Source organism: Gekko japonicus, unplaced genomic scaffold (assembly GCF_001447785.1).
Source record: "Gekko japonicus isolate JY-2015 unplaced genomic scaffold, Gekko_japonicus_V1.1 scaffold443, whole genome shotgun sequence".
Lineage (NCBI taxonomy): Eukaryota > Metazoa > Chordata > Lepidosauria > Squamata > Gekkonidae > Gekko > Gekko japonicus.
In genome coordinates, this window is record NW_015172565.1 from 877,204 (window position 1) to 936,629 (window position 59,426).

The 59,426-nt window shown below is 45.4% G+C and overlaps 2 protein-coding genes across 3 annotated transcripts in view; both read left to right on the forward strand.

The window, feature by feature from the left end:
* Positions 1-22,515: 22,515 nt before the first annotated feature.
* MGP (matrix Gla protein) lies at positions 22,516-34,024 on the forward strand. Its single transcript, XM_015421314.1, has 5 exons — positions 22,516-22,629; positions 27,791-27,937; positions 29,581-29,616; positions 31,317-31,392; positions 33,636-34,024. Exons 2-5 carry the CDS (start codon positions 27,877-27,879, stop codon positions 33,769-33,771), a joined length of 309 nt encoding a protein of 102 aa, XP_015276800.1. The 5' UTR covers positions 22,516-22,629; positions 27,791-27,876; the 3' UTR covers positions 33,772-34,024.
* A 20,026-nt stretch (positions 34,025-54,050) lies between these two features.
* The window catches only part of LOC107118918 (matrix Gla protein-like), an 18,696-nt gene continuing 13,320 nt past the window's right edge, over positions 54,051-59,426 (forward strand). The window contains exon 1 of one of the 2 annotated variants that reach the window (XM_015421320.1): positions 54,051-54,177. In XM_015421320.1, the coding sequence (XP_015276806.1) occupies positions 54,111-54,177 (67 nt within the window). In that variant the 5' untranslated portion in view covers positions 54,051-54,110. Of the gene's footprint in view, positions 54,178-55,106; positions 55,196-59,426 lie in introns of those variants that run through there. The other variant, XM_015421321.1, reaches the window with a different exon arrangement.

The window sequence follows — 59,426 nt, forward strand, 5'->3', positions numbered from 1 at the left end:
AAAACAAGAATGCAATGAAAACAAATGAAGATCACATACCTCTAGCCCCTTTCCTGTGACTCACTCAATGGACTTAGAAGGGTGTACCTCTGCTTAGGATGGGGCCATACATCTTGTTTGCACATCTGCTCCCCCACTTTAGGGAACAGGCTTGCTGTTATGTTTAGGTTGTTTGGTGCAAGAAGCACTAACAGAAACAGCTTCATTTTTTTTTTTAAGAAAAAGCTATATGTTTGGGGGCTTTGTTTATACAATCGAGTATCTTTGAATAACAGCTCCTCCTGAACTCACTTAAACCTGTAGTTTGTTTACTCATTGGCGTAATGAATAAGAAGCTGAAGTGTGCTGAAAGAGTCAACAACTGCTGGCATGAGTTAGAGCTCTTCGGTTACTGACATCTCTTGCAGCCAGATAAGAGATCATGCAACTGTGAAGGACCCAAGATGCTTGCTAAGGGTGTGTTCCTGAAACATTCTGCAGTTCCCAGAGCTCTGCCTTGCAAATTCTCAGCTAGATCAGGCTCCAGAGGTTGATTCCAAATCAATTACAAAGCACTATAAAACACTGATCTCTCTATATTATAAAAGCTAATTTGGGGTGACCACACTTGATGTGCTCCCTCAGCCATAGGCTGAGGCAGCCGCCACTCATACTGGGGACGCTGGCCACTGGCCGCAGTCTCTGCCCTCACCCACAGAGGTTCCGCTGGATTGAACGTGCCCTGCAATTCGAACAGAGAGCTGCTTTGGCGTGGTCACCCTTGATGCGTTCCCTCAGCCATAGCCTGAGCCAGCTGCCACTCATGCCGAGGACGCTGGCCACTGGCTACAGTCTCTGACACCCGCCCACAGATGCGGCGCTGGGGTGAACGTGCCCCACAATTTGAAGACACCATGGCGGAGTCTCACCCCACCACCCAAACAGCCGCCGTGTCCATCCTCTCCCAAGCGCCCATAGCCAGCCAGGCTGTGTGCGGCCCGACGGTGGATGGGCTGTGCGTGCCACAGGGGGGCCGTGGCCCGGGCCTGCCACCGCTGTCACCCTCGCCTGAACACGTGTTGCCACCTGGCCTCTGTGCGATCTGACAACGGGCGGCCTGGCCGATCCAGCTGGGAGCGGGGCTCGCTCTGATCCTGCTGCCCCTGCTGCCCTCACCCAAGACCGGCTACAGGCTCCCGGCTGCCCTGCGCCCGGAAAACGGCTGCGCTGCCCACTCCAGTGCACGGGGGCCACCTCCGGCCACACCAATCCTGCTGCTGCTGCCACTGCCTACATGCAGCTGGCTGGCCTCTCACTGGTCGGGGGCTGGTGCTTTGCCAGCCCCGTGGCTGCTGGAGGTCACCCAGCCACTCTCTTGCCCCCTGACTCTGGGGGGTCATGCGGGGGAAAAGATCGGGAGACTGAGGGTGCTTCCGGGGACCGTGCTAGGGCTCGTTGTCTTCCTCCACAATGGGCTTTGCTCCTAGTCAACAATAAAACAGTGATTAAAATAGCAACCTAACACATTAAGAGATTCCCCCAAATATAAAACTACTCAACACACACACAAAATGATATCAGCTGCTGGCACTTAGTTGTTTGCACCTTAAGGAGTGCTCGGGCACATGCTTACTATTGTGAGTGTGTGGGCTGAGGGTCAATAGCCATCTTGGCTCCTCCTACAAGTACATGTCCTTATGAAATACATGTCTTTGTTGCGTTTTTTTAGGGATGTGTACCAATTCCTTTTCATTTAGTTTTTGCTTTAACATTTATGGCATTTTTGTTTTCTTACCATTATTACATTTTATGCTTTCTTAATTATATATGTTATTCTGTTCCATTGGTTTTAGTGAGCAATACATTTAGGGGTTTAATTTGTCTTTACCATTCAACTGGTGTGAAATGCTTACAGACTGTACCCTTCACCCAGTGGACTTTCTCTTGCAAATTTCAGGCAAATCAGAGAAAGTGTCCTCATTTTTACTGGGGAAAGAATGTGGGAGGAAGGGTTTAACTCCTCCAAATAAAGCTCTCTTTCATCTTCGGCTATCATTAATTTTTCCTGTCTTGTGTTGTTACTGACAGCCTTACCCATGTGTCAAGATGGCATGGCAGACATTGGCTTGCATTTGGTGTGAGAGGGAGTGTCACATGTGCTTTCATCCACTCCTGTCTACTGCACTTCCTGCCTGCCTGCCTGCCTGTATATGCAGGCAAAACATTTCCTATCTGCCTAGTGGCAGTGCTGCTATTGCAAGTAGAGTGGAGTGCTGCATTTGCTTCCATCTCACCCAGTCTGCAGCCCTGCCTGTCTGAATGCCAGCATGTGCAAGTAAAACAAGGTTCACTTTTGCTTATATAGAATCAAATGAAAACTCATCTCCCCCCCCACCCCCAGCAAGCAAAGGGACTAGTGTAAACACCACTTTGGTGTAATCTTATTTGGTGTTAATATATCCAATCTGCTGACTGATAAACATTTCTATCAGTTCTGTATCTGCTCAATCATTGTCTCTTTACTATCTCCTCTCCTCCTTCTGACCTTTTTGAACTCTAACCCGGCAGCTCAATACCACAAAAATGGACAGATGTGCATGATTCTAAATACTAATTCAGTATGGTTAGTCACAATCATGATATGTATGAATAGGGTATTTTTGATTCAGGCTTTGATTAGTCAGTGTCTGAGTGCCTAATATCTGAGTGCCATGTGAAATGTATTACGTGTACACATACCAATGGAATGTGTGAAGTGACCCAAAGGTGCTAAGTACAGAGCGAACTTTCAGATTCTGTCTGTTGCCTTACTCTTTCCACAATCCCCTGTAATAATGGTCTGAGCCAGTTATTATTAAGATTGCAACTGATATTTCTGTTTTATCCAGTGATGCAAGAAAACCCATCAAAATCAATTCCAAATACAAGACAAGTTTTCTGTTTTCTAAAAGACTGAAAAGTCAGACAAAATTCAGTAAAAACCAAAATCTGAAATCTGAAATGTTGGTCCTGAATTTTTGAGACTATGAACATGGAGGATGTTGGTGGAGAAACAGCAGGGTACAACTTTGCATGCTGATCCAGCTGTGCACTCCTCAGAGGGAAACGGCAGCAGCCAGTGAGCTCATATTGACACAGAATATGAAATGAGATCGATGTTCTGCCTGGCTAGACCCTGCAGAACACACAGAATGTTAATGCCAACCATGTGGGCATCGGCTTCCTCAATCCCACCTGCCTCACTGCATGTGTATAGTTTGACTCATGGCTTTTGGCTCAAGGACTCCGGCATCCTGCCTTCTTTGTTTTCCTCTCTTCTCCATGCTTCTTTCTCACAGTCTTGGTACCTAGCCAAGTTGACCTTACTATATTAACTTTGTGAGAGATGGACATTTTACCTTAATAAATATTTTCTCCATATCCTGCTTTATATTTACAAGGAGATTCAGGTGTTAGTTAACGAACCAGTCAGTAAAAGGTAGGCAAGACAAAAGTGCCAATTCCTGTCAGTTTGTCAGAGGCAGCCAAGAGTCAACTTTGCACCTCACTGTTGAATGTGCTGAGCAGGAGACAGGAAAGTGGGAGATTCAACAAGACTAAACGCCAGCTGTTTCATTCCAGCCTTCACTGGCTAGAAAGGTGTTTCATCAATATTATAAATAAGCACAGATTGTTGTTTTGCCCCACTCCTTAAAGTCACTCTGTTTATTGCTGAATACTTAAATGAACTCTTGGGTGAAAGCTCTAATGTAACATGGCAGTAGAATGTCAACTTACCTGCTTGCTGTTGGCTCTAAATCCTCAAAATCCGGGTGTAGTGGCCTACAGCCAAACTACCCAAATGAATCTTAGAAAGGGGTATGATTGAATAGTACCTTCAGTCATCCATGTAGACTGCAAGGATCTGAATAAGATAGGAGGAAGAATTTGATTAGATTTTAAAATATATATTAACAGGCACACTAATAGGTAGATGCCCATCCCTTTATAATTTTTACAAGTGTTTTGAAGTAGAAAGTGCCCTTGTATGTTGAGGTTCAGCGAAGCATGGATAGCAAGATGAAATATATAAGAGGATCTTTTGATTGGTTGCCTGTTGTCCTCCAGTTATCTCACAGTGGACATGCTCAGGAGTGTTTTGGGAATGAAAGCAGAAATACGTTAGACAGCCATAATTTTCTCTCAAGAATGTCATCCATGTGGTATAATGTACTGTGTTTCCCATTCCCCTTTTTCAGAGCAGTCAACCTTCACTCCAGGTATTACGTCTCCCTAGCCAGATGGCAGCCCCTAAAATGCAGGTCCAGATTCAGATAGAGGGGTCCCCCTGCTCCATGGAGTTAGACTCTGGGTCTGCGGCATCCATCATTTCAGTGGAAATGCTGAAAAGACTTTGTCCGAAAGGGGGCCCCCGCCGGTGACCCTCACCCTTGAACCTGGAGGACTTTCAAAGGAACCCAGTCCCTATACGGGGTGTGGGGACCTTCCGGATACAGTATCGGGGGTTCGACGGCCACCTGGATTTAATAGTAGTTGAAGGGAACCTGGTCAGCCTCCTGGGTCGGGCTTGGTTCGCTCCGCTGGGAATCATTATAGGAGTGGTCAATCAATGCGCCCCAAGAGACTTTAGTGAGGTTTGCGGGGAATTCCCCACGGTGTTTGATGGAGCTCTAGGATGTTACAAGCCCCCCCCAGTTTCACTACAACTAGACCCCAAGGTGGCCCCCATCTGCATACGGTTCCGACGCACCCCGTTTGCCCTACAGCCTAAAATTGACATGGAACTGGACCACTTGGTGGTGCAAGGGGTCCTGGAACCGGTCTCACATGCGGTGGTCATGGTCTCACATGGGGGGATAGGGTGGTCATCCCCAATGCCCTGAGTCAACACGTCCTCACTGCACTCAACAAAGCCCACACGGGAATAGTCCGGATGAAGGCCCTGTCCTGGAGCTATGTATGGTGGCCAGGGATTGATGCGGAGATCGAGTCCTGGGTGCAGAGGTGCCAGACATGCCAGGTGGTCCGTCTGAACCTGCCAAGCGCACCCACTCATTCCTCGGAGTCCACCCACAAGCTGTGGTCCCGGCTACACATTGACTTCATCGGCCCCTTTCAAGGACAGATCTTCCTAGTCACAGTAGACTCATACTCCAAATGGTTGGAGATTAGGCCTGTCACCACCGCGTCCATGAAGACAGTCATCCATGCACTGCACCGGATCTTTGCAACCCATGGGCTGCCTGACACGATAGTCTCCAACAACGGGGCGGCATTCACTTCAGAGGAGTTCCAAGACTTCATCCAGAGGAACGTAATCCGGCACGTGAGGTCTGCACCCTTCCACCCCGTGACCAACAGACAAGCGGAGCAGATGGTGTGCACCATGAAGGAAGCCCTCAGCAGGATCGCGGACGGAGACTGGGCGTTCTGACTAGCCCATTTCCTCCTAACTCAGTGGACTACTCCAAACCCTGTCAACGGCCGTTGCCCCGCGGAACTCCTGATGGGCCGCCGTCCCACCATTCTGCTGGACCGGCTGCATCCGGACTGGGTGTTGAAGTCGAGGAGACTAACCGAACTTAGGGAGGTTCCCCGGGGGTTCTTCCTGGAAGACCCCGTCTTCATTAGGAACTTTGGGGAAAGACCCCTGTGGCTGGCGGGCCGGGTCATCAGGCCCACACGTCCAGTCTCCTATGAAGTGTCTACGGAGGACAGCCAGCTCCTCAAGAAACATGTTGACCAGCTACGGCGGCGACAGCTCCTGGTGGTGGAGGAGCCCCCCCCGAGGCCTGTAGGGCTTGAGAGCTACACACCAGAGGCAAGCATCAGTGCGAGTCCACTGGCCCCGGTCAAGGCACCAACGGCTGTGGCGCAACTGGGGCCAGAAGCACTGCCGCCACAGCAAAGTGTTCCAGCCGACTGCCCGGAGCCAGTCACGGGCAACCCCATCCTGGCGCCCCGGCATTCCCTGTGAGAGCGCCGGCCACCAGCCTACCTACAGGACTATGTGACATAGGTTGGCTTGGAACTAGGGGGGGAGGGATGTTGTGTCCGCGGGCTGCCACCAGGGGCTGGCGGCCTCAGTTCTTAGCTTGGTTCCAAACACAATAGGGACCAAGAATCCTAGGCCACCCTGAGTCCTCCAATAGGATCTTGATGGGAAGTTCAAACCCCCCAATGGAACTGTGGGTGTGCCTGGGTGGAGTGTATATAGTTGGCCCTTGCCGGGCCATGTGTGTTCTCTTGTTGTGAAGTACAATAAACGTGTCTAGTTAGCATGTCGTAGTCTGAGTCTCCATGTGCGAACCCAGTACTTTACATGGCAGGTGTTCAAGCATCCCTAGTAATGATTTGTGTGTTTGAATGATACAAGTTCAACAAATATTAGGAATGCACACAAGCAGACAGGGTGACTCACAAACCAATATTAGATCAGTTCCCTGAAATCCTAAACCCCCAAACTGCTGCTTTCTAACCCTAGTTGCATACGTTCAGTCAGACCAAGCTAACCTGGTTCAATCTCTTTGTATCAGCAATGCATGATTTACATTCCACACACTTAGCAGACAACCACCCATTAGCCTGTCCCCTACGAATTGTCAAACCCACATATGCATTAGGCAACAACTTAACTCAGAACACCTGAGATGGATAGTTAATGACATTAAACCCTCTCCTGAAACAGTACCTTTCACCCCCTGTATCACAGGGACCTCTAGGTGCACAACACTGGGCCAGCTGCCTGCCCCATTCCTATCAGTTGCCCGGTGCTACCCTGCACAGCCAGTCATCCATGCTGTTCAACATATACACTGTATCATTCTCCTCCAACTAAATGTACTATTCTAAAAACTTTTAACTGGAAGCATAGTATTCAAATCACTTGTGATCACTCACCCACCCGTTAATAGTCATCACATAGTCTAAGGTTGCCAGGTCCCCCCTGGCCACCAGCAGGGGATGGGTGGTGGTGGTTAAGGTTGCCCAATCTGAGTTGGGAAACTCCTGGAGATTTGGGGATGGAACCTGGGGAGGACAGAGGCCTCAGTGGGATATGATGCCATAGAATCCACCCTCCAAAACATCAATTTTCTCCAGGAAAACTGATTTCTGTAGTCTGGTGATATGCTGTAATTCTGGGGGATCTCCAGCCCCCACCTGGAGGCTGGCATCCCTAGTCCTACTTGCTCCATCTGCCAGGCCCCCATAGCCTCAGCCACCTTTGTGCGTTCCACCCAAATGGTGAGCATAGGCCCTGAGACTGCCATTCCCATTGCTTCTCTATCTGCTACCTTCCCCAGTGATAGTTTTACATCTACGTCAACATCTCTTTTCCCCTCACGCCAAAACACCCCTCACTCTAAAAACATAAGATAGCTTGTTGCCTGTAGCAAAAAATCCCAATGGTGTCCCTGAAAGTGGCATAATATAATAATAACCTAAGGCCTATTATGCACAGCTGTCTTCCCTTGCTTTCACTGTGCATGTCCATCGGGTTTTCTTTTTTTGTTCTGCAATGATTTTCCCCCCTTCAGTGCTCAGTTCACTTTCTGGTCACTGTTTTCCTGGGTTTTCTGAGAGTGCTTTTGTCCCAATTCCCCCCTTTTTTCACTTCCAAGCCGAAGATAATTCAAAAGTGTACCGATTCCTTCAGATTTCCCCTGCCCTTTTGCCGCCCCTTGAAGATCACCCCCCCACCCACATCGATGTCATTCCACTGAGTCTGCACCTTCCCCCGTCCTCCCCCCTTCATCAATGTAAAAACTCCATTGATTACCTTTTCCCTCGTTGTTTAAAATTTTTAATTTTTTGACAAGCGGCACGAGTCTAGCAATATGAGACTATCACTAGTCTCAGATCACTGAATTTAAAAAATGACAGGGGAAAGTTTAAAAGGAATCGCACAATGTTTGGTATTGAAAGGGGGATCTGAGAGGAGGCAAATGGCAGCATCCCCAGCACACACAGACAAAAAAGGCTTTCCGTGCTGCATGCAAACAAAATAAAAGGGGGGGGGGATTATCAGTGTGGAATAAAATTGACATGAGATGGAGGGAGGGAGGGAGGGAGGGAGGGAGAGAGAGAGAGAGAGAGAGAGAGAGAGAGAGAGAGAGAGAGAGAGAGAGATTGGGGTGGGAAGCCTAAAGCTTAGAAAACATTTTTTCCCTTTAATACTTTCAAGAACAAAGTTTTGTGGAGAACCATTTTGCTAGTCTAAGGAAACCTAATATTAAAATGTTGGCTGAGCCACCTGGACCTTCTGCAAATTGCTGAACTTCAGAATCACTTGGGATCGATCCATTTGGAGTTTTAAAAAGCTGTCAAGATCATGACCAGTGTGCAGGATCAAATTAGGGAATCACAAAGAAAACCATGCAAATTTGCAATGGAGGGCAGGAAATCAGCATTTACTGTGCAGCTGCACTTGGGCATAGGCAAAATACCATTTTTTTTTCCAATTTATTGGCACAATCCTACAAGCTAGGCTTCAACAGTATGTGGATAGAGAACTGCCAGAAGTACAAGCTGGGTTTCGAAGAGGTAGAGGAGCTAGAGATCAAATTGCCAACATTCGCTGGATTATGGAGAAAGCAAGAGAGTACCAGAAAAACATCTACTTCTGCTTCATTGACTATGCTAAAGCCTTTGACTGTGTGGATCACAACAAACTATGGCAGGTCCTTAAAGAGATGGGAGTACCAGACCACCTCACATGTCTCTTGAGAAACCTGTATAAGGGCCAAGAAGCGACAGTTAGAACCGGATATGGAACAACTGATTGGTTCAGCATAGGAAAAGGAGTACGACAAGGATGTATACTGTCACCTTGCTTATTTAATATATATGCAGAGTACATCATGCGAAATGCTGGCCTGGATGAATCACAAGCGGGAATTAAGATTGCTGGGGAAAAGATCAACAACCTCAGATATGCAGATGATACCACTCTAATGGCTGAAAGTGAAGAGGACCTAAAGAGCCTCTTGCTCAGGGTAAAAGAGGAGAGCGCAAAAGTGGGCTTGAAGCTCAACATCAAAAAAACTAAGATCATGGCATCCGGCCCCATCACTCCTTGGCAAATAGAAGGGGAAGCTGTGGAAGTAGTGACAGACTTCACGTTCCTGGGATCCCAGATCACCGCAGACTGTGACAGCAGTCATGAAATTAAAAGACGCCTGCTCCTTGGGAGGAAAGCGATGGTGAACCTAAACAGCATGATAAAAAGTAGAGACATCACCCTGCCAACAAAAGTCCGCATGGTCAAATCAATGGTATTCCCAGTAGTCATGTATGGCTGCGAGAGTTGGACTATAAGGAAGGCCAAGCGCTGAAGAATAGATTCTTTTGAACTATGGTGCTGGAGAAGACTCTTGAGAGTCCCTTGGACTGCAAGGAGATCAAATCAGTCAATCCTAAAAGAAATCAACCCTGACTGTTCCCTGGAAGGCCAGATAATGAAACTGAAGCTCAAATACTTTGGCCACCAAATGAGAAGGGAGCACTCACTGGAGAAGACCCTGATGCTGGGAAAGATTGAAGGTCAAAGAAGACGGGGACGGCAAAGGATGAGATGGTTAGACAGTGTCATAGATGCAACGAACATGAAGTTGAGCAAACTTCAGAGGACGGCGGAAGACCGGAAGGCCTGGCATGTTCTGGTCCATGGGGTCGCGAAGAGTTGGACTCGACTGTGCGACTGAACAACAACACTAAAAAAGCTCTCCAGAGCTTCTGCCAGAGGTCTGCTCTCCCATACAAACTGTGGCACTATGCAAAGCACACACACACATGTTGCCAATGATCAAAGCTTGCAATGCCAGTGTCATTGGGTTCTACCATGCATTCTGTACACTCAATGTATTTTTCCATATTATGAGATTGTGTGACTCTCTCCCATTTTGGGAGTCTCATTTGGGACTCTCTCCCACAGTGGCCAATAACACAGCAGAGAATCCCCTAGTATTTGGCAATATGGGAAACAGGGCTTCACAGCTGCTTGTCAATTTCAACATCGGTTTCCCCACTTTGCTTGTGTTCCTTTGTGTTCCCTTTCATTCAATGAACGAACCCTAAAATTCATATGCAAAAACTGAACCACGAGGATTTCAATGGAAGGTGCTTGCTGGATGCTACTGTGCAGCTGCAATAGGGCAATTGCATAAATTTTTTAAAAAATGGATGCCACCCCCCACATGTCACAACTTAAAGGTGATGTTCCCACCCTGATTTAGAAATGTCCTTTTCTTAAAAAATTGTAGCTGCAGAATAAATGCACTGGAGGAAAAAGAATTGTGCATAAGGCGGGCAAAGAATCTGAAGTTAAGTTTAAAGGCTTACTTCTCAGAAAATCTGTGGTAAGCTGTGCTTTCATAATGGGCCCATGTCGTAGAGCCTGCTAGGTGCTTGACAATTGACTTACTTTTCCGGGTACCACAGGCTGGCAGTGAAACAGGAGATTTATAGGGGCCCCACACATGTCTGGTGGGCTGCAAGCTGTGCAGGCCTGCACTAATGGGTAACATGTCAAACCTTTATAGGAACAGACCTGCCTTCCCCTCTCTTATGACCTATCTCACAAATACTCTCCAATGCTAGACAACACAAAGGCAGAGTTGAATACAGAAATTAACCAGTATTTTACTGTAAGTCCTGCATGACTTCAAGCAACTGGGAGAAAGAATGGATGTGAAAATCGATTCTTTCTGTAGAATTCTTTCAGTTGCACGGAAACAAAGAATCTTTTGCTAAAAAATAACTTCCAGTAAACTTAATAATAATAATAAGTCTTCAAAGAGAGTACAATTAGACTGTAAAACCCATTTACTGCATCAAATCAAATGCTTTGGCTGGTGTTTAGAGTTATTGCTGTTAATACTGTCTAGAGTTATACATAGGAAGGCTAGTTAAATCTCATACTTCAGAGCATAGGAATTCTTTCTTCTCTCCACAAAATTGACTGCAGACTTAGTTAAAAAGCATTTTTGTTTCCTTCCCACAAGCATTTTTTAAAAAATGCTTTAGTTATGGACATAAAAGTAAGACATCATAATATGGGGCCAAAAGACATGTTATGTTGGAGATACCATCCCCTGCCATGTCACTCTTAGCATTAGAAAGCAGACTGGAGTTGGGAAGTGTGGGACCAGGTATGTCCACTGTCAGCGAGAAAGGAATGGTCCAGCAGCAGTGGCAGGACTGCTGGGGCTCACTTCCTTCCTGGCAAGAAGAACTTAATGGCTCAGTCTTGCAGCAAGCCAGTGTATCAGTTAAGCTATGGTACTAGGTGTGCAGTGCTGGTACGCATGCAATATTAGCATGCCAGTGAAATTCCTGCCTGACTAGGGGATCTCTGGCATGCTAAAACTGCAAGTAAACCAGCTGGCAGCCCTGCTTAAACACAAAAAGTCACCTAGGTAAGATCTTCTTTTATTCCAGATTCATGTTTAAAATCAGGCCATAACTAACCACTATGTTTTCCTCGTGTCCTCCCTTGATGATCCCTGTCAATCAGACATGCTCCTGAAGTTTCAAGCTGAGGACTCAGTTCTCAGGCACATAAGAACCCAACCTGGATAGAGGCCAGGGAAGAGGGAGCTCAAACCTTTCCCCACTGCACTACTGGTTCAACCCAGAGTGGCCCCAGAGTGCTGCTTCTTGCCCTGTTGGAGAAACCTGACACGTAGCTCATTGCCCTGCTGGAGAAACCTGACACATAGCTCATCTGTTCGAGTAAGCAGCTGTTTCGGGACAGGAAAACAGCACACAGCGGAGGGGGGCTTAAGCCTCCTGTTCCTTAGCACTATGGTTCTCCTCCAAATTGGGCCCTGTGTTCCTGGGGTGGACCAGGGGAGGATGCGAGGGAAGTGCACACATAGCTGGGCTCTGAGACCAAAGATACTGCTCTGTTCATTGCCTCTCTTATTTTAGAGTTGTAATGAGGAAGCAGAGTTACCCCAAAGTGCTTTGGGTACTATGCTAATAATCATCACTGTCAAAAATAATCTATGCCAGATAAATTTTGGTTTCACCTAAATGTGCATCAGACTTAACTTTCAAGTCTAGTTAAGCAATCTAACGATAAGGGACTGGTGGTTGTCCCATTCTCTGAGGGGCTTTCCACCTCTAGGTCACTGGTGCCATGTCACGGGATAACAGTTTCGTGCATGTGGCTTGGTCTGTTCTGGTTCAGGACAGGAGGAAAAAAGAGCGGTTGTGAGCAACTCACCAAGGTGAGCATTAGCTACAGAGTCTGTTAACAAGGTGGGACGAGGACCTGCGGGCAATACGTGTTTCATAACAACAGGCAGAATCCATGATACTTTGGCTTTAGCTGTGCTTTAGCTGGAGGTCATCCTTGCGGTTACCTTCAAGGAAAAGTTGAAAAAGGGTTATTTACTGGTATACAGTTGTTGCAGTCCAAATTATTTCTTATCATTTTGCAAGTCTGGACAGGAAAAAAACACATCTGAATTAATCACATCTGGCTTCAGAGAATGAGTCAGATCAGGATGTGAATTATGGCGAAGGACAAGGGGAGATGGAGGATGGAGGAATTCTGATTCATATCCCTAGGCGACCCTTGGTATTTTGCCTAAATGTCCGTGTACTTAACAAGGATTTGATTAGTTACATGGGTCCCTTTTTAGAGCACTTGGCAGCTGTATTAAAGATAAAAATAACACTCAGTCTTTTTGATTCCTTTCCTCCTTCCTTCCTTCCTTCCCAGACTGTAGGAGTAATCGCTTGATTACTTTGGAGGAGTATGATGGACTCATTGAGTGGAAGCTAAGTTAAAAGATCTCATTTGCATATTGTTTCCCCTTGAATGGTGAGTCTGTCTCATGGGATCGATCTGTTTCCAGGGTATATTCCCAAGAGCCTCACACTATTGACCACAAGAGCTGCACAGCAGGTCAACTGTTCTGTTTGCATTGCTGACAGCCAGTTCGTACCAGCCTGTTCCTTCCACAAGTTCCACTGTCGTATGTTCACATGCGCTCAGTTATTTTGGGACAACAGAGTCATGCTTTGGGGTGTGTAGACAGCTGGGTTTCTGGCATTTGCTTTTGGCTTTCTTTGAAAACACGTTTGAAATAATTTGGGCAATCACTCATCCATGTGCTTTAGTCTTGTCAACTTTTAAATAATGCTCAGATTATTCTGGGATTTATATCTAGACAATTTTTTATAACAAAGCTAAACTGAACCAAAGAAATTCAGACAAGTACAATTTTCACCACAGTGATCATGGTTTGGATCTAGCATGACAAATATCTCCCCCTGAACAACTGTGCCCCTTTGGTGCAGATGAAAGAGGGGGGGCAGCAAAAACGGGAATGTGGAGAAATTATCTTATATTGTGTGAGCTCTCAGTCCACTTACAGAAGAACTAGTGCAAGAGAGAAGGACAATTTCTTCAGTTTCCCCTCCTTCTTGCAGCCACCTCTGCATCCCATTCTGCTTTTGAGGATCCTCCAGCACTCCATTTTACATAGGATGCTGGAAATTGTAGGGGGAAAGGAGAAGGGGGGGAGCATTGGTTCATGGTTCACTGGATCCAACTCACTGTGCATTGTTCATTAGACTCAACCAATGTTCCCTCTAAGCTGTGGAGTCTTCTGAGCAAAAATTCTACTTTGTGGGTGGCTGGCGTTAAAGCTGTGAGCGAGCGAGTTGTCTCCTGCATAAATTAGTTTGCTCTGGAGCCGTCTTTCCTGAGCTGAGATAAAAATGTGTGAGCCAGAGGCTAAAAAACTGTGAGCTAGCTCACACTAACTCAGCTTAGAGGGAACACTGGACTCAACCAAGGCCTAGAGATTTTAACTGGAAGTAATTCTGGATTGATGCATAGTCTATAGTGGCAGTAACCCCTCCCCTGGAGAGAGAGCCACATTAGACGCCTCATGATCCATTAAAGTGACAGACACAACAAGGTCCAATCAACTAGTAACTAATCAGAAGTGACTTGACAGCACTTAACACACATACATTCCTACACACATAATTAACACCATGGCTACCTTTGCACTGCCCATTCTATTAATGGGCTGGAGACTCATATGGGCCCTTCTCCATCTTGTCTCCATGGCCCAATTTTGACCACATACAACTTCTTTCCCTCTACTGGTCAGGACCTCTGATCCTTTGGGCTTTCTACCTGAGTGGCTCTGCTCCCTTCCTAGAGGTAGAGGCAGAGGTCATTTCGGGGGGGAACGTGGGGGAACGCAGTTCCCCTGGGGGAGGTGCAGGGGGGCGGGGCACATGATGAAGCCCCGCCCCCTGCTTCCGGCCGCCCTGCTTCCAGCCCTCATTCAGCCAGGAGGAGGCAGGAGAAGAGGGAGGGTAAGTTGCTTCCTCCCCGCCTCTCCCCACCCCTGCCTGCCTGGGGCCAGGGAGGGCCTTGGCGGGGCTTCCTCGCACTCCCACTGGCCTTGCAGGCCCACCGCCGGGCCCCTGATGTCAGGGGGTGTGGCATATGCTAATGAGTTATGCTAATGAGTTCCCCTAGCTCTTTTTCTACGAAATGACCCCTGGGTAGAGGAGACTAGATGCTAGAGTTGCCAACCTCCAGGTGGTGGCTGGAGATCTCCTGCTATTCCAACTGATCCCTGGGTGACAGAGATCACCTGGAGAAAATTGCCGCTTTGGAAGGTGGGCTCTATGGCATTATACAAAATTGAAGCCCCTTCCCTCCCCAAACCCCTCCCTCCTCAGACTCCACCCACAAAATCTCCAGGTATTTCTCAACCCAGACCTGGCAACCCTACTAGATGGCCATGGTTATTAAGCTGACCGCTTCCTCATGCTCTGCAGTAACTGAATGATGCTATCTCAGTGGGCGATAACCACTGGGGATAGAACAAAGTTTGAGACAAGTGGCATCTTTAAGACCAACAAAGTTTAATTTTTAAAAGTGCCACTGGACTCAAACTTTGTTCTGTTTCTTCAGACCAACTCAGCTATCCATCTGAACCACGGGAGATATTTGCCTGAATAGGCTGTTCACCTGCAGAGTTGGGTCTGAGATCAGTTTTCTGTCAGTTTGTTTGTGTGTGTGAGCAAGGGTTGTTTCGTAGAAAAAGAGCTAGGGGAACTCATTAGTATAACTCATTAGCATATGCCACACCCCCTGACATCAGGGACCCGGCGGTGGACCTGCAAGGCCGACGGGAGTGCGAGGAAGCCCCGCCAAGGCCCTCCCTGGCCCCAGGCAGGCAGGGGTGGGGAGAGGCAGGGAGGAAGCAACTTACCCTCCCTCTTCTCCTGCCCCCTCCTGGCTGAATGACGGCCAGAAGCGGGGCGGCCAGAAGCAGGGGGCGGGGCTTCATCGTGTGCCCCGCCCCCCGCACCTCACCCGGGGGAACTGCGATCCCCCGCGTTCCCCCCCGAAATGACCTCTGTGTGTGAGAAAGGAAGACAGACTGCACTTTGAATCTGAGGCAGAGATTAAGGGAGCTGAGTTTTAGCTGGAGTTGGCTGAAACTTAAACATTCTTGGGCACGTATCTTCTTTGAGAAGTTGATGCAGGATTAGTGGCTGTGCTGCCTGATTTTTTTTGGAATCTACTTTTTCCCACTGTGGTCTTCTTGTACATTTGTCAATAAATACATATTGTACGTTATGCCATAAATCTCCAGTGCCCTCTCATCCAAAGGAAACAAAACCCTGTGGTGCTCCTCCTGTATATTTCACCATTCAGGGAAAAAGGAAACATTAGAAAATATGAGTAAAATCAACCCTGCCGTATCCTAAATTTAGGTTTCCAGGCATGACTGGCTGATGAAATATATCGCTATTGACCTGAAAGGAAGACTAGGTTCTGATCATATGTGCTGTCAGGGAAAAGAGGCAACAGTTTTAAATTTGCATTCAAGTTACAATTATGCACAGTAATAAAAACGTTTGGTGTAGTGATTAAGTGCGCGGACTCTAATCTGGAAGAACCGGGTTTGATTCCCCACTCCTCCACTTGCACCTGGCTGGATGACCTTGGGCAAGCCATAGTTCTGATAAGAGCTGTTTGAAAAAGAGCAGTTTCTGTCAAGAGCTCTCTCAGACTCACCTACCTCACAGGGTGTCTGTTGTGGGGAGGGGAAGGGAAAGGAGTTTGTAAGCCACTCTGAGACACCTTTGGGTAGTGAAGGGGGGGTATAAATCCAATCTCCTCCCCCCTCCCCCCTCCTCCTCCTCTTCTTCTTCCCCCCTTTGTTAGGGGGAAGGGTTTTCATTTGGGATAATCTCCCTTGCAGTACCTTTAAATGAGAAAAGGTTGAAGGCACTACACCACTTGCCTTGGACCTCCTTCTGTATTGTCACCCCTTCTCTTGCCCCCACCATCTGCTGATGCAAGTGAAACTCTAGTTTTGTTTTACAAGGGGAAGGAGAAGAGGAACAGCACTTCACAGGCTTTACATGATATTTGCTCAGAACGGAAATAGGCTTTATTTTGGCTAATAGGTGGACTCCTCACACTTTTGCTGAGATAACAGGAAGGCAGAGGATGATTGGGGCCCCTGCAGTGGAGGACTGGAGAGCATGAGGGAGAGGAACTTCATCCTCACATTTCACCCCTGGGTTGTTTGTTCCCTTAGTACAGCTTATTTTGGAGCCCAGTGGGGGCAAACTATGAAAGTGTCAACAATGGCATTTTCAGGAGAGAATCAGAGGGCAGAGGGGGGGCTTGGCATCTCCCCTTGCTTTCTCCCCTGCACATGTTCCCTGATGCAGTAATGGTGTTATGAGAAAAATGTGAGATTGGAACACCATGTTCCCCTTGTAACCTTCAGTTTAAGCCTCATCTGTCCCTCTACCAAACACTATGATTTCAAATTGTATGCACATAGTAAACATGCATGACACAATGCAAAAGAGAGTGTTGTACATGAGCATCATCCATAGGCCTCTTACTTACCTGCTTGGGGTGAGGAATTACCAGTTCTAATTTCCTTCCCTTGAGGAAATGAGGAGCAGTAGAAAAAATAGCCTCCACATAGTAATACTCAAGGAATTTCCCATAGTCTCTATGGTAAAGACCATAGAGACTATGGCAGGCAGCCTAGAGTGTCATGTGGAAGTGATATCACATCCTCCTCAAACTACACCATCCTCAGACACCCCCTCAAATCTCCCAGCAGTTGCTGTGGCAAAGTTGGGAGCCCTAAACCTCCATGATGTGCAGGAGTTTTTGTGTTATAACCTCTTTAATTGTATACTATATTTGCCCTAACTGGCATCCTCTGCAACATGAACATAATTATTGAGTCACACACTCGGGGGAATTGCGGGGGATCACAGTTCCCCCAGGTGAGGTGCGGGGGGCGGGGCACACGATGAAGCCCCGCCCCCTGCTTCCAGCTGCCCCGCTTCCGACCCTCGTTCAGCCAGGAGGAGGCAGGAGAAGAGGGAGGGTAAGTTACTTCCTTCCCGCCTCTCCCCACCCCTGCCTGCCTGGGGCCAGGGAGAGCCTTCGCGGGGCTTCCTCGCACTCCCATCGGCCTTGCAGGTCCATCGCCGGGCCCCTCATGGAGCTCGGCAGTGGAGCCGCAAGGCCGGCAGTGGCCGGGACCGTTGGGGACGGGGGGCCTTCGCGGGGCTTCCTTGCACTCCCGCACCTTTAAGACTAACAAATAGCACCTTTAAGACTAAGACTGAGTGGTGGGTGTGGCCTTATGACACACTTCCGGTGATGTCAGGGGGTGGGGCATATGCTAATGAGTTATGCTAATGAGTTCCCCTAGCTCTTTTTCTATGAAATGACCCCTTCAGTGACTGCATCTATGCTTATAGTATAAAATTATGACATCACAAGGGGTCCTTGGATTCACCTCTTTGATTGCATGTTGCATAGACTTACCAGGTTGCCTGCTGCCCACAGCTTTCTCCCCACTGCTCTAGTTCCTATCCTCGCTCAGTGAAATGGTGGGAGCAAAATGGGGGGAGGGGGATTGTGAAGTGCTGTGACAAAATATCCAGTTGAGTACCTGGAAGTGGTGCAGCATGGTACTGTGGAGGTGTCTAAGAACTTTCCCAATCCATTGATATTAGGGGAATTCCTGCAGCATCACACAGCATCATTTTCCTGGTCTCCATTCCACAATGGCTCCCAGCTAGCAACCTCTCTCTTTTACTTCTGTTTCCCTTACCATCTGTATACGTTGCCCTGATTGACTACATGGGATGCTGATGCAGTTAGACTCAAACTGTCAGAAAACACAGAGCATTCTGGATTCAGACACTGAATGTTAGGAATCTATGGTTTTAATTGGCACCCGTCATTACAGTATAGGAAAAAAAGAAACCAGTGGCAGGATACGTTCCTAGTGACTAAAGCATTACTTCAGCTTCATATCATACACATAAAGATTTCAGTTTGGTATTGTTATTATACACCCTGTATCACTTCTAAGTTTTGTACAGGACCTAGCCCACTCCCAACAAGGGACAGTGTATTCCCATGGGGGCCTATGTTGCCATAGAACTATTATTCCAACAGAGGAAGTCTTCTTGCTTCCAGGTGTTCCTATTGATCATAATCCAATCATGCATTCCACCTGTTAAAGAGAGTGAAAATGGGCCAAACATCTCTAGCTTTTAGGCCAAAACAGGCAGGATGGAAGTTGTAAGATTCTGCCCATTGTATCAATATCTAAGCAAGGGCATGAGCAGATCCTTCCCTGTAGAAAGAAGAAGCACATTTCTTCTTGTTTTCAGAACCCATCTCATGCCTATGATGGCAGGGACTGAAATCTGTGCTGTAACATCTTTGACCCCTCAGGCACAGATTTATATAGCATTGGATCCAAAGGTACACTTCCAGCTTCCACTCATTGAAGGGCTGTTCTACATCATGTGTTTGAACACGAGAAAAGTGAAACTAAAACAAAAGGTGTCCTCCCTTTACACAAGATTGTGCTCAACTTCTCATGCATGAAGGGTACATGCTATCCTAAAATCAGATAAAGAACTGCGGGATTTTACTCTAAGCTGGTGGATGAGAATGCTGCTGGAATCCCGATATGTGAAAGATAAACGTCAAGGTTTTTACCTACAGCAAATTGATTTTGATAAACTATTGTTAGAAACAAATGATAAGTTGATTAAGAAAATGTATGGGTTTCTTTTGCAATTGAAATTGGAAGATGAAGTGGTGAAAGATTCAATGATTAAGTGGATGCAAAACTTTGGTTATAATATTGAGATTGATGTGTGGGCTCAAATATGGAAAAATAATATAAAAATTAGTAAATCGGTTAGCTTTAAAGAAAATATTTATAAAATGTTTTATAGATGGCATATAACTCCAGAAAAATTATCACAGATGATTAAAGGAATGCCTATTAAATGTTGGAAATGCCATTACAAAGAGGGCAGTTTTTATCATTTGTGGTGGACTTGTGCAATAGTAAAAGGTTATTGGAAAAAGATTCATGAGTGGTTGCAGAAAATGTTGAAATATATAAACCTGAATTGTTTTTATTAAATATATTACCGGTATATTTAGATAAGAAACAAAAACATATAATTATACATGTTGTGACAGCAGCAAGAATTTTCTATGCGAAATATTGGAAAGTGAACTAGGTGCCAACAGATGATGAAATGGTTGAAGAGATCTTAGAAGTTGCCGAAATGGACATTTGAACGGAAAGGTTAAAGGACCATGAAGACCAAGACTTAGAAACAGTATGGAATCCTTTTTATATATGGATTCAAACAAGAGATTAGAGAGACGAACTTTGAGTCTATAAATTAGAGGTTAACCAGAAAACACCTGCAAAGAAAATATTTTATTTACTTGTAGAATTTGAATTATGTAACTTAATGTGTAAGAAGATCCTCTGTACTCTACTGCTACCTGGATGTCATACCCATTACCTTATCCCACCCCTACCTTATCCTCTTTTATGAAACCCCAATAAAAACCTTAACCGGCAAAGAGGGTACCCTACCTGCTATAGCTCTAAAGGAAGTCTTCTGCAAGTTATCTGTACAACTGGGATCCATGTGGGGCACCAGTGTGCTATATTATATTGTCCATCTAGCTGGCTTCCAGCAGCCAATAGCACTGGGTATCCCATGAACAGGGCTGGCTCACCCACTAGGTGAACTAGGCATTTGCCTAGAGTGCTGGGCCCTGGATGGGGCGCCGAGCTGTGCTCCCCCCCCGCCAAAAGCCCGCGAGCAGCTCTCCAAGTGTCAGCACTTCGCTAATTGGGGAGAGGCATCCGGTGAGCATCCCGTGCCTGGAGACAGGATTCCCCCCCCCCACCTCCCTCCCAAACTGCCTTTGGAAGCGGAGCATGAGAGAAATCTCTCTTCCATCTTGGAGGATGCTGCAGGAACATGTGGGGCGTGCTCGCTGGGTCTGACAGCTGCGGGGGGGGGAGGCAGTGGCAGCGGTAGCAAAAGGGTGGCTGGCTCCAGAGGTCTCCAGGCCCCACCGGGAGGTTGGCATCTGTGCCACAAGGCAGCCTCGCCTAGGGTGCAAAAACACCTCGAGCCAGCCCTGCCCATGAATGCAGGCTGCAGTCGTTCTCCAGTACCAGGACTCTTCCAATCTGCTCATTCAGGAGTGTGAGAAATTGCTGTCTGGATTCTCCTCAAAAGAAAAGAGACTTAACAGTGTTAAATCTTTGATTGGTCCAAGTGGTTAAATGTTTGCTATATTAAGTAAGCACAGCAAAAACATATGTGATTCACTGCTTGTTGGAAGTTCCGGGTGTGATGTCCCTGTGTCTCCAGACTTCATGGCAAGAGAGACTAGATAGCTAGATAGGCACACTGACTTTTCTTTCTGTATTTACTCTTATGCCACTGTCCCCTTTGAAATGTAGATTGTGTTCTCAGGGGAAATTTTCCTTCCTTCTGTTCACTCTCTCAGATGAAGCTCCCTCTTCTCCCTGCACACACCAAGAGGGATGACATGCTGTCCTATCTTGGAACCATAAAGCACATGGCCGGAGAGCCAGTTTGGTGTAGTGGTTAAGTGTGCGGAGTCTAATCTGGGAGAACCGGGTTTGATTCCCCACTCCTCCACTTGCACCTGCTGATGTGACCTTGGGTCAGTCACAAGCTCTGGCACAGCTGTCCTTGAAAAAGAGCAGTTTGTATCAGAGTTCTCTCAGCCCCACCCACCTCACAGGGTGTCTGTTGTGGGGAGGGGAAGGGAAAGGAGTTTGTAAGCCGCTCTGAGACTCCAAGTGAAGGGCAGGGTATAAATCCAATCTCTTCTTCTTATTCTTCTCCTTCTCCTCCTCCTCCTCCTTCTCCTCCTCCTCCTCCTCCTCCTCCTCCTCCTTCTTCTCCTTCTCCTCCTCCTCACCATCTGCTTCCACCCTTAACTAGTAAGTTAGTACTTTATCCTGTCTCTACAGTTTCCTATCCAAAAGTGTACTTCTCAAATAAAGAGAGAAGTATTTCTCTGATAAATTTGCAACATGGCTCTGTGTAGTTCTGTAAGCTGGGTAACCTGGTAAAGGGATGCTGCTGCATTTGTAGCTTTATTTAAGCACTCTGCTATCTAGTGTGAACTGGACTAACACCAGTTAACCTCAACACTGCTGACAAATACACACTGTATTTGATGACAGTTTCTACTTTACTTGTGATATATGCAGCCAGGTCCCACCACCCTTAGTGTGGAGATTTTAACTCTGTTTGAAACTATACTTTTGTCATTTTGGAAAGCAAGCCCCTTTGTCATGCCTGAGGGTTGCCAGCTTCCAGGTGGGGCCTGGAGACCTCCCATAAGTACAACTGATCTCCAGTTTACAGAGATCAGTTCCCCTGGAAAAAATGGCAGATTTGGAAGGTAGACTATATGACATTATACCCCACCAAGGTTCCTCATGTCCCCAATCCCCATCTTCCACAGGCTCCAACCCCAAATCTCCAGGAACCTTCCAACCCAGAGTTGGAAATCCTATGACCTGTTTCACAGACATGTAACAGATGGCACTGGATATCCATTCACCTGTAACTAATTTAGAAGCCTGCTCCCCTCAGTGCCAAACTCCCACTCAGTTTAAATAGGTCCTCCTGTTTTTTTTCTAACACCTTCCACAACATTCCTCTTTTGGAAAGCGCGGCTGTGTGTGTGTGTCAAAGCAGAGAACCCAAGTACTTTCACTCATCCTTCTCTCTACCATTGAGGAATGGCAGCTAAACTGTAAGGGTTTAAAGGGCATCTGTCCTTCTCCGCAGTACCTTGCAGGCATTCTGCTGCTGTGGTACAAGGCCTGACTGCTGGAGGAGGGATGGAGGAGGAGGTCTCTCCAGCCACCAATGAAAGAACCTCTTACATTCTTTCAAGGCCCCCATTCAGGGCCCTTACTGGTTAACTGCTTAGGCATAGGCACGCTGGCTGTCCTCCCTTCCTCCCTCCCCAATGTGGCTTTGACCCCATTAGCCACTGGCGTCCGTTATACTCTCCCACTCTCTCCTCCTCCAATTTCCTGAGGTTTCTGATTTCCTGAGTGAGGGAAGGGGATGTTTAGAAAAGAGGTGGTAGACTGGAGGAGGATGACGGGAGGGAGGAGTCACTTGTCATCAATATAAGGGTCCCTCTTTGCCAGCTAAGGCTACAGGAATATTGGGAGGAGAGAACCTGACAGGGCCTGCACTCAGAAGAGAGCCCAGCCCATTACAGTGAGTATGCAAGGGCCTGTCGAAGGTCTGCTGTTAATTAGTTCAACATGGTAACATTTTCAGGGTTGTACTTTTTAGTTCAATGTGTACAAAGTCATTGACTTAATGGGTAAGTGTTCAAAAGTAACTCCTGGGTAAGGTTGTGGTTACTATAATTGGAGAGAAAGTGAACTAGTCAAGACTGAGGATGAAGAAGCATGAGCATCTCTCTGATAGGTTGTCAGGATTTTAAACGGGACTGGTCTGGTTTTTGGGTTGGGTTTCTTAAAAAAAAAATCAAGGTGGCCTCGATTGTTAGATGAGGAGCTTTGTATAATTTGTGTATATAATGGAAATGAATTAAAATACTCAGATAAACAATACCCCCCCTTTTATCAGTTTGGGCTATGTTAGATTATTGGTGGATATTCCATTTTGCCAAATGCTTTCCTTTTTCTGTAGCAACAACAGCATAGTAAAGTGCTTAGTCTCAGCTAGGTAATTTTGGTGAAATTAGGTTGCATAATTATGGATCAAAAATGAAAATGAGTGACACTTTTGGCAAAGCTTTGTAAAAAAAACATATTGATCATAAATAAATGACAGAATCCTTCAGATGTTGTCACAGTGACATTCAGAAGTGTCAGAATTTCTTCAGCTTGCCTATAAAAAAACCCTGCAGCCAAGAAAAGCTGGGACTTCTTGCAGAAATCTTATTTTGTTAGAAACTCTGTTCCAAGCTCTAATTTTATTTGTCCTTGGAAAGTGTGAGGTGTTTTGTGGGTAAGAGGTTTATAATAACAGCATGGCATTAACAAGCCTATCAGCAGTTCTGTAATTCTGGCAATATGTGTGGTGACGGAGGAAGAAAGAAATAGAGAAAGACTGGAGAGGAAAAAGCAGGGGCAGTCGGGAGACCCTTTTGCTAGCACGTCTGGAAAGAGGGACTGCACAGAAAGAGTAGAGCAGCTACCTAGAGAGTGGAGACAGGAGAGGACTTCACTGCTGGTGCCCAAATTTCTGTATCTGTTTCCTCCCTGCCCCCACACCCTGAATCTTCAGTCCTGATCCCTTCCAGTCATGATCCATCTCTTCCAGTTCAGCCTTCCTTTCCTGGCAACACGGAACTCTAGGGATGCCAGAGTGACTATGATATACAGTAAACTCATAAAATCCACATTCTGCAAAATTTGAACTCTGTGGAACATAAACAAGTCCTTACTGAAGCGAGGACATTTTCTTAAAAGAGACCAAAAAAAAATTGAATCCAGGAGGGGCTGGGGAACAAGGACAGGAAGGGAAGCCGGGGCAAGAGACTAGAGAGGTGTATATCAGCAGTTATACTTCCAGCTTGTCTGGTTTGACCTCCAGGGGAATGCAAATCTCTGAGAGGAACCGTTAAACCTAAGATGAGGCCAGCAGTGACAAAGAGGCAAAGGTCTGAAAGTGAGAAAAATAAGCCCTGGGGGGGAGGGGGAATGCTGCTTACAGACAGTCTCTTTCTTTCTGCTTTTGCTGTTTCTTGCCACATGCTTACAGAACTTGGAAGCAGGCTATGCGTTTGCTGTCAACTATTTCCTGGCAGCGGCAAATCCCAATATGATCTGGACACTCCCCTCTTCAAAAGTATCTGAAGGGAGCAGTGAGGGCTTTCACCGGACTCTGGTGCTCTTCCCATTCCCGTTTGGTCTAACGGTGCATACTTTTGCTTCCAGGATGACCCTGTCCAGCACCCCTTCAGTACGTAACAGGGGCACATGAAAAACCAGTATTAAGGAACTGTAATAATAGCAGAACAACTGGCCTCACAGGTCAGAAAGAACTGAGGTGACCCATGCCCCATTTGGCAAGGTGATCCCTGTCTTAAGCCTTGTTTGGGATGGACTTGGCTCTCATAATGGATCGCCGGTTCTTTTCTGAATGTGGTTTTACAAGTGGTTTGAGTGAAGCCACAGACTCTCTTGCTTTAAAGTGTTTTTTTATGTTAAAGACAAATCAAATGTGCACATCCCCAGTTTCTAGGAATCCTAATCCCAATACAGTTTACTCAGCATTCCTTTCATTCTGTGTTTTCCATCCCATTCCATCCCATTTCCATCCCATTCACCCCCTGGCTAAAAAGGATTGCTCAGTCTGATCCCTGCCTCCCTCCAAACCCTCAGAAGATCAACCCAAGATCAGGTTTATACATCCATTATAAAATGCAGGAGATGATGTGAAGCCAGCACTCGGTTTGCTCCCACCCCCATTGTAGACATTGATCTTATGTCTGTCAAGATATATTCTGACTGTGGCACAGCATCATCTGGGAAACCACCAAGGTGCCGGTTAGGCTGGGAATTTGGTTACTACTACACTTTTGCACTGAGGCTGTGAGAGACAAGTCAGCCTACAGAACTTACTTCTCCTCTGCAGCTGTGTGTGTGAGATGTGTGTGGGCGTGCTAGAAACCCAAATGACAGCCTTATTTATTTGCTTACTTACCACCTTTCCTGTTCAGGAAGCTTGAAAAACATGACAAAAAGGCCAGCAAAAAAGGGAGCAGTGTGGAATCTACTTGTTTAGCCTGAAATGTAGATGCACGGAAGGGGAAAAGCATACCTTTCTGTTAAAAGAACAATTTCTTGAACTTCTCTGTGTGAGTAAAGAGAACTTGAAAAAGGTGTGGCGAGTGTGACATCTGCACAGAGCTTGCAGTGGTCAGAATGGAGGGCCCTTTCCATGGTTTCCCTGCCTTTTTGTCTTTCCTCCACACACAGGAATGAGGAAGGCCTTCTCTTTTAACTCCATGTCAAAATCCACCAATTCTACATCCCCCCCCCCGGTGGTGCAATTGAAATAAATTTGGGGGGAAATGATGCATTTATATACAAAACATGACTGTGGTTTCAAATTCTGAGCCTTCGGTTTGCAGGACTGACCTTAGTGCAAAATTCCAGACCTGCCATGCATAGTTAAGTGAGTGGTAAACAATATGATTTGAGTTTTTCTAGCCTACAGATCCCAGATGGGTAGCTGGGATGGCCCAGGCTGGGTCTATCTTGTCAGATCTGGGAAGCTAGCAGAGTTGAGCCTAGTTAGTACTTGAATAGGAGACCACTGAGGAAGTCCTGGGTTAGGCAGGCAATAGCAAACCATTTCTTACCTTGAAAACCCTACAAGGGGTTGTTAGAAGTTGTTAGAAGGGTTGTTAGAAGTTGGCTGCGACTTGTCGGCACTTTCTGCCACTAGTAAAAACAACAGTCATGTGGCACCTAACACACTTGTTGTGACATAGGTTTTGTGGGGCAGAGCTCACTTTGTCAATTACATGATCCCCTAAGCAGGTAGGTATACCTACTACAAGTACAGACAGAAGTGATTTTTTAAAAAGTTACACAGTGAGGCCAAATGGCCATGTAATGCAACAGATGACAGCAGTAGGTATGTCTCTTCACTATGTACAAGGGAATACAAGACACAATCCAGTTAACTCGTCCAACCAGAGTAGATATGACCAGTGAGGAACATAGTAATATGGATAGTATAAATAAAAACCTAGAGAGGGACAATCCCCTCTGGCAGGGAAGGAAATTGGGATGAGCTTGCTAGCATGCTAGTAGAAGTTCAGTTGACTATCACCTGGGCTAAGTTTGTTTTCTCCTCTTTCTGCAGGTATTTAAGCCTGGGTGTGTGCAGAGGCACAAGCCCTTGGCCTTGTGCCTAAGGGCTCTTAGCTCAAAGCCTGTGGCTTATGAGAGCTAATCCAGTGAATTAAGTCCTACTCAAGATATGTTTGTCTCCTTTTGGGTTATTTGTTTTTTGTTTATTTAAATTATATTGTGTGAATTGATTGGTCTTTATTTGTATGTCTGCCATTCATGTCTAAAATGGTGGCAAGAGTTATTTTTTCCAAGAAAAAGGTACATGCATGTGAGGGGAACTGAACTTCCTATTTACTTCCCTATACCACATCAGTTCATTTTCTCCCAAGCCAAACACACATCTGGATATTGAGGCTAGACTGGGAGAAAATTGCTCCCGCAACAGTGGAAGGTAAGAGAGGGTACTGATCTCCTACCTGCAGGCCTATTTTGTGGCAAAAGTGGAACCCAGCCTCTGATTAGCATCTGAAGAACAAGCATAGCTGCCTCTGTCACATCTAAGGCTGATTCACACATGCACAAGAATAATGTGTCACTGAATGCACTATACCACTTCTGACTGTGGGTGATAGACAGCCATTGCTGTGGTGTCAGTTCTGTGCCTGGGCTGTGCTGCTTCAAACTGCAGGTGCAGATTTATACAAATGCTCCAGCCCTCTCCCTGTTCCACGTGGAAATCTAACAGGCTGGGAGTTGGGCTAGAACTCCTTCAGTGTCATCCTAAGCAGAGTCACACATTTCTGATACTGTTGACAAGCACTGCTTGTCCCCTGGCTTTACATGAAGGGAATTTTTTGTATGGAGGAACGTTCATTCCTATGATTCCCCGCATGTATTCTGCTAGGGGGAGGGGCAGCCAGACACAAGTTTACCACCTCAGTGAGAACCAGGCCAGAGGCAGCAGTTCAAATGGGGAAGAATGTTCCTCTGAGGAAATCTTTGATACCTTTGATTGAGAACTCTGAGATAAACAGTATAGGTTGAATTAGAATAGGAAACAGAAGGATCATCTCAGCATGTCAGATGAATAGCACTCTTTTCATCTCTAGTTGAAAACATCTGAACATGAGGAGAAGCTAAGGCTGAAGAGAATGTTGAAATATAATTTCTCCACTCCAGTGCTGTGATAAGCTCAAGAGATAAGGAGCCCCAATAGAACCTCTGTGTTTAGCGTGGCAAGAGCAGGCAAATCAGAGAAATGAGAAAGCAAACACCCTGTTTGGGAGAAGCTGGATCCCAGGGACATGTGCTGTGGCTAATATTTGGCATTTTCCATCGGTATTTCAACATTTCTGAATGTGCAGACTTAACAGCTCACCTCCTTTTCAACTGTGGTCCTCCCTTTGCAGAAAGGGAGGGGAATGGAGCCTGTCCAATTCCACCAAAGGCTGATTAACACACTAATAGAGGGTGTTTTATAACAGTCTCCTTAAAGGGCAAGTGCCAGCCAGTCCCTACCTTCTTCAGGCCCTTTCGTCTAGCTCCTTAGCCTTCAGCAGCTGTTGTCATAACAAACACTCCACTGCTAAACTTCACAGCTTGCCTAGAGAGTCCAGCTGGCCTCAGTGGAAACTGAGAAGAAGACCAACGCAGAAAGAGGGAGAGAGGGAGGAAGAGAGAGAAGATGCGGACCTTCATCATTCTTGCGTTCCTAGCTGTCCTGATGGCAGCAGCTTTCTGCTATGGTAGGTGATGTCTTTTTATTGCTAGCAGAACTTTAATATGATGGCCTTACAGTTTCTCCCCTCCCCTCTCAGACATCCCTTTCTCACTCTCAGGTCCTTCATTGTCAGCACTCCTTTATCAGTACTGTGGTCTAGTCCAGTCCTCTTTCTCAAGCAGAGTTCTCAGGCCAGACGCCACCACGCTTTGTATCCATCACAGATCATTCTGTTTCTGCTCCTTTACAACCCCACTTTATCAAAACACATATGATGGGGAAAGCTAGGCCATATTCTCTTACCTATGGCTGTTTATACATAAATTGTTAACTTGGAAAATATCAGGTGGACAGTCCCCAGATATACTACGTTCATGCACTGTTTGCTTGATGACAGACACTCTTTGGGGTTTCAAAGTGTCCTCAGTTGGACAAATTTATGAGAAGCATTATTTGATAATGTTTACTCTGTTCATACTTCATGAATGGCCCGCTGGGGTCAAGAACAACATTGTTTTTTGCTGAGAAATTCATGTCCCTTCTTGTGAAGCATCAGGGATGATCAGACAGGAGCTGAAACGCTGGGCTGATGGGGAAACATTTAGCAAGTGGACATCATAGTTGGGGGCTGAATACCATTTAGTGCAATCAGTGCAATCCTATGCAGAGTTATACCAGTCTAAGCCCATTCAAGACAATGGATTTAGACTGGAGTAACTGTACATAATGTTGCACTTTATATTGGGGGTGATGATAGTGTTTGCGGGCATGTCTGAGGTAGGAGTTGCTTCTTTGAATGGTCTGGCTGTATCTTCTTAAATAGATCATGGTTTCCTCCTCCCTGCTCCCTGTATTTCTGAACAAATACAAGAACAGGATAGATTTGAGACAGAAGTCTATAAAGTGGGCAGACTGTCAATAATGGTTTGGATGTGGTTGTCTCCATTAGACGGCTTTCTTACAGCAGCAAGGTTAGTGTTTGTGAAATACTGAGAAAAGAAGATGCTACCGTTGAAAGGGGAGTGGTTAAACAAAGTGAAGAAGGTGTATAGGTTGATGAGAATATCAAAGATTTAAAGATGGAGAAAATTTAGAATTTGGAAACCAATGATAAGAAAGGATATGTATATATATTCTTAATATTCTCTTGCTGAATACTGGTATATGTGTAATGCGTAGCTAATCTTTGTTGTACCCTGGTGAAACAAACAAACAACCTATGTTAATAGTGGAAGAGATTTACCATAGGTAGGCTGTGATCACACACTTTCAATCCACTTTCACTCTACTTTCAAATTGGATTTTGCCAGTTCACACAGTAAAAATCCAGTTGGAAAGTGGATTGAAAGTGGATTATTTAGTGTGTATGATCACAGCTGTAGTTTCTAGCATACAAGCCTTTACAGGCTGATGCATTTATGGATACCGGATCCATCACAGCTTAGAATGGCACCCCCATGTCCAAAGGCAGTGTGCCTTTGATTGCCAGATACCAGGGACAAAGAATAGGGGCTTCGGTCTCCATCAAACTCTGCTTGTAAACTGTCCAGGGGCACCTGGTTTGCTAGTTTTCAAGACAGAACGGTAGTTGACATGTGAAATACTTGAAATTCCTTCTTTTGCCAATGATGCTCTTACAAGCTCTTTTATTTCTTCCCACCTTCACAGAGTCTCACGAGAGTATGGAATCACATGAATTTGCAAGTAAGAAACTATATGGCATACCATCTGACTCACTGAGATGGTTAAGAGATTTGACGTTTGGCTTCCGCAGGACAGCTCCACTCATCTTGTCATAAGAGGTCTCATAAGTGGTCCACTTCCTTTGCAATCATTTTTCCCAGCTGCAGAGATGATAAGTAGGAAGCCTTCCACCATGTCTTCAGACAATCCAGTCAGGTTCTTACTCTGATTCTCCAGCCATCACATTTTTATTTTGGCACAACTTGCTCTCTTCCAAATTGTTTCATCCAGAGTTCAGATGTTATATGGCAGTCAGCCTAAAGCTATCACGAGGCCTTCTGCATGATGTGGGGTGAGGGGTCTGTAACCCACCTTGGATAACACTGCAGTAAGTCATCTAGCTGAGAACAGAAAAGTGGGCACAGCTCTCAGAGGAAGGGTGGAAAGAGGTAAAATAAGGAAACTTGGGCCCACTGGTCAGCAGAACTTGAAGCCAAATATGTTGCAATTTGCATGGTAAGAAGATTCAGCAAGCTTCCTGAAAGCTGATCCGCACATTCAGAAAACCCCCTTGCTCCTGTTCAGAATACATGTGTGTGGGGCCATGATGCATACCTTGCATGTAGAGAAGTAGCCCATGAGGGAGAAAGGTAAACTAGAACCTATTTGCCAAAGGAAAAGGCTGGAACTCTTCAGCCTTACTGCAGAGAGGTGTGTGTGTGTGTGCGTGGGAAACCTTGCCATCGTACCTCTATCTTATCAGCTTCTCTTTTAAAATTAAAATATCACTGCTCTTTTTGGGAAAAAAACACCCTCTCCTTGGAACAGATATAAAGCAGCAGCAATGCCAATTGGCAGAGGATGGAGCAGGCAAATGGGAAGATCAGCTGAAGTTTCTCTAGTGCTAGTTGTTACTAGCTCTCTAGTTAAGAGGAGAAAGGTGGTTTTATGGCAGCGATTTATTCATTGCAGGGGAAAATAAGAGGGGTGGAGGGGGAGTGTTTCTAAAATTCAAATATGTGTGCTGAGGTGCTAGATTTTTTTGGGGGGGGGAATCCCTCCTCTAATAGAGAACAGGGCAAGTGTCATTAAGTTGTTTTGAGCCAGCTATCTGTTCTGCTGCAGGAAAGACCAATGAAGAAGTGGGGGAAGGAGGAATGGTTTTAAATCAAATGTTATTGTGTGCTTGTGTGCACATACATGCTTTCAGGGAAAAAATAACACCTTCCTTGGAGCAACAGCGGGGGCAGTGAGAGAGACCTGGGATGGTGCCATTGTGGCAGGAGAAGGTTGCTTTATCCTTTGCATGGGGACTAACTGGAGAATGAAAAATTGCATCGGTTCCAAATGCACAATTATCAGGGCTGGTGCTAGCATGCAATTATGAATGAATGTAAGCCCCACTTTTTGTGGGTATCTGGAAGGACCCCGTAGAAAACTGTGGAAAATATGTCATTAATCATTCTGGACAGCATAAAGATAACAGAGGAGGCTGATAGTGTTGCCTATTATGAACAAGGTGGCCAGTGTCAATGGGACCTTAGCAGTACAGTCCTAAGGGCACTGTTCTGGGAGTAAGCTCCATTGAATAGACTTGAGTAGGATTCAGAGTGGACTTGCTTAGGGCTGCTCCCTAGATGGAATAAATTTTTTGCACACAGCTGCTGGCCTTCAGTTCATCTCTAGAATATGTAGTAATTACAACCAATCCTTCTCACCAGGTCCTTTCATTAACAGAAGAAATGCCTACAATTTCATGAGGACTCCGCCCAGAAGGAATTCTGTTATACAGGAAAGGTAAGTCCTCTCTGGATTTGGGGTTGCACGTGAATGAGGAGTGGGAGGGCATCTCTTCCACAACGAGGGAAGTCTCTGCCTTTATGGAAGGGCAATTATCCCTTGGAAGTTAAGGTCTGATTAAAATGGTAAAAGAGTGACTGGAAAAATAATGGGAGGGGGAACACTGTTGTAAATACAGAAATGCATGTGGAGAACTGGAGTCATATTTATATTGGTAAAAATATTCAGGATGGTTGTGCAGCAGCTTTGTGTCAACACACAACTGAACTGCATAGTCTGAGACGCAGCTGAGTTCTCACGATGAGCCAGTGTATGATGTGAAAGATCCACTTTTCACTGTAGACAGCAGGTCAATGGGCTCTTGCTGAATTTTCAGGAGAGTTGCTGCAGAATATATTCCCTCCATTGATTATACAGGCCTTTCACAGTTTATTCCTACAGGCAGTGATTTCAGCGCCTCATCCTGATAGAAGAGGCATTTGCATAAAACAAACTGTCAAAACAAGCTGCTAAGACTTTGCAGTGATTTTCTGTACCTCTGATACCAGAGGGGCTTGCATATCCCATGCTTTCAGGTTGTCAGTTAATTCAACTATACCTCTGTATACCTGCTTATCTTTTTAAAAATAGTTTATTTAGCTTTTTCTGTAACATACATTGACACAAAATTATGCTTAATTACATCATATTTTGGAGTTTCATTTTCCATTTTTTTCCAACCAACTGTCTACTTTCTGCCATCTTTTTCTAAACACATTTTCATCTTTTCCTGACAAAATCATATTTACTTTGTCCATTTCTTTTATTTCTATAACTTTTGTTATTAATTCTTCTCTATTTGGTATTTTCTCTGATTTCCAATCTTTGGCTATAAGAATTCTAGCCACAGTAAGAATATATAAAATCAAACATTTGTCATTATACTTTATCCCTTCCGGTAACATATTCAACAAGTAAATTTCTGGGTCCAACATAAGTTATTTTCCCACTATCTCAACTATTAGTTGTTTTATGTTTTTCCAAAAAATTTCCAACTTTTCACACCTCCACCACATGTGATAATATGAACCAATATTCTTTTTGCACCTCCAGGAATTTCCTGACACATTTTTATAACATTTTGCTACTTTGTCTGGAGTCCAATGCCATCTATAAAACATTTTAATTATATTTTCTTTATAAGATGTAGCTCTTAGTAACTTTATTGAACTCCACATTTTTGTCCATTTCTCTGCAGTTATGTTAACTCCTAAATCCTTCATCCATGCCCTCATGCAGGGTTTTGTTGTTTCCATATACATCTCTTCATTCAATAAAAAGTTGTACACTTTTTGTATCATTTTATCTGCAGATGACAGGCAAATTTTATCTAAATCCGATTTTGTCTTTGCAAAATTTCTTACTTTATCTTTAGTGAATCTTGATTTTAATTGAATTTTCTCCCAATTTGTAAGAGTAATGTTCAGTGCTTGTAATGCTTCAAAGGATTTTAACTTATTTTCTTTTGTTAGTAAGGTTTCATAGCTAACAATTTTGTTTTCAGTCATTAAGTTTGGCATTATAAAAGCCTCTAACGGCGATACCCATCTGGGTATTTTGTCATAGAATTTTTCTTTTAAGTTCCTCCATATTTTTATTAAGGCATCTCTTATAATGTGCTTATGAAAAATATGTTGTGTTTTATCTTTGTCATACCATACATAGGCGTGCCAGCCCATGCATAGGTCATGACTTTCCAGTTTTAACGTTCTTTTATCTTCTAATAATAGCCAGTCTCGTATCCATCCCATCGCCGCCGCTTTGTAGTACAGTTTCCAGTCTAGAATCCCCAGACCTCCTCTGTCTTTTTTTATCACGGAGCAATTTCAAACTAATACGCGCCTTTTTAGCCTGCCATATAAATTTTCTTACGGCTTGATCTAGTTCTTCACATATTTTGTAATTTTCCAGTATCGGTATAGTTTGAGCTAAGAACAAAAAGCGTGGCAGAATATTCATTTTTATGGTAGCAATTCTGCCCATAAATGAGATATGGAGATCCTGCCATTTTTGTAAATCCTTTTTAATTTCTTCTACTGCTTATCTTAACTTCCTATTGTATGTGCTTATCTTCCACTGGATTTTTAATATTATTCCTACTTGACAATAATTGGGGTGGCCTTCATCCACTCTGAGTGAATTGATTGCTCTTTTTATTGGATCTTCTTTTAAACTGGCCTCTCTCTGTCACATCTGTCCAGGATCAGAGAACGCAACAAGACCCCCCAGGAACGTCAGCGGGAGATCTGCGAGGACTACAATCCCTGTGAGCGTTATGCTCTGCGCCACGGCTATGCTGCTGCCTACAGGCGTTTCTTTGGGCTGAGAAGGGGCTAGTGAAACAGGAATCAGCTTGTCCAGGGCCTGGAGCCTGGGTTCTGTATCTACAAAGAGTGACAACCTCTGAAATGTATTAAGTTGCTTGTCCATTGTATGTTATTCCACCTGCTGCTTCAATTCTTCTGTAGCCAATGATTCCTAGATTCTGTGTTAATTAGCACAATGCTGATGTAGTGGTGGCTGGACAGAGAAGGATGTGGGTGTTTTAAGAAATAAACAGCTGGTTTGATACAGTTTGTTTATAACTCAGTTTTCTTTGGGACACTTCCAGGCGGAGGCTTAGTGCCTAATAGTTGCACTCACTAACTTGGAATTTAGAAGATCTAACATAGTATTCCAAATGGTGTGGACTTCAGTCAGAGGGTTCTTTTTTACATGGAACTAGCCCGGCCCATTATGGGCGCTGATTTAGCTGATCTGGCAAAACAATAGCCAGAAGTCATGAATGGGTGGGTTAAAAAGACATTTTAATAGGATTATGGGCACTTTCCACCTTCCCCAGAATTTATTTAATGTGTATTGGAAAGTAGCTCAGAAATTTCAAGCCCTCTGCATATGCATGTATACAAAAACCTAGAAAAAAGAGATTGGTAGATGGGCAGGCAGCTGCATTGCCCCAATGGCACAACCAATTTTGCTCCTTTATTATGCAATTCTTTTTTGTTACATCCATGCATCATTGGATATTGCATTATAACAATCACTTTCAGTGGGATTTTCTTGGTGTGGATAAGAAAATTCAGTTAAAATGACTGCTACAAACATGGGGATAGTATGCTATCCAATGACCTGTAGGTGTAGCCAAAGGGAAAATCTAGAGATAACTTTGCAAAGTATGCAAGCTCAAGGTCACATGTACTTATTTTATTTATTCTTTCAATTCATAGCCCACCTTCCCATTTCCTATAGAAGCCAAGGTGGCATTTGATCCAAGCACCTGGCACTGACCAAATCCAGAACTGCTTTGTTTTCAGATGCCTTCAGATTGTGCTGTAGGACCAGATAAGGTTTTGTCTTGCTTTGTCAAGGATTAATGTGTTTTGCTGCCTAATCTGATTGAGGGACAGTAAAGGAATTTGATTTTTGCGGGGATATTGTTCAGTCTCCTCTTCAAGTGGCTATTCTTGCTTCTCAAAGGGTCGCCTTTTTCCCCTTCAACCACATCTTGTAGGCATACAGCCCAGATCTAGAGGTGGAGATGCAGTACTTCACCAGATGTGAGCTTTATTTGTAAACAGTGGCCATTCAACTACTTCTCATGAGACCTTATCCCAGAAGTTATTGCCAAGGACGCAGCTTAAGCATACTTCACATGCAGCTCTAAAGTGAGGCAAATTACTCCCTGCTGGGGCCATTTCAGTTTGGGGAAATGGCACAGGGTGGTGGGGGGGTTTCCCTCATGTCATCATTGCGAGCCGAATCTGGACCCTATAGATTAAAAAAAATTCTTTCCCTGCAGCTGCTGTGTGAATGCGGGGAAAGTGAGTTGGGTCCAAGGAATCTGGACTCAACTTGACAAAATCCATAACGTGTAGTGTAGCCCTTACACTTAAAAGGGCCAGGCTAGTGGTCACAGTTGGTTGCCAGCTCTGGTTTGGGAAATACTTGGAGGTTTTAGGGGTGGAGCCTGTGGAGGGCAGTGTTTGGGGAGGGCAGGGGCTTCAGTGGGATGTAATGTCATAGAGTCCACCTGCCAAAGCAGCCATTTTCTCCAGGTGAGCTGATCTCTGTTGCCTCGAGATCAGTTGTAATCCCTGGAGATCACCAGCCACCACCTAGGGGTTGGCAATCCGAGTCACAGTGTTTATTTATTTACCTTAGTTATAGTCTGCCTTTCTCAGTGAGACTCAAAGCAGATAACACCATGCAAACTGATAAAACTCCATATGAAGTGACATCTAATAAGTACAGTATAGGTTGATCCAATCTGTGTGAGGAGAAATGGAATGAGCAATGTACTAGCACTAGGATTACCAAAATCCAAATGAGCATAGCCTATTAGGTATGATACAGAGTGTGGATATAATGAAGAAACGTGGTAGTACACCAGTAGACATGAAATGACAGTCGGTTAAGACATGCAGCAAACTGATAATACATCCTATACTCAGTAGTATAATCCACAGTCCCTTTCCCTTTATAAAGTGCCTTCTTGAACTATTATGTTATAATATAGCCCTATTATCTTTATAGAAAAGCTCTCTTGAATAACTTCATTTTACATCATTTGCAGAATGACAGCAGGGTGGGTGCCTTCCCAACCTCCACAGGCAGGACATTCCACAAAGGGGGGGGGGGGGTCACACTAGAGAAAGCACATGTATGGGTCCCATTCAAAACTTAAACAGCTTTTATTTAAAGGTGGGGAAAACAAGGGGCTTAGAACTGCACATTTGGAACAAAATAGTATTAATAATAAATATTTAGAGTAGTTCCAAAGTTGAGGAGAAAGGAGAAGTAAGTCTCTTTAGTCTTCAGGCTCTAACTCATGAATTCCAGGATCGTCTGGATGTTTGGCAAGGTCTCTGTTCTCCACAGACTCAACTTTTCCTCACAGCAACAGAAGTCCCATAAACACTGTGGATCAGAAGCCCATGCCAGAATGCCCTTCTCACTGTACTACAGGCTGTCTTTTCTGGAACTTCTTTGACATTCTCCTCTCCCTCTGGATAAACTACCTCAGCCACTTTCCCTCAGTCTCTTCGGGTTTGCCACCCTTCCTTTCCCTGTTGCCAGGCAACTAATCATCCCGACTGTATAGAAAACACCTGCCTCTACAGGGCAATGATTCCAGACTGGGACTCACTATGCTGGGGAAAACAGGTTATAAAAATTCGAATAATGCAATATTTTACAAGAGAAGCACACAGAGGGTAAGAGAAAAGGCTGACAGAGAGGTAGAGAGACTGGGACTGAACACATGGGGGGGGGGAGAGAGAGAGAGAGATGGCTGTCGCCAGCAAAAGATAGGAATAAACAAGACAGAAGAGGAAGGGGAGAAAGAAAGGTGTGACACTGAGAATATTCCTCAGGGATGGGTGGGGTGTAGGGTTGCTAGTCTCCATGTTGGACTTGGAAATCACTCAAAATTAAAACTGAGCTCCAGACGACAGCAATCAGTTCCCCTGGAGAAAACGGCTGTTTTGGAGGGTGGTCTCTATGGCATTATATCCTGATGAGGTCCTCCCCTCCCCAAACTGTGCCCTCCCCAGGCTTAGCCCCAGAACCTCCAGGAATTTCCCAACCCAGAGTTAGCAACTCTAGGTAGGGGGGGAAGAAAGGCAAGAAAGAGAAAATCTCCCACCGGCTGCAGATTAAATGCCTGGGCACAGGATTGCGTGTGCATTTTAACTGTCCAGCCCAAATGGTGCCTGCTTCTCAATAAGCAGAGAAATCATAAGAGCAGAAGTCAAAATCCCTCCCTTTTGCTCCCTGTTTCCTCCAGAAGCAGCAGGAGACCTGCTCCCTAGAACCCACTGTCAATATCTTGAACTAAGTTGCCAGTGTGTAAAATATTTGGAATATGTAATAGTCTGAGTACTTTCAAATAGTTGCACATACTAGGTTGAGGACTTCCTGACTACCTACTATTAGCACATACTAATAACTATGATAAGGAAGGCTGAGTGCCGAAGAATAGATTCTTTTGAATTATGGTGCTAGAGAAGACTATTGAGAGTCCCCTGGACTGCAAGGAGATCAAATCAGTCAATCTTTAAAGAAACCAACCCTGACTGTTCCCTGGAAGGCCAGATACTGAAGCTGTAACTCAAATACTTTGGCCACCAAATGAGAAGGGAGCACTCACTGGAGAAGACCCTGATGCTGGGAAAGATTGAAGATCAAAGAAGAAGGGGATGGCAAAGGATGAGATGGTTAGACAGTGTTAGCGAGGCAATGAACATGAAATTAAGCAAACTCCGGAGCATGACGGAAGACAGAAGGGCCTGGCGTGATGTGGTCCATGGGGTCGCGAAGAGTCGGACTCAACAGTGCGACTGAACAGTGTTGGAAAAATACAACTGTAGCACTTGTCAGTATAAACTAACCCTGTATAAAGTGTTACCTACACCTGTTCCCACCCCCTTTAGGTTCGTAATGGTCTGGGGAGTGCCCCTTACCAAGGCGTGGTAGAATAACAAAAAAAATAAAGTTAGCTGGAATGCAGCACAAGGTTATTTTAAACAATATAATAATTTATTAGCTAAAGCCAAGCAAGGAATACAAAACAGAATACTTACTTCCTAAAAAAACCAGTCAATGGTTAAATATACAAAACAAAGATTTCCTCATGCACAGAAGCTTCTGGACCGGCCCAGAGAGATCACAAAAGACAAAGCCTTCTCTGGATCTCCGAGACTCAGTCCTGGAATGAAGCTTCTGGCCTTCTTTTATACCATATTGGTCCCATACATTTCGATAGAGCTATAGAAATTACAAACTGCATCAATTAATCTAACCACCCTGGTAATGTGGGCCATTATGGCCTAGGAAATATTCCCACATTTCAGAGGCAATGGGTCACCCTGATGCTTTTTTGCGAAACAATGCAAGATAGCATTTCAATCTCTAAATGACAAAGAACACTAATGTTACAGTTTCAGGATGTTCTTTGTTTCCTTGAAGCAAGGCAGTCAGGCACTGTCTGCTGGCTGGAGGTGTGATGTGAGTTTCTGCATGTAGGCAAGCCTTTAGTATTGCAAATATTCTGGCTTCCTTGACTTAATGGCAGGTGCATACCAATCTTTTATTTCTAAATGTTTCCAAATTCTTTAGATTCATGAACAATGTAATGCGGATGTTGCAAGAGATTTTCCTGGAACAAAGGGCTTGCAAAGAAACATGGGGTTCGGTTCAGTGAAGCAGGCCAAGCCTGTTTGCTGTTTTGCTAGCAAAGACAGAGACAGATACATGGATTTTATAACTATTTGGTTCATTTTTAAACCCAAACCTTCTATATTTCTAAAATTTCTTACCACAAACAGCAACAACAATAACTACTATTCTGAGAAAACCTTTCAGTCAGGGTTGCCAACTTTGGACTAGGAAATTCCTAGAGAGTTGGTGCCTGGGGAGGGCAAGTTTTAAGGAGCACAGGGACCTCAGTGCCATGGAGTCTACATTTTCTCCAGGGGAACTGAGCTCTAGAGTCTGGAGATCAGCTGTAATTCCAGGGAATATCCAGGCCCCACCTGGAGGTTGGCAACCATACATCTGGTTGTAGTTGTGTGTGGGGGGGTCCCCCCTGTTTGTTACTGTTGGCCAGTCTAGAATGTTCCAATGACTTCAAGGCTTCTTGGTTTCAATGGATAGAGCTATACTGTGAAAAAGTTAAGTTTTTGGCAAGCAAACCTATAAATATTTAAATATATATAGATGATCATGGTTGAAGCAGCTTAACTTTGCTACCATCTCACCCCAAACCAAGCAACAACGTTAACCTCAAACAGCATGTACAGGCCACCCATGGATTTAGTCATTCACATGAACACAGCACACCCATGTCACATGTTTATCAACGCCAAAGAAGCGGACACTGTAGTACTGGAGCTGGTGCCATCTTAAGTGATAGTGTAAATATATTTTCAGCCCACTACTGACCGCAGCCGCTTGGATTCCTTCCTTCAAACGTGGAGATGTTAAACACACAGAACACTTTAACATTTGTTAAATATGTCCTGTGTCAACTATTTAGTTCTCCAGTCTTCTGTAGGTCTTGTTTGCAAATAACTAAAAAGACAGAAACGGCATGAACGGAGGCAAGCCACCCAGGCAAGTGTGTTATAAAATGTCAAAATAGTTAATGTTCTGTGAAGCAAACTGAAGGCATAAAGCTATTTTTCTTATTTGATAAAAGACTTTTAAAAGTCCTGTACTGGCAGCCTATTGCCACCTCTAATCCCACAAAACATATTTGTCCAGAGCAATTTAGAACCCTGAGAGTTTCATCTTCCATTTTGGAACCAAAAAGAAAGAGAAGAAGCCCAGTTAACACTTTCAACAAAATAACTGTCATGGAAACGGCAGTGAAGGCTGGACAGACAGCTTGTTCTGTTGCTACCACTACATTTGTTTGGCACCAGTAATGCATCAGGTACACTATAAGAAACTGAAACTGACTAGAGCAGACCTTCACAATTTGTGATCCACCATGTTGAATGCAACCCACTGGCAGGATTTCCAGTCCAGCTCCATACAGCAGGGACCATTTGGGGACACATGCTGGCAAAATGGCACCATACGCCATAAATATTGAGGAAATTTCTAGAGCATGCTGTGATATCACTTCTGGGATCCATCCCGAAGTGATGTTCCAAGCATCATGCAAAGCCTCCCCTCTTTGCTCCTGACACTGTATGGAGCAGCTGTGAGGGCTGAAGCTCAGGGGTGGACCAGCCAGGATCAAGGGCTTGGGGTTAACCTAGGGATGCTAGACTCCAGGTGGGACTTGGGGGTCATCTCCAGACTACAGAGATCAGTTCCCCTGGAGAAAATGGCTGCTTGAAGGGTGTGCTCTATGACATTGTACCCCACTGAGGTCCCTGTCCTCCCCAGGCTCCATCCACAAATCTGCAGGAGTTTCCCCCCTGGTGGAAGTAGGGTTCCCCTATTGCCAGGCTTTGGCCCCTCCCACTGCCAATCAATTGACTGGCACAGGGACTTACCAGGGGAAAGACATCGCTAGCAACATGGTGACATCAATTTTGCCATGCACAGGAAGTGACATCATCACGACAATGACATCCAGGCAATGCTCTGGTGTTTGAGCTAAAATTCTATGGTAGAAGGCATTTTTTAATCATAGAGTTTTTGCCCAAATACCCGCGTGTCACTGTGATGGTGCAGTGTCATGATGTCACTTCTGGTACATGCTGGAAGTGATGTAGCCACATTGCCAGCAATGTCACCTCGGCCTCCCTCCCACTCCTGGTAATCCCCTCCATCCCCCACTAGTCACCAGAAGGGGCCTGGTAACCCTAATTCAGGGCCTTGTACAACTATAAATAAAATTTGCCACTTTTGATAGAAATAGTCTTTTGCTTTCCTTTTTCACACACAACATATCTTACATCAGACTTTGTGGCAGTGTCTTATAACCTATTCCTTAAGTGACCCCCCCCTTCCTTTTAGTATTTCATGTACTGTACAATATCCCAGTGGTTACAATCAGGCAAGCTACCTGTGCAGTATGCAAATATTCCTTGTATAAGTGAACAAACAATATAGGAGCTGTTATGTATTAACAAAGAACCATGCACGCGATCGGGTGCACACGTGGTCAAGAGCACTAGCAAAGCTTCGGGACCCGAAACAATAGACTCGGAGGATCCTAAAATGGACCAATAGGTTAGCCCAGATCCACAAAGGAACCTAAGGTTATTGGTGCACTGTAAATTAACATATCACTGGTGTGGGGGGTGTTTATTGGGTGTGGTTTGGACTGACATATAAGCAGACCCCCGGGTCCTGCTTCCTTGTCTCAGTTTTGCCTACTAATAAATTATGAACTGAAATCACTCGATTATGCGTCTTGAACCCAGTACATTATAGGAGCTAACCGGTTCTCATATTCTAAAACATCACCCATAACGGTTGCAAGAAGTTTGCAATGGACTGGGCCAACTTGATGAGGGGCAGGAACACTATTTGGTTTTAGCCTCAAGCTCAAAGGAGGCCTCCAATTTAGTCACTTATTTTTTTTTTGGCATTTGATAAGTTTCATGACTTGTTTTGATATGCATTGTGCATCATCATTTTTTAATTTTTGTTATGGCTGTATGTCACAGCAGCTGACTTATGGTGACCCCAGCAAGGGGCTTTCAAGGCAAGTGAGAAGTAGAGAGGGTTACCATTACCTTCCTCTGCAGAGTCTTCCTTGGTAGTCTCCCTTCCAAGTACCAACCCGGCTTAGTTTCTGAAATCTGATGAGATCCGTCTGTACCATGTTGTCTTCCCTCCTTTCTTATGGCCAGGGGCCGTAAAAGCTGGAAGTAGCATGGGCCTCTCTGGACTTCTGAGAGGGCCTTACTGCGGCCACATAAGCCCTACTGGTGGCAAAATCCTCCGTGGCTTTTGGAACTCTTAGGAAAATCTGTTCAGCACATAACTGGTCAGGGGATAGGTCAGGAGGACTCTTTTCTCTGGCAATTTCCATGCATTCCTAATTAAGAGAGAGGAAAGTCCTAGAGGAAGGATTAGAGAGCAGGTATGTGTGGCCTGACAGCATATGAGAGGTGAGACTGATTGAGCAGTGTGGCAAATGGTCCAGCATAGGCAAGAAGAGAAACCAAGAAGGGAACATGATCTTGTGAAGGACGACTGGAAAAGTAATAGAAGGGGAAGTGAGGGAGGACAGAAATAATCTGGGTCTTGGGAAGACCTTCAAGAGTCAGGGTTGAAATGCACTTAACATTTATTGTAAATGAGAAGGCACCCTTTACAGAGCCAAAACTTCAAGGGGATTTACAAAACAACAACCTGAAGGGTTAAGATCGTGCCATTTTTCTAAATGAGTTTCAAGCCGTAGGTTCTAATTATTGGCTCTGTCAGGTTTCATGACCTGATTCTCTCTCCTTTTGGAAATACAACTAGTGTCACGGGAAAGATCAAAGCTACTGTAGAATTTGAGGCACTCAGAGGTTCAGGATTGCAAGCCCATGATGTATTTGCCACAGATCAGACGTACACTTTCAGTTCTCTGCTAGGGAATGTCTGTGCACTCATAGCTCTCCTTTCCAATGTGTGAGGGTGGACTTCTCTGCCACTGAAGGCTCCAAACAATCCATCTTCCTTCACTCTGAAGCATGTGTGCAATTCAATCATGGCTGGCATTAATTAAACTTCTTCCAAGTAGCCAAAGATGACCGTGGCCAAAAAATTCAGAGCTTCTAGGCTATGTTATTATTAACACATCACAATCCAACACTAACATTAGGCCATTTCTGAGAAGGTGAAAGATTATTTCAGAGTGTAAGAATCCTTACGTTTCCCTGGCTAATCTTTTGAAAATCCAAAGTACAAAACAATTTGTTCTACCATTATGTAACATGCACATTGTTTCAAACGGGCTGATCCCCCCCCCCCCAGACTATAACCCAGTCATGATCAAATCAGTCTTAACGAGAGAGAAAAAAATAACATCCGTTTCCAAAGAAACCCAAGAATCTTCATCAGCCTTTCTTACAAAAAGGATGTCCAACATCTGGATTCTTGGGGTCCACTCTACTGCTTAGATGCTATTTCAGTCCAGGGACTTAAAATGTCCTTTGTCACACAAACAAATCTGATAAGATGTCAGGCTTCAGTTAGGGTTGCCAACTGTGCTTTATGTAACTCCTGGAGTTTTAGGCGGCAGTAACTGGAGAGGGTGGAGTTTGTGGAGGACTGGGAGCTCAGGGGTCATGTGATGTCACAGAGTTTGTCTTCTGAAGCAGCCATTTCCTCCAGGGGAACAGATCTCTGTATTATGGAGATCAGTTATAATTCTGAGGAAACTTCAGTCCTCACCTGGTGACTGGCAGCGCTAGGCTTCATAGAAAGCACCATGCTTTAATCTACTAGCAAGGACTTAATAATTATGGGAAATTACAGAGAAGAGAGAAGTAACACTCCATGGCAAATATCTCCATTGCAGCAGTAAAATAGTCCTCCCCCCCTTCCTTATATGTGGAAGTGAGAGCAATCATTTTACTGCACCCTGATTAAAGTTTGGGAGGAATGTCAGGATCTTGATAACATTGCTTCCGCTTACAGCCTTCCAGTTGGCTATCCCTGTCCTAGACATCAGATGTGGCTCATGTTTCTCCTCCCCCACACAAAAAAGCAAACAAATGAAGATCCAGACACAATGACCCTTAAATAAGTCAAGAAGAATCTGTCCTGGGAATTCAATTATCTGACATTTGGTGCTCAGCAGTGAACACTTATCATTTCCAGACACTTTACTAAGTGGGAATTATATACACACAAAGCAAAGCAGCAAATTTTATGCTTGCCCAGTTTCAACCGATGTTAAACATTCATCGTCATGAAAATGGTAATGCATAAATGGGGTGAAGGTAGTTAAAGCCCATTTGATAGAAAAGGACCACAATGTGACCAGGTTGTTTGGTGCATCAGTCTACAGCCATTGTCACCACTCCTGTTTCAAAGAACTGTTTTAATTTTGATACAGTACACATTTTAAAGATGTTATGCAACAATGCAGCTAAATGGACTGAGAGTCCACTATGTTCTGTACAGAGCAAAATGAAAACAGCAACAAAGAAAATACAAATCGTGCAACAATAACAAAAAACCATCCATTTTTGTGGTTAGATTACACTGTTCAGAGAAGGCCAATGGGTTGCATAATCTGCCATTGGCAGGAGCTATACAGTTTTGTGGTAGTGGTACATACCAGCAGTGTAAAGCCTGAGGCAAAAAGGATTGGACTTACTGTGAGAGTTAAGAGGAGGTCTGTGCACCAAAGAAAAGGAATGGAAGCATTTAATCATCTGCTGCTGTTGCTGTTTTTACTTCGGTCAGGCAAGCAACCTACAGGCTCTGAGAGAAAATTTATTGGCAGGTAGTGGCAGTGGATAGTTCTTTCACTGGATGTGTGTTAGCCAAATTGCCTTGAATTCTTAATTAATCTAGGGGAGGTTATGATTATTAATTGGCAATAGGCAAATTAGGGTTCACACCAATGTATACAGAAGTCCAACCTTTGCTATAGGTACCAGAACAGACACAGAGACTGTATTCAATATAATATAATGTCCTTTTACTGGAGGATATATATCATTCAAACAATACACAAACACACACACATTTATACTTATACTACAAAATAAAGATAGATAATTATCATGTTTGCATGAGCAGGATATTCGTTGGTTGGGTGATATTTACCTGTCCTCATTGATTGAGACGTTCCAATGGAAGAATGGAGGGGTTTAGAAATAGAAGATGGGGAACACGTGCTCTGAACCGGCAGAACCATGTGGACTCTAGCTGCAGACTAGACTTTAAAGATGGAGGTAGGGTATATGGATAGCAAGCTGGACATAAGAGGGTCAAAGCTTCGATAGGGGTCGTGGAGAGGGAGAGAGAGAGACCATGTGGTCAGTCAGCATCTTTTATAACGTGGTGTGTGTGGGGGGGGAGGCTGAGCTGACCACAACCCCCTTTGACACCTCCTGTTAGTCCGTCCCATAAAACATACTATTGGCTGGCTGGAAGAGGGGAGGGGGACTAAGGAGGGGTCAATATTGAGAGCTAGTAACTTGGTCTGGGGACTGGCACCTGGATGAAGAGTGATTGAATCATCAGGCTAGGGCTATTGTCTCTTGATGGCCCTAGCCAGCTTGCTGATGGGTGAGTGATTAGTTGCTAAGCAACCATGAATAGAGTCTCTTGATTAGATTTGTAGGTAACTGGAAGAGGGGGGAAAGGGGTTGCCTACATGTGCTGGAAGAAACTCCTAATGGCGTCTGGAGTTCTGTGTCCTCATGTTTTCCATGGCATGGCATCTGAGGCTTTGTGCAGGCTTATGGAACTGCTTCATCTCACAGCAGGCAAGATGGCTGGTGACTCTGGACCATCACTGTAGCAGCAACGCTAAAGGAAGGTGTCCCTCTTTCAGGTGTGCGGTCTCAACAGGTATTCCCAGGTCTCCATTTATACAGTCCCTTTGCACAGTCCATACTGTTCATAAAAACATATTGATAGGTTTGCATGGCAACATGTGCTGTGGCTAAAAAACCTTCCTAAAGGCGTTTCTATTTGCAGAAATAAGAATAGGGTCCCACACTGTGTTTCCACTGCCCTTCTTATATTAGAATCAGGGACGGTACTGCTTGAAGCACAATGTTGGTACCAAATGATAAGCCTATGGCTCAAATTAAAATTTAACCCTTCTGCATTCACTTCATTAAATTTTTAAAGATAATCTCCGGTCATGCTGGGTGATAGCCATTGTGAAGAAACTACATTTCTATAGGCTTAGGCCCTGATCCTATGCCATCTTGGGTTTATGGAAACCAAACAGTGGGATACAGCCCCTCAACTAGACAAATCATGGAGATAGCCTTATCAGGTGGTAGGGAACCATGGTAAAAACTTGCTCCAGCAGACTATTTGTTTTAGAATTCTCTAAATTGTCCACATGGAAGAGCTTTCACCTTGGCCCTCTTTAATGCTTTACCATCAGTTGTTCTGGAAGGGAGCTACTCATGTATCCCTTACCCTCAATGTGTTTCCCCCTGCCAAATGGACATGGTCAAAATGGTTGATTGTGTGTTATTGTATTGCCCTCTGCATAGGGATGTTTGCTCTCTATACATAATTTCAGTCTTATCAAATTTTCCAGGCAGACCTGACAAAGTTTATATTTCCCTCCTCCTCTTGGATTGTTCTAACAAGACCATCATTAAGCTCGTCAGATTTTGCACTTCGGTGTGCTTAATGACGAAGCAGTTGGTTAAGTCGTTTTATTAATTATTTCTGTACTATCAGCCTATTACATGGCTTTGAAATTTTATTGTATGTAGATGTGCTGATGACTCTGTGTATCAATCTTGGTTAATCTATGATCTCAACAAGTAAATTAAGTTAAGGTGTTTCTTTTTTATATCCTACAGTGCTCTTATTAAAGGAAGTCACAGTGAACTGGGCCTCTCTGTTACCATTACAGACTCTTATCCACTGTGGAAAGGATATTGATAACTCTTCCTGTTTGCGCCTATGTTATATTCTATGGCTTGGACCCTGCAGTAAACCTCTGCTAACAGGATGCATTTCCGTCTGCGAAGTGGAACTTCTTCACCTCCCCCACTTGCACCACAGTCTAAAATGCCCCTCAAAATGTTGGACCTGTAACAGCATAAGGGGGTGAATTGGGAGGCTCTGCAATGCAAAATTGTCCCCCTTTCTGTTAATGGAAATCTACAGTGGGATCCAAGCCATTGCATTTGCTACATATTGTTATGCCTGATGGACAACCATTACTCTGTTAAGTGGATGGCCCAGAAAGGCTGGTTGATGTTTGATCAATGAGAGCCAATGGGCAGAGTGAAGATGGTTTCCTGACAGATTGGAAATTTTTCTGTTTGTCTGACTGAGGGCCAAACTACACGATATGTTTCCAAAGTGTTTTAGGATTCCCAGCCTCCTGGTGGGTCCTGGAAGCTTCCCAGAATTACAGCTACTCTTTAGACTACACAGATCAGGTCCCTGGAGAAAATGGCTACACTGGAACATGAACTCTATGGCATTATGGACCCTGCTGAAGTCCTCTCCAGGAAGCCTGCCTTTCCCAGGCTCCACCCCCAAATCTACAAGAATTTCCCAATCCATATTTGGAAACCCTGCATGGTTGCCATGGGAACTTGTATGAGGATGCCAACTCCAAGTTCCCCATGGGAGCTCTGTTTAGAAGTGCTCAGGCAGGGGTCTGATTCTGGCAGGAACCCCTCCTCCTTCTGCACTGTGGTCCCAACCAGGATCGGGCCCTTGTGGCACTTCTAAATAGAGTTCCCATGGGGAACTTGCAGCTGGTGTCCTGCCTCAAGTCTTTGCAGTGACCTTATGGAACTGTAACATGTCCTTCGGTCCTGGGCTGCATATCAGAGCCCTGTAGCTGATGGAAGGGGATAGATGTGTGTATATGCATGTGTGAGAACAGTTGTTTTGCAGCTTGGACAACATGGAGAGTTGAGAGTTTCTAGCTGGAGTTCTGTGTTTCTAGCTGCAGTGGGTGTTGCCTTCTGACACACTTCCGGTGATGTCAAGGTGTGTGGCATATGCAAATAAGTTATGCGAATGAGTTATGCTAATGTATTCCTGCAGAGTTGGTATTTGGAGATCACCCCTGGTTCCACATGAGTACAGATTGCAATTCAACCTGTCCTGGAAAATCTTTGGAACATGAACTGAACATGAACTGAAGTTGGATGTGATGACTCACAGTATGGACAGATGAGAAAGCTGGGCAAGGTAGCTTGGAAATTTAACAATAGACAGAATGTAATAGTCTAAGAGCACGTGGTAATAATTGACCTCATAAGAAAAATTCAGCAGATTGAATGGGAACCTTCCTCTAGAGCTCTTCTCACCAAAGTCCTCTTTCCCCCATGTGTTTGTGTTTTAAGTGTGCCCAGCATGAGAAATATAGCCCCGTGTGGCAAGGCCTGTCATCTGAGATATGTATTGTGCCTGGGGCTGTGATTAGCTGCAGATTTAACTGGTACTTTAAATTGCACCATGGCTTTGTTGGTGAGGCAGGCGGGGGAGGGGGGGTTGGCCTTCATTCCCATGATTGAGATTGTTACTACTTGTGCCCCTATTTTCACCAATATTATGTCATGCTGGAGGCAGGGCATGGGCTGAGGGGGCATAGGATACAAACTAATCCTAATCTGACTAAATCCCAGGAAATTGACTAATTCTCCCTTGGTATGCCCCTTGGAACTGCCATTTCTGGGTGTATACCAGCACAGCCACGAAAAGGTAAACTGCGGATCTGCAGCTAGGTTGGTGTTTCTCCAAATTATGCTGCCATCTAGTTTTAGAGCTGTGATCTTAAATATCATGGCATTACTGAGAAATTTACATTTTCATTAAAAGCAGTATAAAATACCTTCTTTTATCAATTGTTTTTGCTATGCATATTACTCTTTATATGATGTAATTACAAATGTGTTCTGGACAGTTCACACCCATGTGGAATGCAGTTAACAAAGAAAAATACAAAATCTTCTTCCTCCCTATAGCTCTCCACTTAAAAAAAATCTGTGTGAGGATTTTCTTCTGTATCATCACCTTTGTGACATGGCAATGTCTCATCAACGTAATCACTTCAAGAGACGAGGGCCTTTGATCCCCATCAAGCCACTTGGGCATGCACTTGTTTTGTCTGAAATTGCACCCATGGCCTCGTGGATTGTATAACAACAGTTCTCTTCATGTAGTTCACATCCAGATTGCACAAACAAAATGTGTCCACAGCATTTTCTGGCAGATTACAGACCTGCATTGTGGCAAAATACTTCCATCTGTTCCTTTGATCTGTGAACAAAAATCCGTCTTTTGGTTTATGCACATCCATGAACAGAAGATCTGTCATGCCTATCAACTATGAAGATTATTATCATGTTTGGTACTGATGACTGTTGCCTTTGGCTTTTCAGGCAAATAATTCCTTGCTCTTTCTGCATAAGCATTTATCCAGTTTCTTTGCCCTCCAGTCAACCCTCCTTTCTAATGGTTGAAAACATACCACACAACCTTTGAAACTTCTCAGCTGTTTCATCAGGCATGTCACAACTGAAGCAGAACTTATTTGACATGTAGGATTTCAATAGCTGCAGCTCGGAGAATGTGTGCCCTTTTACATCTGTGGAAATGGGTTCCTGTGGTGATCCTTCTGCAAGCACTCCTGCTTTTGCCTGAATACTAGGAACCTTCTGATTCCTCAATAAACTATAGCACTAACTATAGCACGTATATTTATCACTGTGGCTAAGGATATCGTATTTGACAAAAAGTATGGTAATGTTTCTTAGCAATTGTAGATATCCCCTTCAGAGGGACTTTATGGCTCTGGTCAAACAGCCACCAGGACTTGTGGGAGGTGATCCTCCCACTTGGCTGAAGGGTGTGAGCAAGTATGTGTGAAATGTTATTGCAGTTCTGGTGCTGAAAGTGGCAGAGAAAGAAACAGATAAAAAGTCTGTTTTCAGAGGGCTGAAACACCTTGGGAATGCAGGAGCATTCTCTCTCTTTCTCTCTGAGGATCTGATGGGGGTAGCAGATCTACTACCCTGCAAAAGTGCCTCTGTGGCTCTACTGTGTTCTCTGTATTTGTAAATAAAGCCAAATACCACATAAACAGCATAACTCTGTTCTTCACTTTCCTCCAAAGTGAACCAAACTGAATAAACACTGGCCTGTGAAACTTCACATAACTTGGGGGACTGGGGCATGTGTAATAAAATGTTCCCACTACCTTGAAATATGCCAGGCAGCTTTGAAAATTCACCAGACTTTATGAAGAAAATGTAAAAGATCACCAGATGTTGAGCTATCAAGAAGTGGTTTTAAAATTAGGGAAGGGCAGGCTAGAAATCGAAATAAATAAATAAATAAATATTATTGCAGTTTTTTACCCCCTATCAGACACTTGCCAAACACGTTCTTCAAGTAAGGTAGATTAAGATCAAAAACAGCTTTTGATCTTTATAATCAGCGCTGATCAGCAACTGGTGGTTTATTCCTTGTGATTAAATCTAAAAAATGCTATTCTAAGTTACATTAGAAAATGGAATAGGGATCTACAGGTGAATATTGATTTGGAGGGGAAGGCGCCATGGTATAGCCCCATCTCGTCAGATCTCTGAAGCTAAGCAGAGTTGGTATTTGGAAAGGGGACCACCAAGGGAGACTCTGCAGAGGAAGGCAATAAGAAACTACCTCTGCTTCTCACTTGCCTTGAAAGCCCCTTGCAGGGGTTGCCATAACATGGCTGCAACTTGATAGAACTTTACGCACATACAAATTTGGAATAATGGAGGTGGACTTGGAACTGTGTGTTACCTAAATGTATTTCTATAAGATTAAAAGAAAATGACTTTAAAAGTTTGTTTCAATGCTATCTCACCCTATGTAGCTAGCCATTATATACAGAAATATGCAGGATCAGTGTTGGCACTGTGGCTCATCTATGGCAGATTTTTTACTTATTTTCTGGTCCTTTGCAAATTAAACTTCTTTGGAAATTTGTAATTCAGTTTTGTTAATGAACTGTTAGGTAGTAATATACCCCTCAATCCAAAAGTTATTGTGCTGGGCTGTTTAAAAGGCTTGTTGCCCTTCCAGATGTAGAACTTGTTTTAAGTTTACTTTCTGCTGCTAAATTGGTGAAAACAGCAAAATGGAGGTACAACTTCCTTTGGAGAGTGAATGGTTCCACCATCAGTGGAATAGTATATTAAATAAATTAGCATACCATCAAAGGGCCTAGAGAAGTACGTTTTAATGTTCAGATACATCTATTGCATTTTGGGGTGTTTTAATGCTTTGAAATAATAAGGTAAGAAAGTGTTTCTTTATGTGTTTTATGAATTATTATAATGCTTCTTTGTTCCTTTTTGTGATTGGAGATATAATATAGGTTATATTTTGAATAATCCAATACAAATGAAGAAAGAAATCAGCAAATGCATTTTATACATGAACAACATGAAAAGGAACTGTGTGAAACTCCCGGTTGATGGCGGCACGGACTCACCTCCCGGACGCTCCGGGGGTGTTTCCATGGTCCGGCGAATGGAGGGGGCGAGCAGGCTCGTAGACCCCCCCAGGAGCCCGGGGGAGGGCGCCTGGCCAAGGAGCCTGGAGGGGGTAGCCGCTTCCATGGCGGAATGCCAGGGAATTGAGGCTCCCTCTCGCTCCGGTGGTCCATTCAGCTGAGAGACCGAATGGTAAAAGTGAAGCTGGCCAGGGCAAGCTTGGGAGATCGAGCGCAAAAAACGATGAAGGAAAAGGGGTCGCAAGACCAGCTATGAACGTGAGTCAACCCAGAATCGAATTTTAAACAGAAAGACGCTCCCCTTCCAACGCGGCGAGAGTAAAGCGGGCGGGGGAGGGACGCCTCCCATGCACACCAACTGAGAAGCTAAAAGGGAGGGGAGCGGGAAAAAGTGAAAACGCGATTGCCCAAAAGTACTCACCCATCGAGCGATACAGATAAGCGCATATTCAGAGACTCTTTAACTTTTGCGAAAAGTAAACAAGCGAAGAAAAGATGGCGGGGAAGAGGGACAAGGACAAAGAGAGACTGTTAAAAGCGAAACCAGAGTCCCCGAGACCGGAAACGACCAGTGAGACTACGAAGGCTATGACTGAAGTCATGCGCCCTCTGCTGGAACAGCTCAATGTTAAAGGAAATGGCAGTGACAATGCAGAAAGTGAGGAAGAAAGTGAAAAATTTGGAGAAGAAAACTGATTCTTTGGAAGATCAGATGCTACAAGTTCAAATGGATAAAGCCAATATGGTCCTTCACTTCCAGGGAGTGCCAGAAAATAGAGGGGAGAATCTTAAAGAACTTATGAGTGATTTACTTGCCCCAGTGACAGAGATAAAAGCGGATTTATTGCTCAACGACATGGATGTGGCCTATAGGTCATATTCAGGATATATAAAGAAGAACAATCTGCCTGGGGAAATAGTGGTAAGATTCTCGAGGAGGCACGTCAGGGATGCTATCCTGAAAGCAGTTTCTCGGACCCCACTGAAGGTGGGGGAGAATGAGGTCAGAGCGCTAAAGAATATTCCATTTGAAGTGAGACAATGCAGGAAGAAATATAAAGAACTTGTGTGCTTCCTCCAAACAAACTCAATTGGATATAAATGGCTGTTTCCAGAAGGAGTAACATTCAAGATCAAGGAGAAGAAAGTCAAGATAGACTCTGTTCTTAAGGCTAAAGAGTTCCTAAATGAGCAGCTGGGAAGGTCAGAGGACGGGAAAAAAGAAGAGGACGATAGGTCCAGTGGTGAGCTGGAAACTGGTTCATCTGGTGAGGACTCTTTGTCAGAGAAAGGGGCAGCAGCCCCGAAAAGTCCCTACAAGTTACGGAAGAGAGAGAAAAAGAAGTAAAGGCTGAAGGACTCTGAATTGTGCCTTTGAGAACTTTGGTTCTAGGGGGAGGATGGGGGGCACGGTATTGGGCAAGAAAATATGAAAGGGGAGGGTAAAAGGGCTAAAAGATTGACATGGTTCACTAGTAGTACAGTGATGAAAGACTCTAGATTTTGAAGAAAAAGTCATTTGGAAGATCTCCTATCTTGGGTTTTTAGTCAGTAGTGGGTTTTTTGCTTTCTCCCATATATGTAGTCCCCTATCCCTTTTTTTCTGTTAGTTATTTGTAGTGTATAAAAAAAAATCAATAAAAAACTCCCCTTCGGGTGAATCAAAAAAAGAAAAGAAAAGAAAAGGAACTGTGTTGATAATCCACAAGGCCATGTGTATGTCTCTGAGATATCAGTGCTGTGTACAAATTGACATATAAACCAATAAGTCGGGGTTCCCAACCTTTTTGAGCCTGCAGGGACCTTAAGAAATCTACACAGGATGGTGGGTGCAACCACAAAATGGCTAACACAGGAAGCAGAGCCAACCAGAAAATGGCTTTTTCCACAGTTTCAGATTGGAGTGGAGATACTTAGAAGGTGCTTCACACAAACAACTAGATGTATGGAGCAGCTGGGTTCAAACAGCAGTGGACATCCACATTGCTGCATCTAAGAAAATTTGAGTACAATTCTAAGCAGAATTACACCCTTCTAAGCCCATTGGCTTCAAGTGATTTAGGCTGTGATCACATGTGCCTTTAGATCCGACATAGGTGCGAATGCCTGATGGATCTAAAGGGAGCGATCAGACAGCAACATCTGGGAAGCACCCTGCAGTCGTCAGCAACCCCTCCTGCTCTGCTACAGAAGCGGAGTTAAAAGACACTGGGGAAAGTCCGGCTCTAACGGGTAGGGTTCCAATGGGCCACGGACGGACTTTCCCCTGTCTGATTGCGCAAGCATGCTCTCATGCCGTTGGGATGGCCTAATCATGCCATCCCGGCTTGGTGCCGTTTCCACCCCCTCTTCGCATCATAGCATACTCCGTGGGGGGCCCTCAGTGCAGAGGTGCAATCCCTCATTTATGCGCATGGGAAACAAATGGCAAACAAACTCCCGACACACCCACAGTTGCGTCTCATCACACAGTGACGGGTTGTGCCCGCAGCTACAAAGGGAGATGTGATCTCGCAACTGCATGTCAAATTCCTCCGGAGGAAATAGCCTCGCTTCTCCTCCGCTTCAACTGGCGCGTGTGACCGCGGCCCTAGAAAGGCATAACTCTGTTTAGGATTGCATTTGATTGGTCCCAGTGTGACAAAAGATCGACTAATGAGTGAATGTAGACCATCTTACAGTATCTTTTTGTTATACAACGGGTTTAAATAAAAATGCTTCGCAGGATGTTTGTAATTAAACTATTTTATTTCTTTGCTTTTCCTTGAAAGAAAAGTCCTTAAAGTCATCTGGAAATTCTACAAGCCTTTGGCCTGAGGCAGCCATGCAAATGGCTGCCAGAATTGGTTGTCTTTTGACCCAAATGGAAAGTTTTGAAGTGGATACTGCGACACTAGAATGGCACTGTTTCAGGGACTCCCTGGCCAGGGGCCTGTTCTAGGCACAGAATATAAACTGTTGCTGAAAAGCGAAGCTCCCGAGAAGCTGCTGGATCTTTCAAGAGAAGAGTCAACCCTAGAAAGAATTTTCTACAAGCAGAAAGAAGATGGGAAATCTTCTGATGCTGCTTTTGCTTACTCTGGTGTTCACAGCCCCCTGCTGTTGTGAAGGAGGTAAGGGAATATGACTGAGATAAATAATACTACTTAGTATTTGCATAATACCTGTGAGTGTTTAAAGAGCTTTACATACATTGTCTTGTTGTAATCCGTAAAACCACCATGTCAGATAGAGCAGCAGTAATATCCCCATATAGCAGATGGGAGCCGAGAGAGAAAATGGCTTGCCCAAGTCCATTTTGGGGTGCTCATGGCTAAAATTCAAACCAGAGGTTGCCTGATTTGAAGTTCAGTCTCCTAGGCAGCAATCTGAAGAATGCTTTCCTAGGAGTAATTCCCACTGAATAAAATGTGACTTGCTTCTGAGTAGACCTGCATAGAATTGTTCCCTTAGCCACTACGCTGCATTAGTGACCAAGTGATTTTTCATGGGGGCATGGCAATGTACTTGGACTCCAGCTGAGAAAAGGACAGATTCTGTAGGGAAAGAATCACAAAACCATTTTTCTCAAACCTGCTTCAGATGTGGCTGGTATGCCTGCCAACAGTGAACCTGACCATCTGGATGTCCCATGTTAATAAAGCAGCTTTCATCCGGCCTGCCAGTTACAACCACAGCTGCAAAAACAGCCAACCAGTCAGAGAGATACTCACTTGGTACTGGCCCGTAGCCAGGATTTTTTAAATTCAGGGGCCTTTAAATGTCAGGGGGCACCCTGCACAGACACCCCCACAACCCCCCCCCCCGAGGGAGTGCCACAAATAAAAAAATTGGAAGTGTGGGGGTGGGCGGCCCGGCCCTGAGATGCCCCACTGTAGCTACAGGCCTGACTTGGTATGAGATTCTGGTGAAAACCAAGTTGGATATTATGCAAAGAGTAACAAGAGGCATCTGACCCACAAACCTATGCTAGTTATACACAAGTTTAATGTTTGGTTTTAATTTATTTTGCTTTTGTATTTTAAAACATTTATAGCTTGCTCTTTCAGGGCTCAGAGAGGTTCTCAATAATAATGGCCTCTTCCAAAGAGTCGTGGAAACTGGTGAGGGTGTTAAGAACTCTAAAAGAGGGTAAGGGTCTCTAAAACCTACCCTTCCTAGTATTCCTTGGGGTGAAGAAAGATTACCTGTGCAGCCCAATCCACTAAACATTTATTTTAAATCAAGTCCCACTGAGGTTAATAAGGCTTACTCCCAAGTGAGTATGCATAAGACTACAGCAGTAGTTGCTTATATAGGCATTATTCAAGGTTGATATGGGAATAAATGCACCCACAGATGAGCAAGGATAACAGGAGTAAATCTTCCCCTTGGAGTAACTCCTGAATTTCATACAAGGAAATAACAGCTAACGGCTATTATTTACCTCACATAAAATTCCCTTTTGAACAGGAAGGTGATGAACAGATGCACCATCATCTGGCTAATCCGCTTTCCTTCATGAATCAGATTATATGTGACAAATTGTGAAACTATTTTTTAAAACTTCAGTTAACTAGGAATCCATATCCATATGCTTTAAACTGTTTCTGGATATTTTTACAAAGAAAGTGTTAAGGACTTATCGATTCAGGTATTCAAAGAGAAGGTTGTGTGTGTCCATATAAACAGGGAAGACAAATAAATTCTTGCTCCACAGAGTCTTCAACCTTGAGATTTTAGGGGACAGAAGCAAGAGGATGAAACAGTTATGACTTAAATACATAGACAGGTGTTTGTTTTTTGCTAGTCTGACTGCACAAAGTAGCAAGCAACAAATTTTGTTAGTCTTGAGTCAGTACTTTAGTGGCACCACCAAACATTTATGTGAGTGTGTTCAGATAGGCATTTAAAGTGAGCAAATTAATGTCTAGCTCATGCTTGCCCTGAAATAATATGGAAGGAAGAGCCACTGTAAAGACAGTGTCAGCCACATCACACAGCCAGGGATCTCATCCCTTCACCTTTAGACCAGAACACCAACAGCCTGTGAGAATGCAGCATCGGAATAAGACAAAGCAGCCATTAGAGACATGGAGAGCCAGTGTGGGGTAATGGTTAAGAGAGCAGTGGCCTCTAATCTGGAGAACCGGGTTTGCTTCCCCACTCCTCCTCATGAAACATTCCAGGTGACCTTGGGCCAGTCAACAGTTCTGTTATGTAGTGGGTTGCCGCATGGAAGAACGACAGACGACGACGTAGTGCATAGCACACTTTATTAGGTACACAACAAGACACCCTCACAAACGGCTGGCAGGCCAACTATATACACAGCCAGGGGACCACCCCTGGGTCCCATTGGCGGGTTTGAATTTCCCGCCACGGTTCCCATTGGTTCCCCCAATGGAGGGACTAGGATCCTAGTCCCCATTGTTGTCCCAGACTGAAGCTCAGGCGTGTGCGCTGGCCTCCGGTGGCAGTCAGCGGACACTACATCCCTCCCCCCATAGTCCGGAACCTCCCCTAGGTGACATAGTCTTTAAGGTATGTTGGGGGCCGTCGTACCCTGGTGGATCGTCTGGGGGTTTGTGCGGGTACCTCCGGGGTCCCGGCCTCTGAGCTGGAATTCGGGAGTGGTGCCGGGGCCTCCGCTGCAGCCGCCTCTGGTTCCGGGGTCACGTCTGCGGCTGCCGGGGGCTGGTCGTCTCGGAGTGGGTGGAGCCTCCTCTGGAGCCACGGTAGGGTCCTCCTCTAGGACTGCCCGCTGCCTCGGTACTTCCTCAGTGTGCTCGGGAAGCATTCGCCGCCTAAGCTGGTAGAACACCGGGTCTTCTGGGAAGAACCCGCGAGGTGCTTCCCTCTGTTCGGTCTTGTCCCTCGGTTCTGGGGCCCGGTCCGGGTGCAGGCGATCTAGCAGGGTTCGTGGTCTCCAGCCCAGGAGAAGCTCCGCTGGGCACCGGCCTCTTACTGGGTTGGGCGTGATTCGCTGCGCCAGGAGGAACTTGGCGATTCGCTGCTCCCAGTCCCCTTCCGTCAGGCGGCTCAGCGCTTCCTTTGTTGTTCGCACCATACGTTCAGCTTGGCCGTTGGTCGCGGGGTGGAAGGGCGCTGATCTGATGTGCTTGATCAAGTCGCTGCTGAGGAAATGCTGGAACTCCTCCGACGTGAACACCGTCCCATTGTCTGAGACAATGGTGTCAGGCAGGCTGTGGGTGGTGAAGATCTGTCGGAGTGCGCGGATGGTGGCCTTGGAGGACGTTGTGGACACAGGGCTGATCTCTAGCCACTTGGTGTAGGAATCCACCGTCACCAAAAACAACAGTCCATGGAAAGGCCCGGCAAAATCTATGTGGAGCCGGGACCACGGGGTGTGGGTGGATTCCCAGGACTGGGACGGTGCCCCTGGTGGGCTGGGTCTCACTGCCTGGCAGGTGGGGCCCTGTTTTACCCACGCCTCCACCTCAGCGTCGATGCCCGGCCACCATACGTAGCTCCGTGCGAGGCCCTTCATTTGCACGATGCCGGGGTGGGCCTCGTGCAGGGCTTGTAACACCTTTTTCCTCAGGACGCTGGGGACCACAACCCGGTCTCACCACAGTAGGCAGCCTTTGTGAGCTGACAACTCGTCCCTGCGAGCTGTAAAGGCTGCGAATTCCGGCCCGTCTACCTTGGTAGGCCACCTCCTCACCACCCAGCCCAGCACCCGGGATATGATGGGGTCCCTGGTAGAGCGGCGGGCGACGTCTGCGGCCTGGAGTGGCGCTTCTGGGAGGTCCTCCATCTGCAGGACCCGGTGCACTGGGGCAGGGTCGACCACGACATCTGGCAGGGGCAGGCAGCTGAGGGCGTCGGCGTGGCCCATGGTTTTTCTGGGACGGTGCTCGATCCAGTAATCGTAGGCCGCCAGGAAGATGGTCCATCTCAGGACACTCGGGGAGATCACTTGTGGCGTTCTTCAGTCGGGAGCGAACAGGCCGAGGAGTGGTCGGTGGTCGGTGGCGATGGTGAAGGGCCGGCCATAGATGAAATAATGGAATTTCTTGACTCCGGCCACGATTGCGAGGCCCTCACGATCTATCTGGGCGTAATTCCGTTCGGCCGCAGATAAAGTGCGCGAGTAATACGCGACCGGGACCTCTCGCCCATCCAGAAGACGATGCGCCAGCACAGCCCCGACGCCATAGGGTGAGGCGTCACAGGCCAACACCACCGGTAGCGACTCATCGAAGTGGGCGAAAACCGCGTTGGAAATTAAAAGTTCCTTCACGTTCCGGAACGCGGAGGCCTGTCGGGGATCCCAGACCCAAGGAGCCTGCTTGTCGAGCAACTGATGGAGGGGCTCTGCTACCGCCGCCTTGTGGGGGAGGAAGGCGTGATAGAAGTTCAGGATGCCGAGAAACGCCTGCAGTTCCGCCTTGGACTTTGGTGGCGGCGCCTCTACAATCGCCTTCACCTTCTCTCTGGTAGGGTGAAGGCCCTCTGCGTCCACCCTGAACCCCAAAAAATCTACCGACGGCACCCCCAGGCAGCACTTGTCCAGCTTCACCTTCAGCCCAGCGTCCTGGAAACGGCTGAGCACGGCACGGAGGCGAGTCGCGAAGTCGGCGGGCGTGGCGGCGGCGATCATCACATCATCAAAGAAGGGTGTGACGCTGGGGATCCCTTTAAGAAGAGAGTCCATCAGTTGCTGAAACAGTCCAGGCGCCACACTCACTCCGAAACTCAATCGCTTCACACGGAATGCCCCCTGGTGTGTAACAATCGTTTGCGCCTCTGCAGTTGCCTCGTCTACTGGCAGCTGCTGGTACGCTTGGGCCAGATCCAATTTCCCAAAGACCTTTGCCCCGCCCAAGGTGGCCAGAACGTGGCTAACTACAGGGACCGGGTATGCGTGGTCCTGTAGCACCTTGTTCAATGTGCATTTATAGTTCGCTCAGATGCGGACTGCCCCATTCGGTTTGTTCACTACTACAATGGGCGTCTCCCACGCGGCGGTCACGTTCCGCATCTATCTTTGGCTTTACCAATAAAGGAACCGTCCTGGCACGCATCCGTATGGGGGCCACCGAAAGGTCTAAGCGCAGGGACACCGGGGGGCCCGTATACCGGCCCAGAGAGTCATCAAAAATGGCAGGAAACTCTTGGCAAATCCCTGTGAAGTCTTGGGCCGTGCACGCCTGTACCCCTTCAACCGTGATTCCCAGGGGTTCGAACCAGGCCCGTCCCAGTAAACTGACTAGGTCGCCCTCGACCACTATCAAGTCCAGGTTCCTTTTGAAATTTTTGTACTGAACCTTGAACGTCCCGACTCCCTTTATGGGCACCTGGTTCCGCTGGAAGTCCATGAGCGTCACCAGGGCTGGCCGCAATCGGGGTCCCCCCT

Coding starts and splice junctions, on each gene's coding strand:
- MGP (XM_015421314.1), top strand. CDS start 27,877: ATGCGGACCTTCATCATTCTTGCGTTCCTAGCTGTCCTGATGGCAGCA. Junction 27,938..29,580: donor GGCAGCAGCTTTCTGCTATG/GTAGGTGATGTC, acceptor CCACCTTCACAG/AGTCTCACGAGAGTATGGAA. Junction 29,617..31,316: donor GGAATCACATGAATTTGCAA/GTAAGAAACTAT, acceptor CCTTCTCACCAG/GTCCTTTCATTAACAGAAGA.